The sequence below is a fragment of the Diadema antillarum genome, unplaced genomic scaffold (assembly GCF_040938485.1).
Source record: "Diadema antillarum isolate AM-2024a unplaced genomic scaffold, OU_Dant_1.0 seq00000130_RagTag, whole genome shotgun sequence".
Taxonomy (NCBI): Eukaryota; Metazoa; Echinodermata; class Echinoidea; order Diadematoida; family Diadematidae; genus Diadema; species Diadema antillarum.
The window spans coordinates 912718-984806 of NW_027271208.1; the positions used below are offsets into that span (position 1 = coordinate 912718).

General features: G+C 38.2%; 2 protein-coding genes across 2 annotated transcripts; one reads left to right on the plus strand and one right to left on the minus strand.

Moving 5' to 3' along the window:
* Positions 1 to 11761: 11761 nt before the first annotated feature.
* Positions 11762 to 18393, minus strand: LOC139727417 (leucine-rich repeat-containing protein 47-like). Its single transcript, XM_071638370.1, has 5 exons — positions 16969 to 18393; positions 15979 to 16098; positions 14983 to 15101; positions 14122 to 14224; positions 11762 to 12046 (listed from the first exon to the last, which is right to left on the minus strand). The coding sequence occupies exons 1-5, from the start codon at positions 17962 to 17964 to the stop codon at positions 11762 to 11764; spliced, it is 1623 nt and encodes a 540-aa protein (XP_071494471.1). The 5' UTR covers positions 17965 to 18393.
* A 7259-nt stretch (positions 18394 to 25652) lies between these two features.
* On the plus strand, positions 25653 to 50879 carry LOC139727418 (E3 ubiquitin-protein ligase MIB2-like). The gene is made up of 21 exons (XM_071638371.1): positions 25653 to 25750; positions 26721 to 26980; positions 27667 to 27838; positions 29566 to 29672; positions 31515 to 31709; positions 32887 to 33035; positions 33809 to 33919; positions 35041 to 35145; positions 35701 to 35872; positions 36431 to 36564; positions 37623 to 37771; positions 38243 to 38399; positions 38969 to 39123; positions 39881 to 40007; positions 40685 to 40894; positions 41732 to 41907; positions 43030 to 43168; positions 44105 to 44299; positions 45680 to 45788; positions 46650 to 46715; positions 50069 to 50879. Exons 2-21 carry the CDS (start codon positions 26749 to 26751, stop codon positions 50320 to 50322), a joined length of 3114 nt encoding a protein of 1037 aa, XP_071494472.1. The 5' UTR covers positions 25653 to 25750; positions 26721 to 26748; the 3' UTR covers positions 50323 to 50879.
* The last annotated feature ends 21210 nt before the right edge of the window (positions 50880 to 72089 follow it).

Genomic DNA, 72089 nt, shown 5'->3' on the forward strand with positions numbered 1-72089 from the left:
AGGTTTGTACACTGTAAATGCATGTAGTCAAATCGGCCTCATGGAAAACCATAGGTCTTTCTTTTGCGTTGAATAACGATACAAGTATCATGTGCCAAAAATGTGATGAAATCAATGAATAAATGAATGAGTATACAATAAATAGACGGATTGGATGAATCATTCCAAATGAATTAAAATAGATTTGTTAAAGTAGAAACCTACATTTAAATATGTATGTATTTCGGGGTATTTATGTGTGTGCGAGTAAGTGCGCAAGCTCGAGCGTGTGTGTTATCGTGTGTACCCAGTCCGTGGCCCACTTCGGTAACTCAGTGGCGCACACAGTTACCTTATTGCGTCATAAAGAATTTCACATCTTACGCGTACATTGCAACTCGCTGAGCGCCCTGTATGACGTCATAATGACAGATCTGCTCTGTTTCTCCGTTTTATTTGTTTACCCGTCCCTCCCGAAGTCGGACTTCGAGAGAGCACTCGCCTTGGTGAAGTGCTCTCTTCAAGCCATCATGCCTCTATCTTGCAAACGATGTCGTAAATTCTTCAAAACCAGACGGAAAAGCTTCACAAAGTTCCTGAGAAGGACATGCTGCGCATGTAGAGGTAAGATCTTCCGACGGCCACCCTTGATCGTGTGAAAAGATCCCGGTTAGGAATGCTCTGTCATTTACAAGACAGTTTAGGGTCTTGGCGCCGCGTGAGTTTGTAAGGTGTAGTCCGCTAGGCCTCCTCGTACCGAAAGTCGAGATGTGATGCAGGATAGACTGCACTTATCATTTATTCATCTTGCTTCTTTCAGTTTGAGAAAGCATAACGACTACCCTACAGCCGCGGTCACACTGGTAAAACTTCAAGATCTTTAAGATCGCTATCTTAAACTTATCGATCTTTTGCCAGTGTGACCGCGACTTAAGACAAAATTCCCTCTTCATTACGTGTTCAAGAAATGTCAATTGTTCCGAATTTATTCCTATTTGTTTTATAGCATATCCATTCCTATATTTGTCATTCTTCACTCATTTATTTCTCTGTCTCTTTTTTCTCTTTGCCTAAGGCATGGGTGTTGTTGTTCTTTTTTTCTTATGAAGCCATGATTCAGAAAAGTATAGGCAGTCAAGATGGGTGTAAATGGAAATTGTCAATGTATTGCTAAAGTTCAGCCACTTCTATACAGCATGCCTGCTACTAGTGTATAGTACTAGTACGTGTATATTGTATGCATTCTGAACAGAGCTAGTTTATGATATCTTTGTCTTGGAATTTCAAAAAGCAAGGAACTGAATGTTTTCCCCTGGTTGGCTGTCCAATATTGGTATAGTATTACAGCAATTTTAGGCAATTATTAGCGGCAAATGGTTGGCTTCTCAGAACAGTTGTACTAGCACACTGACCAACGAAGAATACGATTTCGCTCAACTGGTTAAAAGAAATAGACCCTGAATTATACGATATCTATATACCTCGTGACAATTAACCCCTCTTCTAGAGCCACCAAGTTAAGCTACATTCTTCTTGTTTCTGTCCCATTTTTGTTTCTGTGAAGCGCAAGGAAAATGTAATCATAAAACAGAAATAAACTGATTTTACCAATTTAAGGAACGATGTCACAATACAGGCTAATTCACAGTGATAATGATTTCCCATATACCCCACATCACTCCTCATGTTCTAGATTCTTGCAACCACAACGACGCCGATGAAGAAGTCCCACGACGTCGCGATGTGGCCACCACCGATCCCAGTGAATCTGTAAGTGTCTATGGCCACCACATCTTGTAAGCCACTAGATCTTGATTAGTCAGTCTCAGCTATCATCTCACAAAGATTTTCGTAGCTCTAATGGCCTAGGTTAATACCAACCTTTCTGGTTGATACCAAGTACTGTTCGAATTGATAGAGAGCGGCAGTGTCTTTTTTCACATGATTAATATGGTTTTCGTTTTTGTATGGTTACAGATTACATGGTTATTTCTCTTATGGTTATGATTATTGTTTCTGCATCTATATTACACTTAGATTTGCTTGATTTGTCTGTTGAACAGCAGGTACATGAAATCTTAAAGTTTGAATATGCATGAAATGACACCAACCAGTCTTCAGTTTTAGTTTTACATGACGAAACGATGTTGTACAGTTAGTTCTTTTGTTCCAAGTATTTCCACTGTTAGAATCAAATTTTACTCACTAACTTTGTTCACTTGACTATGTGTTATATTCATGTACGAAAAAGGAATGCAGAAACAAAATCAGGTCAAATCGATTCAAAAATCAAATCAAACCAGTTTTCCTCACTATCAACTTAGGAGATACTACAGCTGACATTTGCCATTACAGTAGGACCCCTATTCTCAATTAATTGTGCTATAATCAAAATGTTACATTGAACATTGACGAATTGTCTGCGAGGCTCTATGTAAACCGCGCACATAAAACATCTGATTTGCCTTTATACGTAGTTTCACTAAAAGTCATATTTCTTATCCATCCATCTCAGCCTATCTGTCAAGAGTTGCTCTCACACACCTTTTCCACCAAGGCAAATCATTAAAAATTCAATTACTTAGTTGCGGGTACATGCACAACTTGTCTTTTCAAATGAGGGCAGTAAAACGGAAGAACAAATCTAGAGAACACTTAGTGAAAATCAGATGACAGCCGCCGTTGAATTAACTGTATGGTGTCACGTCATGTACTAAAAAAAAAAAGTCGTTTTCTCTTATACCGACTCTTGCGGTTTCTGAGCAGGTTTCCATCTGATTGCTGGAAGCATATTCAATTTGAATCACTTCTTGATGGCTTTACCTACCATTTTGGTTAGTTGTAAATGCCACAGAAAGTGAAGGAAAGAAGTTTTTTTTTTTGACCATTTGACAACAGTAAGGCCTTCCAAACATCTCAGTCAATATCATGTCTGAAACATAACACACATTCCAATTGCGACCACAGAATAAATTGTTCGGGTACTGGGAATTACGGTACATGAATTTCGAGCAAAATCAATCACAGGAGAAATGTGTCGTACGAGTCGCTGCCAGTAATTACGTTAGAATTGTAACCATGGTAACGCATTTGGTCCTCACAGGAAATTGCATCCACTTTGGAGTCTGTGATATGCCTTGACAAGTACAGTTAGGATTCCGTGAAAATATATCAGATGTAAACATGCACTCAAATATTGAAATACCGCAGACATGATAGACTATGGAAGACAAAATGTAAACATCGAGACATTTAAGGATTTTGTGACGATAATATATACTGCAATCAAATATCAGAGATGATATGGCAACCACTTATACTATATAGTTACCCGCGTCCCCTTCGTTCCAAGAAACTATACACAATATTACATACCAAGCATTCATAATACAAATAACATTCCAGGAGTCCTCATGTCAAGTTTCGGACATTTCTATCCTCAACTGCGTTGTTTCTTTGCATTCCCTTTCAATATTATTTACACGTGTAAGTACCTGTTTCGACAGCAAGGTGCATATTCAAAATACATGTATATTGCGAGCTTTCTAGTTTGTGGTCCCGGAAGAAACAGCCCCAATCTCCCAGAACAGTTTATCCACAGCATAGTACTAATACCAGTTTTGTTGATGTTGTTGCTACTGTACCATTCAGGACCTGTCATCTGGCAGCAATGGGAGTCATGACGGTTCTTTCAAGAGCGCAGCCGAGGATTTCGTGGACGATAGCCGGAATGGGTTTAACCTGGACGATTTTGCACCTTGGCATTCGTCCATGCGGTATAGTCCTCCCGGGTTACGAAGGGATCACAGAAACGAAGAACAAAACAGAAATCCTGATATCATAATCATTAACAATACTGGATCGACAGGAGACAGTTCTGATGATGATGATGATGACGAGGAGGATGAAACCGATACAGAAGATGATGATGACGATAGTGATAATTCTTCAGATTTCGATTTCTCCTTACTCGACAATGATGACGTTGAAACGGAGGATGAACTCCTGGACGAAGAGATCGAGGAGGAATTCGAAGAGGAGGAGGAGGAGGAAGAGGAGGAAGAATTTTGGGAGGATAACGAGGAATGGCCATGGATGCCACGAAGACGTGGTAGAAACAGACGAGCGCCATGGCGAAGGAGGCATCGATCAGGATGGAGAAGGAACAAAGGTGCAAAGAAGAAGTGGCGACGGTTGAGGAGGAGGATAAACAAAAATCGCAAGAGAAGACGGAGGCGCAGACGACGGCGACGGCGGAAGAAGAAGAAGAAAAAAAAAGCTCAGCAAACTAGTGCTGAACTTGAAAGTGAAAAGTAGGGCAGAACTTTCGATTTGCTCTGACATTCTCAATAATCAAGTTGATCAATTTTTTGGTAAACAGACTTTCTTTTTCTCGCACTAAAGAAATGCACTGAAGGTTAAGTTTTGCTAGGAATAGTTCTGATATTGAAGAATCCTGCCATAAACGGTTGCAATCTCGTCAGACGCTATAACATGACGAATGGAATCAGTCTTTATCAAATAGATCTCCAAGTGCCATGCAAACCTACTGGCAATGATTGAGGAGGACAGAGAAGGCATTAGGCTTACTCACCCTCATTATCATACTTAGCAGTTTACTTTGGATCTGACTGTTCATTCGCAGTCTCCGAAACAACTGGATCTTCTTAGCGTTTGTTTGTTTTAGGTTTAGGCACACATGTAGTAATTTACTATAAATCCATAATTCCCTTCTCATGCGTAGTTTTCTGCGCACAGTTCTTAATCGCACATACGACCGCATATGTTTGCTGGTAATGAGAGGTCCAGTTGAATAAAACAGTAAACATTTTTCATTGCTTTCGATTCAACGCAAATCGACTATGACTTGTCTTACAAGGAATATAAATGTAGATTTGAAATAGCACATTTTGTCGTGCTCGATCGTATATTGAAGAAATCAATCTCACAATGACATGCATCAATTTCGCAAGTGCAGAAGGATGTATGTAACCAGCAATAATTAAGCAGCTTCTAGCGGCAAGAAATAACATAATCTACAGGATGACTGGGGGCGGACTTTCTATGCTGAATTGCATCGCTATAAAGAGAGGAGCAAAAGTAATACAGTGATCCGTTTGGAACAGAGACGCTGGAGTTTGCTTCAATCTGTCAGAAGCAGTGGCCTCACGACCTACTACGTAGGCAACAAGAAATTTTACAATTAACACATTATCTTCGTATCTTCGATTGTGCCTGTTTACCTGCTTACTCTTAAAGAACTTTACATGATTCTACATTTTTTTTTAATGGCACATCGACTGTAAGCCGAATAAAACAAGACCAACTGCGAAAGCAAAGAGAAATTTGGCAACGCTCGAGTGTATATCTAGTACTTAATGACATGCATGTCACTCGTACTGTTTGGGTAGGTGGGCAATTGTTTAATTTTTTTTTTTGGGGGGGGGTCTCTTCTAGAGCATGCTTTGAAAGGAATTCATGAAAATAACAGCGCAATACTTCCACGGGTGTGGACACAGATATAACTGCAAAGGCGGAACTACAATCTGATTATGTTATGAAGAGTTGTATGACGGCGCTTTACTTTTAAACTTTGAAGCTAATACAGTATCACGAAAGATCTGGAGCTAAACCCTTCATTATTGCTAACCAGTTACAAGCCTTTCAGTGTCACGTACAATACTGATATTAGACTGATTAGATTAAATTTTCTGACATTCCAGTAGCCCACTTAAATGGGTTCGTCAGCAATTTTTTTTTTAACTGTAGATGAAGGTACAAACTGCAGCGATTCGTCTCGAAATTTGAACAGTCACCACGAGGACACACACACACACACACACACACACACACACACACATAGGACCAAAGATTACACCTGCATCGGATATCTCCATAGCTATAACAGTATACTAATAGTGGTCATGATCATCATTGTCATCTTTAATGATATTAGCATACATATACAAACACGCACAATTTTCATGTGTAATATATAGCCTACATCACTTCCTTCACTGTTGCAGAAACTCAACCTGCGTAGACCTCATAAATTTCACAAGTTTAACACTGCAAAGCTCTTTTGATGATTCACTATTTTATTTAAGTATTTTAATCAACGATACTTGTGAAGTGTAAGACATACATGCACATTCATGATATGATCTTTCGAAAATCCTCAAGCAGACCATGCACTCAAGTTTTTGACATCATTCTTTGAGCTTAATTCGGTCAGATACAATGTACATTGTACCTGTGTTCCATAACAGGAAATTTCTTGCAGTGATCTCTGCAATGTTGAATATCGATAGTAACATTCAACTCAAGTTCTGATTGTGCTATAGACCAGTAACCTACTTATACACTGTATTCAAGTCAAATGATCTCTCTCCCTATCTCTCTCTCTCTCTCTCTCTCTCTCTCTATATATATATATATATATATATATATATATATATATATATACATATAAGTAGTTATATACTGAAAGAAATTAGACTGAGGCGGACGTTGCCTCGTCCGCCTCAGTCTAATTTCTTTCAGTATATATGCAACCAACAACGAGGCACCGCGCACGTTTGGGAAGGGAACTATCTCTCGCACTATATATATAGTTATATATAATTGTATATATAGTTATATATAATTGTATATATATATATATATATATATATATATATATGAGTACATTGTCGAGAGAAAAAAAAAACGGATAAAGGTCCTGTTAACCTTTGGGAGCAGTGATTTTAAAAATGTTCAAGATATCACATTTGATGCATATGTGTATGTATGTTGTATCATAAAACATCCTACCATATAAAATATATAGGTAATAAAGCATGAAATATACGGAGATGTCAGTATTTTTCCCAATAACCACAACTGTATGCAGTTTAGCCTAGAAACATTTTCATTACAACTATTGTTCACATTTTGTGTATTTAACAATACTAAACATTGATTGTACAGACTCAAATTTTTACAGTGGTTGTGTCTATCCCTAACTCACATTTTAGAAGTATTTCAAAGCACTAATGTCGGGCTTTTAGTTCTCCTGCAAATGGTAAATAATGCCTTTAATGCATTTAGTCCAACAACTTATCTTTATTACCAAATTTTCGGGGCCTCCACCTTCTTCAAGGCTTTATTTGAAAATGGCTGAACAACTTGTATAAATTGTTTGCATACGATTCATTCAGCCAGACCCCAAAAATTCCGAAATGAAAATAACCTTTTCCTCTTGACAATAAATTTGTAAATGCCAATACATGTATGTGGATAAAACACACACACAAACACACGGATACACACATTTATATATATACACAGTGCAAGAAGAAGAGCATTAATGAAGGAGCTACACTGGTGCTGTACATGGACCCCTTCTTGCTCTCTCTCTCTCTCTCTCTCTCTCTATATATATATATATATACACACACATATATATATATATATATATATATATATATATATATATATATACACTGTATATTCACTATATATTCAAAAATTATATAACATATATGTTCCGGTAACTGAGGTAGAATGCACGCACAATGTGACCATGAATGTAAAACAACACCTGTCAGTGTTGATTTCATGACTTGATTCTTATCCTGTCCAAACGGACTATAATTTCTATCACTTCAATTTAATCTGACGTCTGCACAGTAGCTGAAGGCATCATACTGAAGGTAAGATAAATACTTCAACACCCTTGGGATTGACATATTTTTTATTTATTTATTTCTTTTTTATTTATTTATTTATTTATTTATTTAGTTATTTTATTTTTATTTTTATTTTTTTTTTTTTTTTTGGGGGGGGGAAGAACACAAACTCTCAACAACACAACATTTGATCCCATTCACCCTGGGAAATTAAACATGATTATGATGTATTCGACTCTACAGCAGTTGTAAAGACACATCCATACCATCATGTTGTTTTCAAAAATTCTTCCCTGGCTCGCTCTATCAAACAAAATGTGACACCTGAAGTTTTATATTCACAGATTTGAAAAAGAAGTGGAAAAAAAGATCCTCTTTTGCTCTATCAAATAAATGTTACATAAAAATATGAAATATATATACATATATATATATATATACAATCTATGAGATATGAGAAAGGAAGGAGAAATCGGTGCATACCTTTGAAATCATTATTCCTCTTACTGTTTCTTCTTTTTGGGGAAAGCATAGGAGTTGAAAAATCGTTCTCCATATATATATATATATATATATATATATATATATATATATATATACATACACACACACACACACACATATATATATATATATATATATATATATATATACATATATATATATATGTTACTTACATATATAACCTGTATATAATGCTGGGATGGCAACAGGTGAGAAGAAGAATTATAATTTGATTTTTTTAATGACTCTCTCATTGTTAGTCAATCAATGCTGTGTGCTTCTGGAACTGTTCTCAAGTACAATGTACAAGGGAGAGACACAAGCATTACAGTGTACTCCCATTATGACGAACATGGTTATAACGAAATTCCAGCTACAATGGAATAAAAATCCAGGCTGCAACATTATCATGGCAGAAAAATGTGAGGTCACTGTGTACACAAACAGAGTATACTCCTCAAGAAGTCTTCTGGGCTTCTCTAATGGAGACCACTCACACTAGATCAGATGCTGGGATTTCAACAAAAGGGAGGGTTATTATTAGTCAGTTTGCTGCTGGCTCAAAGGTAGCTTGAAAGGCAAAAGTTAACAAACATAAAGGCAAAAGTTAGGAAGCATAAAGGAAACTATACTCCAGCTACTGAAAGATACTTTATGCAAGAATGTCCTGAGTAAGTTTGAGAGTTTGTCATCACTGAATTTTTAGTCACTCGGATCATTACTACAAATGTATAAACACAGAATCTAGTCCTGAAAATGAGATTTATAAATCCATAGGAGAACTATAGATACATACTTGCTTTTTGAAAAAGTAAAATAAACAGAGGAATGCTATCCTACTACAAGTACATGTATATAGTAATACAAAGCAGGTCACAAGTACAGTGTAATACCACTGTATACATAGTGCAAAGTGAACGACCCAAATGGTACAGTGGACTTTGTATTGGGTATATATGGCAAGAGGGTGTATCTGAGCACCACAGTCATCGCCAGAATTAAAGTTAATTTTGTCTAGTAACATCTGGTCCTATAGCAAACAACAACAAAAAACCCTGACAAGTGCCACATTGATATTTTTTATGGCAAAAAGATATCTGCAGATAAACTATACCAATCCCTTCTCTTGCAAATCCTCTAGATGATAAATGGTGTATCTACAGATACACCCTTCTGCCATCAAATGTTCTCCAAAATGTGAATAATGGACTCAAACTAGCTCCAATAATCTAAAAAGAAAACGACAATACATCTGAGAGTCAGTTAAATAATACTTCTAACCACAAAGACCACATTCTCGGGATGGGGAATATCTATTTTCTCCCAGAAATGCCCTTTTGCCATGTGAAGGTTAACAAAGCCTGGTGAGAAATTATGAATAAAAAAGAGGTAATTATCAAACTGGCCTGAAATGTTTGTAAATTTCTTTTATATGCTTTCTTTGGTAGTTATTACATTGTAATCAGGCACATCTTCCTTCCTCTACCTCTACTCTTCACCAGGCTACCCCCCCCCCCCCCAAAAAAAAAAAAAAAAGAAGAAAAACTTTCAATAAGCCCTGTCTGTTGATAACATCCATATGAAGTATAATGCCCTCTGTAATTCAATAATTTCATTACACTGTTTGGTCCATAATTCAATGTGCTTCCCTGTACTACCTCTAGTGATTCTGGTGCATTTCTGTCATTTATTATGCAAATCATGTTGTACTCCGGAAACCAATGATAGCTCAGTCACAGTAATGGTTCACATTTTAGCTTTTTTTTTTTTTCTTCTTCTTCTTTTTATCTCATAGGCATACCCCCATTTTCTTATTTGGTACCATTACATCATCTGGTCTTATCTTCTATCCATTCTCCGTTTCTTTTTCACAAACACTGATTACTCGGGGCTTACAGCCAAACAAGCTAGCTTTCATGTAGGTCCCGTCATACTTCTCTTTGATCAATCCCATTTCGATTTCGATTTTGACCAGTTATCATTACATGTAATTACTGTGTTATCACCATGTATATTGTTTGTGTTCTGCACATTGTTTACAAGGTAAAAGAACTTGTTTGATTTCTGTTACAATGTTCAAAAATGAGAAGTATGGAAATAAATGAATTGAATTGAATTGAATTAAAAAAAAATAAATCTTGGTATCATCATCAAATTTCAACATGACAATGATACGAAACTACACTACACTGTATTTGATAGTTCATGATCTTTTATGCTTCTGTTTGAGTACACTCTTATTTACAGTACACTCTACAGAACACTGAAATCACTGTGTGATCTCCCACTACAATCTTGCATTGTTACCTCCATATGACAGTTGCTTAGCATGAGGACAACTTAGGACTCCTGCACTCTGCTGATCAGACCAATGATTCATCATTTCAATGCTCAATTCCTTTTTAAAAAGATCTACACAAACATCAAATCAGATTTCATCTTAGCTGCATATCCATACTAAACATCCTAACCTAAAGTCATAATAATACGAATGATAATTTTTCTAATATCTATAAAAATAAATATTTGGTCTTATTAAACCAAGGTAGCCTTTTCAGTCTGAACAGCTTCCTCCCGAAGGGTCTTTCATAACTGTTATCAATGCAGCACTGCTATATTTTCATTTCAACAGGAGGGTTAGGGGAACATCATCAGTTTAAACATGTTGGCAAAGGACAAAGGTACTTGGATTAAAACTCAGTCTCACAGCATTTTCCACTAGTCCATAGTGCTCTAATATTTACTTGTTCTGAACAGGCAAATGCTTGGATATTCCCAATAAGGTAAGGATTTCAATTTGCAAAAGAACTGGGGCGGAGTGGGATGGGTTAAATCATCATAGACAGAGAATAACTTGCAACAGCTAACATGCTACCATACCATTCAAACTTTGACCCCAATTATCATCATGAAATAATAAATCATTACTATCAAATGACAATTTCTCACATTGTTTGATTTTTTTTTTCAAAAGTATTACAGTAAAACAAATAGCTATATTTAATGAACAAATTTTTTTTGGGTCAAAAACTGGTGGAATTTCAATCTAATTTGGACGACCTCTGTTTTCTGAGCAAAAACAATCACTGATGGTACACTATTAAAGATGAAAGCCTTTGCAAGAGATGACTCTCTGCCAAAGATACTCAGGAGACTTCTTCCATACCTACAGGTACATTGTAATGCCACTCACATCTAACTACAGAGCACACTTGCCGAATGGCTGGGGACAGAGTTAAAGTGTACCAATACCCTGGAAATCAAATTTGTGAATAGGTAGAATTGAAAAAAGAAGCCATAAATTGCCAGTGATTGCCCCTCAATATAATCACATTCAGTCAATTTTAAGTCATATTTGTTCTTGTAAACTATTCAACATTTACTTTTAAACCCAAATAAATAAAATTTGGAGTGACAAAAAAGAAATTAACATTTTGCAGAGGGCATGTTTCGAGTATATTCTACCAATAGCAAACATAAGCTAATACTCAGGGTATTGGTACACTTTAAAGAGATGAAAAGTTCTTTCAAGAATGGGCCTTCTATGATGTATATAAATACTACAAAGACATTGCACAAGTTTCTGTTATAATATCAAATTTAGGATGTTAACGTATAACTGTTATTCCATTCATCATGAGGTCTGTCTTGGAGGGGAATAGAACCCGGAGTTCACCTTCCTCGTTAATCACCCTGACCTGCTCTACCACTAACTCCCTCGCACTGCTATCATCTGAGGTAGACTCTGCCCCAGCCGCTTCGCTGGAAGTGCCACTGCTTCCAAGATTCAGTTCCAGCATCTTGGACAACACAGCTTCTAAAACCTTCTTGCAAGATGCTAGGTCCTCAGAGCTTGTGACTTCTACCAAGATATCTGTGGTCGATTTTGAGATCTGTAAACAAAAACAAAAAGTAAATCATTAGAAAGAAATTACAAAAAAAAAATCAATTTAGCAATTACGAGGCTATCTAAATATTTGTAACTAAAACTTATACGATGTATATGACAAAAGGCTCAGTTGAAAGAATTTTGTTCTTTACTCTACCTAATGAAAATATAACTATGAGGAGTAAATATGATACCAGATATATCAGCATCATACCACAGAAATACGGTTTTCTTGGACTTGATGGCTTATAATACAAACTGTCTTCCCTTCTCTTACAGAAGTGTGAGAAGATCATGTCCATCATAATACATGGAGCACAGAAGAAAATTCTTTTGAATAATTATTATCAGTAGAAGCTTCGATAAACAATTATGGGCATACATACTGGGGATGGACTCGAACAAACGATATCTTGATTTCTAGACAGGCATTGCGCCCATTAGAATACAGAGCTTTCACCTGCTTTTTATCTTTCACTTTTTATCATGGATACTACTAAAACACTAAATAATCGGTGCTCATTTACGTCGATGAAGAGCAATTTGTCAGTTGCAATAAAAACAAGGAAAAGTAGAAATTACACGGTGCGTAATATATGTCCCCGCCGGAAGTAGCATTTTGTAACAAAATGTGCAATATAGGTAAAAAATCAAGGTCAAAGGTCAAAGAAGTCAAAGGTCAAAATTCTGTGTAGAAGTTTTGAAGCCCTCACCTAGTGCCATCACATAAAGCAAATGGAATCGAAATTGGGTTAGAAATGGCGAAGGAGTAGCATTTTGTAGCCAATGTACAATATAGGTCAAAAATCAAGGTCAAAGGTCAAAGAAGACAAAGGTCAAAATTCTGTGTAGAAGTTTTGAAGCCCTCACCTAGTGCTATCACATAAAGCAAACGGAATCGAAATCGGGTTAGAAATGGCGAAGGAGTAGCATTTTGTAGCAAAATGCACAATATAGGTCAAAAATCAAGGTCAAAGGTCAAAGAAGTCAAAGGTCAAAATTCTGTGTAGAAGTTTTGAAGCCCTCAACTAGTGCCATCATATAAAGCAAACAGAATCGAAATCGGGTTAGAAATGGCGAAGAAGTAGCATTTTGTAGCAAAATGTACTATAGGTCAAAAATCAAGGTCAAAGGTCAAAGAAGTCAAAGGTCAAAATTCTGTGTAGAAGTTTTGAAGCCCTCACCTAGTGCCATCAAATAAAGCAAACAGAATTGAAATCGGGTTAGAAATGGCGAAGGAGTAGCATTTTGTAGCAAAATGTACAATATAGGTCAAAGGTCAAGGTCAAAGGTCACAACTGAAATTCTGTGTAGAAGTTTTAAAGCTCCCATGTAGTGCTATCATATAAAGCAAACAGAATCAAAATTGGCTCATAAATGACAGAGAAGTAGCAAATTGAACATTTTGATCACACACGGACGCACACACGGACGGACGCACAGACACACACACGTACGGAACCCGTTTCATAGTCCCCTGCTCGAACTCGTTCGGCGGGGACAACAAATTGATGAAAGAATTCATTACCTTGAACAAACATATATTACTTGCTGCTACAAGGGATAAGAACACTGGCTATCAAGCGGAAGCACCACTGAAGTATACTGGATACATCGCCTGTCTAGTAATCAGGAGATCATTGGTTCCAGTCCATCCCGCGAGTATGTATTCCCATTATTTTACCCCCTTTTTTTTATCACGGCTACTACCAAAAATCTGAATAATCAGTGCTTATTTATGTCGATGGAGGGCAACTTATCAATAAATTACAATAACAATTCAATGCAAGAATTCATAAATTTGAACAAATGATGTGCCATATAAGGGACATGTACACAAATAAGAAAAAATTTCAACAAGCAAATTCAACATGCTGACCAGATACAAGTACCAACCAAGTTGCCTTGGAAAATTCTTTCAAGTTAGTACTTAACAATTCTGACATAAACTTGTCATACTTTGCTCAAAACTTCCCTGATCAGCAGCCTCTGTTTCACTGCTAGTCTTCAAAATCATTCTCTCAATAATTGTCCAAATTTTCCTTCAAGTGGTAGTGGGTCCAGTGTCCAGGCACTTACCTTTGATACATCAGCATTTGTGATAGGTGGGAAGGATATCACATGACCACCAGCATCAGAGACACATGGATAGACCTTCTGACCATGCAGCAGCTTCAGGTATCTAAACATTACAGAAACCAAAGAAGTGACTTTTTATTTTTTAACCCGTTTTCTTTATCATGTCTAACTGCCGGTATGCCTATCAGCAGAGCTGAGAGACAACAACCCAACCTACACGTATTCAAGCTAAAATCTGAACACATACAATGTACATTACAATTTTCATGCTGGAAATTATAAATACTCATGGAGTTTACTGCATATTAGATTTAGCTTCATAGACCTGCTATATCAAACTACCAATCTAAATGAACAAGATGCATGCAAAACAAACACACCAATACAACACAACTCATATTTTTTTTCAATCTCTCTCTTACATAGTGCATGTTAATCTTTACCCTGTAGTAGTTATGTTATATGCCCATCCATTCATTCTAATGCTACAAATTAAACTGAATATAGCAGTTGCTGCCAGAAATATAGCATTAAACTGTCCTATTTTGCCAGTGAGAATTGACGCCACATTCATTGAATTTCATATCACTTCTTCTTTTTTTTCCTTTTTTTTTTAGGCATCTCAGGATTGTTCTTTAAAGTTGAAAGAGTCCTTGGTCATCTTTCTATGCATTTACTACAAGAGATTCAAGCTGTGAAGAATTTTCGGTTGCAACTGATCGACATTAATTGACATCATTAATATGACTGAGTCTTTTCGTTGTTTTGAAATTTGAAATGTCCCAACCACAAAACAAAAGGCTAAAAACACCAAAACAGATACTCCAACCTGTGTAATGCAGAAATTCAATGCAGACTTACTGGTGTATTCCAGACAAGGTATTCCTTTTATTCTCCTTTCTAAAATTTTCTGCTTCCTGGTTTAGTTGGGCCATCAACACTTCAGCTGTTGTGCTTTTCCTTTTTCCCAGAGGAACGAGCTGTGAGAAGGAAAATATGTTTGGGTAAAGTCACAAATGGAGACAGATGTACGCTTTCAAAAGGTCTATAACCCTCTCCATTTCTTCCAGATTTTGCCTGTCAATCTACAATGTAAGTGGCATATCTGTAAATATTTAGCTTAAATTACCTCATTATACTATAATAAATTATGTGATATTAAGCTCTTGAATAATCTACAATATACAGAACCTTAATCCCCATCCCCCCAGAAAAAAAAAATCCCACTCACATGAGGGCTCCATTACATAAAAAGTTAATGAGGTAGTATCTCTTGCTGGAATTGCAATTTTTATTGTTAACAACAAAAATCCAGCTTTCTGATTGGCTTTTACTAACATCTGAACATCTTTTATAAAATGGGGCCCAGCACTTCAAACAGAGTTACTATTTATGTACATTTGTTTAACCATGAATGAATTGATATTCTGAACTTAATAATTTGCACAAGAACATCATAACAGTGAGACTTTGTACCAATCACTCTAAAAAAATGCATGCCCTCTACAGAAATCTTGGGCAGATGAAGTATTCTTAAACACTGAAATCTACTAGCACTTCTCAGACAATATTCATGATTGTGCTTTCTTTTCATTTTAAGCATTCGAAGAGTTTCAGCACAAAATGGGCCAAGTGTTGTTCTTATGCATTGAAGTTCATCATCAGACAGGGCAAAATAAAACCCTTAAAGTGCTGAATATGATGGAACATTCTCGAAGTTATGATAAAAATATTCAATGTTTTCTTATCAATTTCTTTGTTCTTTTCTTTAGCTGATCTCTAATGTCTCAGTTTAACAAGACTGGAGTCAGTTTGTTTAGCTATAAACGCTAATTTTGTCATAGGCAGTAGAATTACCTCCATGCTGCTTGGAGCTTTGCCTTCATAAGTCAGTGGTCCCTTGATGAGCTTTAGGTCATGGGTTGCTATGGTAGCAGTGGTCCTTTTGCCACACAACGGTCCATCATGCAGTTTGGTCTGGAAGAAAATATCATGAAAGGCATCAGTGGTAAACTGTAGAGTACTGAAACAGGCTGAAAATAAATCATCAATGGTGCACAAGCTGAAAGTCATACATAAACAATACTGTGTATTACCGAACAAAGTTAAAGTAGAGCAGGACAATGTTGTAATAATTTAAGAGTATGGCACTCAACTCAAGAGTTGCACTTTCAAACAGAATGTTGGTTAGATGCCACTCACTATAACCTTGATGTATGACATTGTAGGATCCCCTTTCAAATCACTGTAAATACAGTTCGAAGGTTCATGGCATCACTGACCATTGGGACAGACTACAGCAAAACACAACCTGAGCAGCCTCTTTCCTGTGCAATACGTCCAAGGCCTGTGAATTCAGTGTGAGGGTTTGTAAGTTTCAATGCAAAACAAGGTTATGAACCCTAATTTACGGTCATTTGTGGACAGAACATATTTCAAAATCCTGGTTCTGCAAAGATTTTTCTTTTTTTTAAAGGGAAAAACCCATCCTTCACAAAAATGACTGTGAGGAGTGTTAGTTGAAAGGTAGTGACATAAGTATGCAAAAGTAAAATAAGTGACAATTATTGCAATACAAGATGATTTAAATGAGATAATTATGCCTTTAAATCTTTGCTGTCCTATGAAATTATCTTCCAGGTTTTAGGGGGTATCAAACTATCATAGTGAGATTTCTAATATAGGCCTACAGTATAGCAATAATGTTAATAGTTTGACAGCCTGAGTTTTTAAATTTTGATCTATCCTCAAACTTTCAGGTGGAACAAATATCTTCATACATATGCCGACTGGCCGAGCCCAAAAGATTCCCCTCTTTCAATAAATACTCCATCAATCGCAACGTACCTGAGCTGTGATGAACTGTTTGAAGCGATTATCTGTCTCTAGATCCAGATTTCTGATGATGCAGCATGCAATGTATGGTCTCACACTAATGACGGATTTACATGTTCGGACTTCAAATGGTTCGGCAGCATCTTTGATGCTCAAAACACTGATTTGCTTCACAAGCTCATTTTCATCCTCTTGTGACTGTGACGCTTTCTTTTTACGTTTATCTCTCTTGTCCTTGGAAGGTTTTGCATCTCTGCCGCTGGACATTTCTGGTTTCACTCCATGAGCTGCGATGTACTGCAGGATGGGTTTTGTTCCCCTCTCCTGCTGGATGAGTTTCCAGAGACGCCGATCTTTCACCGGATTTTCCATCAACATAAGCTCTTTCAGCTTTGAGCACTGGGCAAGGCTCGCTGGGAAGGCTTGGAGCTTATTACTGCTGAGGTCAAGTGTGCGAAGCACTTCAAAATGCGTCATGTCTGAGCTTATGGATGCAATGTCATTGTGCGAGGCAAGAATCTCACTGAGGTGGGGCAAATCTGCAGTCAGCACGACATCCACACTGGTCAGCTTATTGCGAGATAAGTTGAGATATGTCAAACTCTTCAGGTTGCCCAAACTTTCTGGGACCTCGCAGAGGCCATTTTGACTAAGGTCAAGTGTATGTAATGATCCAAGCTTGTCCCCTAAACTTTGGGGGATTTCAATGAGATTGTTTCTTGATGCATCCAGGAACTGCAGACGCGTCAAACTGCCAATCGAATCTGGCAATTTTGAAAGACAGTTGCCGCGCAGAATCAAATTCAACAGTTTTTCCAAACTCCCGATATCGCAAGGAAGCTCACTCAAACCTGCATCCGATATCTCAAGGAAATTAAGTGAGGTCAACGTAAAAATGCGGTTGTCGAGTCCTTCTGCGGCTATCCTGCTTGCTATCTCACTCCCCTTCAATACAAGCTCTCTTCGATTATTTGCTTCAGCGTGGGATACTTCTGTCCAGTTTGCCATTTTGAAGTCTTATCCTGCAGCGTTGAAGAAAATCTGGCATAAAAACAAAACCCTAGCGTCTGTTCCACGAAAGTTTAATGCGAATCGTCAAGATCAAACTGCCTTGGCCTCGGCACGTTACCAGTGTTCTCAGCTCTCACGCGACACACGCCGGCAGCGGAATTATGTGCCTGTCCTACGAAAATTCCACCTCCTTTATGTGCAGTGTGAATTAAGGAAGTTCAAATATACGAGCTGCTTTTTACATTTAGCCTAGCTAGCGATTTCACATTTGGTTGCAATACGTGTTGTAATAATTCTCCAAGGGTCTAGGACCGCAAAACTTACATCAGTGCTTGTGTCGCAACAAATTCGAATATTTCAGGAAAGCTTCACAAATACGAAAGATATTTCGTAGTCGAGTTAGCGCTGAGTCCATCTGGGACTGAGAGGTGCTCGGCCGTCGACGAGTGACTTTCCATGTTATGCGTACGCCTTACATATTTACACGTGACGAATTAGCCCCGGAGACCCGCCGCTCCAACACTGTACGTTGTACGTTGGGGCTGCTGGTCGCAGTTAGTGACGAATATGAATGATGAGCGTATGGCGCAATCGAGGCCCGGGTACGGACCGGACCTGCACTGCCTGACGGAAATGAAACATCCAACTGTAGGTGTTTCGGATGGTATCAGTGGCGGATCCAGGAATTCCGCAAAAAAAAAAAAAAAAAAAGGGGGGGGGGCGCAAAAATATTTCTGGTGCCCCTTCCCGCAAAAGAGGAAAGAAAAGGCTCCCGTACTTTTTCTTTTTCCATTTTAAATCTTTTCATTATTTTCCAAAATTTAAAGGGGCGCGCGCCCAGCCGGTGATTGCCCCCTCCCCACGTACCGGCCGCCACTGAGATTTATAATAGGAATGAAAATTATGGTAATTGAAGATAGGGCCTACTGTTCTTTGATAGAGCTGAGGGTTCTCTAGCCCTCTCACGCTCCGCACACGCCTGACAAGCTTTCTCTCACGCCTCACCAACTTATCACCCCCCCCCCCCGCGCGGCCCCATCAGCCCCCGCCCCTCCCCCCCCAAAAAAAAAAAAGAAAAGAAAAAGAAAATGGACTTCCAACCACCAATGTCACATTTCAAAGGACTTTAAAAAAAAAGAAATTATTTAGTCCGGACATTTAATAGGGCCTATGCACCATGACCAGACTGCACGATTACCCTCCCCTAAAACGACATCCCGCGGGCCTCCTCGCCCCCATCCCCCGATCCCCAGCTCCTCGATCCTCTGAGCTGCCACAGTGATATTTCACCAAGCTGCAACTCTCTGGAAGAATTTGCCATCTCTGTGATACATGGGACTGTCTGCCCTTACCCCTCGATCCCCAAACTCATCTCTTTCTCCCCCCTCTCTCCTCCAGCCCTTCACTTTCTCCCTCTCAACATATCCCACCCCTCCCTCCCCCCCCCCCCCCACCCTCTCTGGTACCCCTCTCCCTGCCAAGGGCTGGAAATAAACCGCATTGAAATCTTTCTGTAATCTGTAAGGCATAACAATTTACTACAGGTTGTATAAAGAAAATCTAGAAGATCTGTTCGTATGGGAAGGTCTATTGTGTATATCAGGGGCGTCACCAGCTTTTTTTCAAGAGGGGTGCGTTTTGACACTAAATGTTTACGAGATTTTTGGACAGACATTTGGAACATAGGAAGCTCTCAATCCCTAGACTTTTACTGTTTTTTTTTGAGGGAAACCAAGCGGGGAAAGGGCACCGGCGTAGCTAGGATTTAATCTTGGGGGCGGGGGGGGGGGGGTAGTATGCGAGGGAGCGAGCAAGGGTGGGGAAAAGGTGTGGAAGTGCCGGAGGGGGTTGTACCCCCTATAAATGGATTATGGAATGACGGTGTGAAACGACAAATTACTGGCAGCGATATCAGGAGAATGTCATAACGACTACATGCGAGCGAGCGGAGCGAGCGAGCTTGAAAAATTTGACATTATGCCGTTCGTAGCCATATTTTTTTTTTTTTTTTTTTTGCTTTGGAAATTAAGGGGGGCACATCGGGCGCAACTGCTGGCAATTACTGGCAGCAACATCAGGTGAATGGCATAATAATCAAATGCGAGCGAGCAAAGAGAGCGAGCTTGGAAATTTTGACATTTTACAGTCCCAAAACTGCCATTTGGAGCCATATTCTTTTCGCTTTGGAAATAAAGGAGGGGTGGGGGCGCAACGGGCACAACTACCGGTAATTACTGGCAGCAACATCATGAGAATTGCATATCAATTAAATGCGAGCAAGCGAGCGAGCTTGAAAATTTTGACATTTTACAGTACAAAAAACTGCCGTTTGTAGCCATATTTTTTTGCTTTGGAAATTAAGGGGGGCGCACCTGGCGCAACTGCTGGCAATTACTTGCAGCAACATCAGGTGAATTGCATAACAAATAAATAAATGCGAGCGAAGAGAGCGAGCTTTAAAATTTTGACAATTTACAGTCCCAAAACTGTCATTTGGAGCCATATTTTTTCGCTTTGGAAATAAAGGAGGGGTGGGGGCGCAACGGGTGCAACTGCCGGTAATTACTGGCAGCAACATCAGGAGAATCGCATAACAATTAATGCGAGCGAGCGAGCGAGCTTGAAAATTTTGACATTTTACAGTCCAAAAACTGCCGTTTGTAGCCACATTTTTTTTTTTTTTTTTTTTTTGCTTTGGAAATTAAGGGGGGCGCACTGGGCGCAACTGCTGGCAATTACTGGCAGCAACATCAGGTGAATGGCTAACAATTAAATGCGAGTGAGCGAAGAGAGCGAGCTTTAAAATTTTGACATTTTACAGTCCAAAAACTACCATTTGGAGCCTTATTTTTTCGCTTTGGAAATAATGGAGGGGGGGGGGCGCACCGGGCGCAACTGGCAGCAACATCAGGAGAATTGCGTAACAATTTAATGCGAGCGAGCGAGCGAGCGAGCTTGAAAATTTTGACATTTTACAGTAAAAGACAAACAAACTGCCGTTTGTAGCTATATTTCTTCGCTTTAGAATTTAAGGGGGCGCATCGGGCGCAACTGCTGGCAAATACTGGCAGCAATGTCAGGAGAGCATAATGATTACATTCGAGCGAGCTTGAAAATTTTACATTTTACAATATAAAAACTGCCGTTTGTAGCCATATTTTTTCGCTTTGGAAATTAAGGGGGAGGGGCACCGGGCGGAACTGCTGGCAATTACTGGCAGCAACATCAGGTGAATTGCATAACGATTAAATGCGAGTGAGCGAAGAGAGCGAGCTTGAAAATTTTACATTTTACAGTCCAAAAACTGCCGTTCTTAGCCATATTTTTTCGCTTTGGAAAAAAACAAAAATCCAAATTAGGCTAATCAATGGTCATAAGCATCAAATTGCAAAATCCAATCTTTCGCTTACCATTAACTTCGGAAGGCATGATTGACTTTGATTGTGAATAAGACGTTATAGACATCCGAAAAGGTCAGTATACTTCCATTTGTTTTCTCTGTCGCACAAGTGTAATGAGTCAAGCTGACTCTAACTTGTTCGCAGTATTATTATATGTAGGAAAAAAGCTGCTGAAAACTGCTTATCCAATAGTGGCGAGCCAATGGAGTAATATGAAGTTAAGGGGCCTGAGCTTTTGATCCTAGAAGAATCTTCGTCAGTTTGTAGCCATATTTTTTCGCTTTGGAAATTAAGGGGGGGGGGGCACCGGGCGCAACTGCAGGCAATTATACTGGCAGCAACATCAGAAGAATGGCATAAAGATTAAATGCGAGCGAACGGAGCGAGCGAGCTTGAAAATTTTGACATTTTACAGTCCCCAAACTGCCGTTTGTAGCTATATTTTTTCGCTTTGGAAATTAAGGGGGGGGCGCACCAGGCGCAACTGCCGGCAATTACTGGCAGCAACTTCAGGAGAATGGCATTACGACTAAATGCGAGCGAGAGGAGCGAGCGAGCTTGAAAATTTTGACATTTTACTGTCCAAAAACTGCCGTTTGAAGCTATATTATTTTTTTTTTCGCTTTGGAAATTAAAGGGGGGGGGGGGGAGGACGCCCGGTGCGCCCCTCCCCCTGGATCCGCCACTGGTAGTCAAGGGTGTGGGTTTATGTTCATGACTGGGGGAGGTATGACCAGCGAGGTGGCGTCGAAGTGACCAAGCGGGGAAAGGATGTCCAAAATCTGCACTTTTATCCCCTAAACTATTGTGCGTGTTTGTTTGTGTGTGTGTATGGAAAAGTTAGGAATTAGCCCAGGTCAAGTCTTTTTATTGGCAATGCGAGACATTTTTATATAGACTAGTATGTAAAGCAACACTGCAAAATCAATGATCTAGCTTTGATATAACGAAGCGTAAAGTACAAAGGTGTACATTCTACATCAAATTGCGCAACATTGTAGTGACTCTTCGTTCGGATGTACTGAGTACACTGCGCACATCCTGCTTATATGCAGAATGCCAACCAGGAATCACGGTGAATCACAATGTTTTGTCGGGTCCGGGCTTTTTTAACAATGTTTCACACTATAATATGGTTAAAAGAAATCATTGAAAAAAAATCCTATTTCTTGATCACCCTTTCAGTCAAAAGCAGTTTACTAACACTTGAACTACTATTTCGGTAAGTCTTTTTTTTTTTTTTTACCAGCGATTGGGAGGAGGCGCACCCCCCCCCCCTCCGTAGTTACGCCACTGCTTTTGGGTGAAATAATTGGACAGATTTCTTGAATTCTAACAAAAAAACAAGAAAATCTTTTCATCGCGGGAATTATGATTATGTGGGGTGGGGCAAATGGTGCGCTTGCCTTCCAATATTTTTATGGGGGCAACATTTTTGTTTTCTTTCAAAAGCAAGAAAATCTTCTCATTTCGGGAATTATTAATCAAGGGGGGGGGGGCAAAATTAAAATATGCTTGCCCCTCCAATATTTTTATGGGGGTAACTTTTTGTTTTTCTGTCCAAAAAAAAAGATAAGAAAATCTTCTCGTCTCTGGAATTATGGAGGGGGGGGGGGTGGGCAAAATGATATGCTTGCCCCTCCATTTTTTTTTTCATTTTTTTTTTAAATGAGGCTAAGGCTCGCTCTCTAAGGGCTGGCAATATGGATTGGTCAGAAGTAACGTACATAGAGCCTACATACCTTTAAGTAGCACACGTACATGCAAACGTGTATAAGTGCTCCGTATCGTACGGATGCACAGTACGGTCGATAAATAGTAAACACTGTAGAATACTAATAGATATGTATAAAATCAGTGCTGCAGAACCAGGGGTGCGAATTGTTTTTGCCGAGGATTTTTTTTGTATGTGTGTGTGTGTGTGTGTGTGTGTGTGTGTGTGTCCCTGGTGGAAAATATGAGAAAAAAATAGAAAAGAATAATTATTTAGCGTCCGGCGTTGAGGTCGCTCGCAGACTGATTTTTTTATTTTTTTTTTAAAGGATCTGAAGGGGGGTGCGTTCGCACCCAACGCACCCCCCCTGGTGACGCCCATGTATATACAAGTCAAAATGTCAAAATACTCACTGTAATAAAGATACTGAAGTAGGGCCCATCAGTTACTACACAGCTATTACCATTCCATATATAATGCATGATAACACTGTGACATTTTTGTACATCGGTAAAGAATTATTTTAATCTTTTTGATGGTGGTTTAGAATTCTTAATGCCGATATACCCCATCATCACGGAGTGATATGTGTTTTTAGCATCTTTTTCTATATCTAGGTGTACACTGGTACCCCTTCCAGTACAGTATAGGATCGGCCATAAAGTTTGTGCCACTCAGTGTTCAGTTCGATCGATGCCAGAATAATTTCAATTTCAATTTCAATTTCCATTTCCATTTCCATTTCAATTTATTTTCACAAACCATTCACATGTAACACAAACCCCCTTGTGGGGACAAGTACATTGTTTTATATAAATACACAAAAAAATGAAGTAAAGGTTGATGTTTTCCTGGAATGTCGCGTGGTTTTATGGGACCTTGAGAAAGCACAGCTTGTTAAACAAGGTTCCCCCCCCCAAAAAAAAAAACAAAAAACAAAAAACAAAACAAAAACAAAAACGAAACAAAACAAAACATATTACATGCAGATGAGCGGAAGTGATATACAGTGTATTGCAAAATAAATAAGGGGCTGAGGTGAGAAACAGAAACAAGAGGGAGGTGGGGAAGGAAGAGAAGAAAAGAAATAAAAACGGAGAGAGTATAGTGACATACAGTTCAAGTAGGCGTAAATACACACATTGGTCATTAATTAGGTCATATTATCATCAATCAACATAAGATGCAAGGAGGTGCTTCTTAAATCTTTGCTTGAATATAGATAAACTGGGGCAGACTTAATAGCAATTGGCAAACTATTATAGTTCCAAAGTTTTGGACCAGAATAAATAACAGCGTTTTGTGCAAAGGTGCGGGTGCATGCACGAGGTGTATATAATGGAATAAGTTTTGGTGACGAGTAGAGTAATTATGAACATGAAACAGAAAGGGCAGTAGGACATTCATTCACATAGGTTTGATACATCAAACATCCAAGATGGAAAAGATACAAATCATATATTTTCAGTATTTTTTCTCAAACATAAATTTGAATTGCAGTGTGAGCGGAAGTCCAAATTAAAAAAAAAAAATTCAAAGGGCCCTTATTTGTATTCTTAAAGGGATCGTATAATTTTGGTTGAGACTTAATTTCAGGTTTCTAACATTTTTTTGGTGAGATAACGAGAAACCTCTTATGAAATATGGAAGAGCATGTAATTCCATGAGGAATTCAACGTTTATTTGACGAAAATCACTTTTGAAATGGCTGAGATATCCAAAACAGAGCAATTCTACTAAGTGTGGGAGCCACACTTTTTTACGATCTCTTTGTTTTACTTTGTTTTTTGATGTTTTAGTCATTTCAAACCCGATTTTCATCAAACAAACTTTGAATTCCTTTTAAAATGGTATGCTCTGTACTATTTCATAAGTGTTTTCTTGGTATCTCGCAAAAAGTTAAAAGCCCAATTCTCATCTCCACCAATACTGTACCATCCCTTTAAGATCCTATCAATACACAATTTTTAGCTGACCCCCAAGCAAGCAGCCCATTCAAATGTGACACTATCAATATATTATAAAGCATAAACAAGATATTGGATGGGATGAAATACTAGTACTTCAGTTTATGGATACTGTAATACCAGCAAGAGCTTTCGAGATGTTGTTTTTCCTGGATTTATTCGTACAGGAATACAATGTATTTCATTCTTCGATCAATAATAACATCAAATAAAGGACTTATCATTAAATGGATTATCAAAAATTGATATTATTTTGGTCTGAAATTACAAGAACTTCAATTCGATGATAATTTTAATTAAGTCGATCTCTTTTTGAACAAAAGTGAAAATAACCCAATAGGCATTTTCACATCAGCCCGATGTTTCGAAATAGCGCGCTATTTTTCTGACTTGGGACATTAAAAAATATCTCGAGCTTTGATTTTTATCTGGCTGATGTGAAAACGCCTAATGAATACTATGGCCCGAGTCCGTTGTGTACTTTCCCCTTGTGCATTGTAAACACGCCCACATAACAGCGGCATCACTCACTCACTTGTCAGCATCGATTACAGTTTCTTGCATACAATTGAATCGATTATTTCGCGAAGTGCATGTAGTATGGATGCAACTGTTATAATTTACAACTGTAAAATTGCATACGCGGAAGGAAAAGCAAAACATGTCTTGCCGTGATTCCTCCTGACTAATTATGGATATTGGTAAGTTAATGCTGCGGTGAACGACGCAAAATTGTCATCCGCTGTTATATTTGAACTTTTCAACCGATAAGCTATCAGTCAGTTTCGATTGTATTGTGGACGGTCTGTGTGTTACCAGACCGTGAATTTCGAAGACAGCAGTAGGCCTACACAGACAATGTTGTTACCATTGCGCATTCACAGGACGTGGCGAATGAATCAACTCAGTCCCATATGTTAGCAACGGTGCGGTGTCGTGAAAGGGGTAAGGAACATGAACGCGAAAGTGGCATATTTTACCCGTTGCTAAGTAGCAAGTCGCTTGTCGCGAATTATTTCATCTTGCGCTGGTAGCATTAGATCAATTTTCATTTGTAAAAACCGTAAGCATATGTTACAGTAAGTCATGTGCGTACAGATTAGGGGATCTCCAAATGTATTTACCGGTATATTTCAGACCTCTCCTATCCAAAATCCAATGCCAATGTTCTGTACCTACTGTCTTACTCTTACTTAGTACTTGCGTCCTAGCTTCATGTAGCTTAGCTAGGCCTGACAATCATAATTTACATGCATTAGGACTGTATTGCAATGCAATGTGCAATTATAATGGATGGCTGTTCATAACAATACACATAACTTAACATGCCAGTCTGTTCGACAAAAATGGCATGGCATTTCTTAGTAATATAATAGCAATGCATCCAGTTGTTGGGAGTTTTATAAATAATGTCAATATTTGGTGTAAAGGCGATGTTGTGTATATGCCAAGGTAATATGGCCATGTTAAACTAACTATGGGAGACTGTAGATCTACAGAATGTGTAGATCTATTTCATGCAACTTCTGACTTGATAATGTATGTGATATCGAAAAAAGACAAATTTAGAAAACTCCTGTCTTCCAGGCTCAAAATACCAGAGCCTCCAGAAAGGGCTAATTGTATTTTGTTTTGTTTTGTTTTGTTTTTCCTGTAACATTTCATTCACAGCTGTTTCTAAACTTCAGCAAGCGCATAAATGATGGCAGTAAGTGTTGGACTCCGAGTTGTCCGGGGCCCAGATTGGAAGTGGGGTAACCAGGACGACGGTGATGGACATCTCGGGACGGTGGTCGAGATTGGGCGCCAGGGAAGCAGCACTTCTCCAGACAAGACAGTGGTGATACAATGGGATTGTGGGACAAGAACTAACTACCGTGTTGGCTACCAAGGCGCCCATGATCTCTTGCTCTACGATAATGCTCCAGCAGGTAAGTAACACCATCCAGCACAAGATGTTGATCAAAGTCATATTTCCAGAATTGAACTGATATTGTGTACTACCATCAGCTTATGCACCACTTCTGATATCATGATATTTGTTGCGAAAATGAAATCCCAAAGATATGACTGTCATGATAATTCTCTCTTGTTTGAGTTTTTGCAGTGAAGATGCTTCCTACTTCTTGTTTTCATTGTATTGGTTTTTTATTTATTGTGTGTAAGATGAACACCTTCAAACTACATTGCAGTTGTTCATGTTTTTAATCAAGTTGCTCCAAAGTGGTGGTTTCATCAAAGAAAGGGAAAAATAAAACTTTGTGCAAAAACTTATTCATCAATAGCAGACATTGTTCAAGATGCAATATAAGTACCAAGTATTTTCTTATCTGGTTTAGGCAGATATCTTGTTGAAGGTAGTTTCTGTTGATTTTCACAAAACAGATTAATATACAATCGTTTGTATGTTCTTTCCTGTCGATCAACATCTTGAATCCTAGCATACAAATTGTAATCATACATACCGGTATGCAGAGCAAGCAGATTTTGTTTATGGTCATAGGGATATAGATAGGTTTGAAGTTCACATTCAGATCACAGTCCAAATGAAATCTTTTCCAAGTTATAAGATGTTATCCAAGTTAATGTATCTTGTAATATACACATTTGTTTCCAGGAGTAAAGCATCAGAACATTATATGCAATGGATGCAAGCAAGAAGGCATCATGGGAATCCGCTGGAAGTGTATAGACTGTGAGAACTTTGACCTCTGCTCCATATGCTACTTTGATGGGGCACATGATCATAATCATGAATTCCTTCGACTTGTCACGCCATACTCTGCTGGGTGAGTTGTTGCTGCAATACTTCTGTTCATTAATGCGCATTGATTATTAAAGATCCTATAAGTTTCATCAAAGTTTGTCATCTTTTGATAATTGTGAAAGTGATTATTTGCTGGAGAACTTCCAAATTACCTGGTACTGTGGTAGATATCACAACTGAGTACCAGGTATTGAGAGATCATGAATCATACATACAGCTGTATAGGTTTATGATGTGGTCTGTAGTTCCCTGGGGTACCCACCATTTTGTTGTATAATTATTTTGTTTTTGCTTTTTTCTTTCTATTTTTTTTCTCTTTTTTTAGCGCTGCACCCGTGGTTATCCCAAAATGGATGAAGGGTATTTCTTAGTGCTTCATGCAAGAAGATTTTGCACTATTTATATATTTTTTTAAAAAGATATGGACAAAGTATGAATGAACTGAAATTATATAATGAACCAAATAGAATAACCACCAATATATACACCAACAAACATTTGAATCCTGAAAATAGAACATAACTTTTCTCTCTCCTCTATCAAAGCCATGTAACAATAGTGGTGCCACAGCAGCAGCAGTGCTAAACAGCCACACCAGTAACACTGTACCATAGAGTATAATTTTGATACACATCTGTGCAGCGTACCACTGCATTATGATTATCAGTCGACAGTTGAAAATAAGTGACCATTGGCTGAGTTTGTGGATCAAAATTATCTCTGTGCGAATTACTGTCCAAAATTATTATGAAAAATTTGTTGGAGAAAAATTACAAATGTATTATTATTACTGTTAGTAATTAGCATTGGGATTGTTTGATTTAGCCACCTTGCTGGCAATGTGTTTACCGTATATCTGGGGATATGCAATACCCTGGGTTACAGTATGCTGAATCACATGAGGCACGCCTTTCGCTATTTTCTAGGCCCATGTCTTAGTTTATGTACCTTACAAGTGTGGTTTACATGTAATACTAGGATAGGTACATGTATGTCAACTGCTCACAACCCAGAATAATGCCACCTAATTTGAGATAAAACATAGATTTTTTTTTTTCAAAAAAGAGAAGATTTCAGAATGTGATACTTTTCTCTTTTTCAGCTTATAGAATAGATATTTGTAACAGATCAGGAAGAAAAACAGTGGAATTATGATTAAATCTACCAGTAGTACCAGTACAATTAAAGAAAGATACCCAATAATGGAATCACCTCTGGGTATATTATAACTCGTTGTTAACTTGACCAGGTGATAGCATTTATTTGTTGCAAATATGGAACTCCTCTTTGAAATTCCTTCTTTCTTAACGTAAAGAACTAGGTATATTAATATTCTGACTAAGTTGTGGAAGTAAACAGTAAAAATACATGTATACCCCTTGTAGGACAAACAGGTCATGCACACATATTTGCTATCCAAGGTGTATTAATGAAATTTATTCACTGTCCATTTTGACTAATATACATGTCAGTGATATATTGTTTTGCTTTTTTTTTTTTTTGCCAGCTGTAGACAACAAGTGTATGTGTAATATATTAGAGATTTGTATTTGTTGTAAAAGAATTGCAATTTTGTTTGACAATTGTGTGAATCTCATTTGTCATGATTAACAACTCCATTTTGGTTCATTGCAAAGTACAGGCAGATCAAAACAAACAAACGATAAAGAAAAAGAAAAGAAAAAAAGGAGGATGAAGAAAAAGAAAGACTGAACTTCAAGTTTCTCTTTGATTTTCATGTCCTACCAGGGTTCGTGTGTCCAAGAGAGCCAATGCTACACGGACTCCGCTGCGAGGTCTTCTACCAGGTGCCAAAGTGGTGAGAGGACAAGACTGGGACTGGGGTGACCAGGATGGTAAGTCTAGATGATGCCTAAAGCTTTGCGTTACATGTAGCTGTCTTAGTGTCATCCATCTACTGTACGAGCTGAAATTTTTGCGATGGTTTTATTTTCGCAAATTTCGCGAATCACCTTTGAACCGCGAAAATAACAGTATGCAAAAATAACAGCGCACAAATATTCAGTAAGTTAATTCAGTTAGACCCTCGCAACCGTGAAATTAACAACATGCGAAATGTCCTCCAAGTAGCAATTCGCGAAAATATCTGTACGCGCAAATTTCAGCTCGTACTGTATGTGACATGAGAGAGCATGTCGCGTTGTACAAGTATGACAAACAAAGGTCAGATGTATTGCCTTGAATTCTCCCATTCAGATTGTCCTAATTTGCTTCAATTCTGATCTGCTGCTTTTCTAGTAGTCACAAATAAAACGAAAACTGGGAGAATTAGGTCTATTTGTACGGACAACCAAAGAAACCTAAGACATTACCCTTGAAGACTTCAAAAATTCCTTCCTACTGTGACTCTGTCTAATATAACCTCTGACATCTTTCACCTTGCTGTAAACAAGGAAAAATGTAAGTGTGTTGATGATATGTGTGTAGCATATGTGCCATCTGATGTTCTTTTCTTTGTTGAATTTCTTAGTAGTTTCTTCCATCCAAAACGTAGAAAGCACTGTAGTTATAGCATTACATATTGACCAACTTATTGTGATTTGTGATCAACTAGGGAAAAGTTGGAGTTGCCTTGTGAATTTAATACAGCATGAACTCAATAAATTGCATCACATGATGCTGTAAATGTGGAATAATTTTGCAATGCAGGAATTTTAAAGTGAAAACATAGTTTTGGTAAGGGTCTGAGAACCTGTCTTGCACCATTTCATATTTGCTTGCAATATATTGAAAGAGTCTACCAAGAAACTTACCTGGCTGACGTGATTTGCCGTGATGATGAGTTGTTTTGGAGTATTTTGAGATCAAAGATAGGAGTCGGTAGCGACTTTTATTCCAGAAGGATCCAGGTTAACTCGCTCTCAATGACAAATTCAGCCCTATTTCAGACAATTTGTACGCAGTTCTTGATCTCCATATTCTATACATATGCGCACATTCATTTTGTAGGCGCGCCAAAGAGGTTCTTTGATGCGCGCGTTGTATCAACTCAGCCAATAACTGCGACCAGCCAGAAGGCGAAGCGCTCCCATATTACAACACTGTACAATCCAGAGGGACAACTCGGCCCCGCCATCAAAGTGAGGCCGAGTTGTCCCCTAGTCTGAGTTAACCTGGCCCCGCTCAGGTAAGTTCTGAGAGGCGAACTTTTTTGGTTGATATTTCGTATTTTCCTTGTTACCCAATGAGTATCCTCTTATTACAGTGTTATTCCACACATTTCTTTGGCATACATATACATTTTGAAGCAAAATTTGACAATTGTGCAGGCATACCAGAACTATGTTTTGCCTTTAAGGAATGTAATACCCTCCTTAACTGTGTTGGACATATAAGAAGACACAAAGTTTGGGAGAGATGTTGAAATATGTCGAGAAATATTCTTACCTGCAAACATTTTGAGCAAGTGAATGTCATTGATATAAGCCCAGTAGAGAAGAATAATCACACAATTGTTTCCACAGTTACAGAAATAAGCATACAATACTGTGACATTTGTTCTGCACATGTACAATGTGTATTTGTCACTGAACTGTAGGCAGGATGATTGTCTCACATTATTCCCTTGCTTTCCTGCATTATCTTCAAATGAGTTGTAATAGAGTATAGTCTTGTTCCCTACGTAAATAGTCATCTTCAAGTGCAATATGTATTTATGGATGAATTATTTTTTTTAGGAGGGGAAGGCAAGTCAGGAAATATAATCAACATCCGGGGCTGGGAGCATGAGTCTGGTCGTAGCGTTGCCAACGTAACATGGGGGAATGGCTTGACAAACGTATACCGTGTGGGCCACAAGGGCAAAGTGGACTTGAAGTACACCAAGGATGCGTCAGCAGGCTGCTACTACAAGGAACACCTCTCGCTCGTCGGTAGGATGAGAAAACATATTGGAATCTTAACCTTATTTGGCCCAACTTGCATATTGTCACAAGCCATGTACAGGCTTTCTCATATGCAATCCTTCAGTCAAATTGTCATTGTCATCTGTCCCATTTGTATTCTGTACCAGTGTGTGCAGTACTGATATGGTTTGTAACCATCTCTTCACTGTCATTAGTCAGTGCTAATTGTGTAAATGAAACAAAAAATGGACTTATTTAAAAAAAAAGGATATATGATGTAATATGGGTCAAGCCATGGCATGTTATTTTCTACATACACAGTTATTATATGCAGTGCTCTGCTGCATCATTTTGTTGTGCATATATTCTATGAAACTGGGCTTTAAAGGCAAAAATCCAGTAAGAATATAAATTAGTCTGATAAAAAAAAGAGTAAAATCTTACGAGTTCAACAGTAAAAATTTGACTGAAATCAGATGAAAAATAAGGAAGTTATGACATTTTGAAGATTTGCTAATTTCTGCAAAACAGTTCTTGTAGAGTGAATATGAATATGCAAATGAGTGAGCTACTACCCATGTCATAACCTCACAATTTTCCACTGACCGTGTACAAAAAAAAATGACGAAAATTCATTATTTCTGTCATTGAAGTCTGAAACATGATGTTGTTCTTGGTTGAGTAACTTCAGAATAGTAATCTGTAAAATATACGAGGATTTTAGCCTCAGGCATAATTGCATTTGAATGAAAAACTGAAATGTCATAATTTTATGTACAAACTATATGGTAAGTTGTAAGGGAATGACATGCTCACTTTTCCATTTGCATATATTCCTATTGACCATTCAAGGACTGTTTCCTGAAAAAATAGCGAAACTTCAAAATGTCATAACTTCCTTATTTTTTATCTGACTTCAATCAAAATTATACCGTTGAACTCGTAATATTTTACTCTTTCTTATCAGAAACTTATGTTTGGACTGGATTTCCCCTTTAAGTGGAAATTTACTTTCTGTATTTTTTTCCAGTTTTCTAAGGAGATTATGTACATGTAGCATAACATGCAAAAGGAAAATTTGTGCTGAATTAGGTTCCCCCTCTGCAGAACATGTGCAATATTTACTAGATTATTAATGTATGGAGCTGAAAATTATTGTTTCACACATCCTTTGTTTCAATGTTCTGATATTTTGTAATCCCAGGTGAACAAGGTGAGCAGAATGTGCGTAAGCCGGCAGAGGAGAGCAAGACAAAATTCTGTGTGGGCGATAAGGTTAAGGTCGTCCTCAAAGTTGATGTCCTGAAGGCTATGCAAGAAGGTCATGGGGGCTGGAACCCCAAGATGGCGGAGGTGAGGTAGTCTCCTTGTTATTGTGCATGCCTCTAAAGCTGCCTCTATTTCAGGTTAAAAGGCATTATTAGCCATATGTAGATGAAACAAAAACCCAGCTTTAGTGCATCAAAATAGTTCTAAATTGTGAGTTAGGAATAGAAACAACCAATGTAAAATTATCAGTATAATCACTGTTAAGTATTCTTAAATATACAAAATGTGATTTCTATGAAATGTGGTGGTTAAAGGTCAAACATCAAGGTCCATGGTCACTGAACTTTAAAAAGTTTTTTTTTTTTTTTCCAGTCATTGCTTTAGCAAGAAATGTCCAGAGATGATAGGTACACATTGGCAGACAGGGTAAAAATAAATAAAAATTTATTGCCTGAAATAATAGGGGTGAAAGGTCAGAGATCAAGGTGAAATATCACCATAATCTAGCTAAAATGCAATTGTCTGGCCATAAATTCCACTAGGTATAAGTTCAGTAATAGGTTTGTTTTGTGTAATGTACAGAAATTAGATGGATAGAAATAGTAATCGGATTTGAAAATATTTCCTTTGTGAAGAGGATTAATGTTGTAATCCACACTCTGCAGCCAAGTTCAATGAACTTCATCAAAATGTAGACATGTAGTCATGTTCCTTTCACAGACTATGTAGTGATGACTGCCTGAATATATGGAGACTCTCACAAGTATGCCTATGGATCTCTCTTTTGTACAAATCAAAAAAAAAAAATCAGTTTTATGGCAGGTTGTATTTCCTCCCTTTTCATGCAATCTCCTCAGTATATTGGAAAGGTTGGGTTTGTGCATCGGATGACCGAAAGGGGAGACATAAGAGTCAGCTATCGGGAATGTGGAACAAGGTGGACGTTTCATCCTGGTGCTCTCATCAAGGTACTGTAAATTTACAGATACACATGTCCATGTATTGTGGAAATTTTTATATCAAATTTGCTGCATGAATATGCAAGTCTACAGTACATTTGCAGAGACTGTGTTGCCTTGAGAGCGTGAATTGAAATGATAAAAATGGAGAGCATGACTATGTGATAGAATTGATTCCATTATAAATCACTTCAAAGTTCTCTTGTGTGAACAAGGTGGTTCTCTTGAAGATTTAAATACTGTCCAAGGGGAAATATCAACAAGTTTTGCCTTTGCTCGACAATCAGTACTAGCGTGGAGTGATCTATCAGGCTCTGTGAGGAATTCTAACGGAGTTGAAAAATTCCAAGATCGCCTCATAGGCCATTTCACATCAGTCTCTGAGTATGACCACGCTCCTCCCCATAGTATTCAGGTCAAGTTAATCTCCTTGATAGGCTTCATAGCCCTTTAAAGAGGGGGGGGGGGGCGGATTCCCCCCCCCCCCCAGCCTGATTAGGGTTAAGAAAGATGATGAAGAAGAAGAAGAATGAATCTCAACCAAATGCCTGTGAAGATGACTGTGTAGGGTGTGTGGTTGGTCACTTCATAGTCCTGTAGTTTGTTGCAGTGCAGCCCACTGTATACTGAGTTATATACCTTCTGTGCATTCTACCACCCTCATTTCCTGCAAGATTTCATTCAAATTTGCGATTGGAGGTCAGACGTACCATTAGAAAATCTAGATATCGTAAAATTTTTGTTGTCAGATCAGTAATGCCCTGAATGTTTCATCTCTCAAATAGAATACCATACAACGAGAATACAGGGTAATCTTAGGGATACATCCACATTTATCAGTGAATGTCTCATGTTTGCAATGCGTTATTACATCTTCCCACCTATTTTGTATGTGTGTATGTGTCCACATCTGAATTCTGTGTGTGCATCTGTGTGTATGGCATGTATGTGGGGAGTTTCCTGTCATTGTTTGGTTCTGTTGCATTCTGGTACACTTTGTTTATACTCAGTGTGTTTATCATTTTCTATGAGAGAACATTATTTCAGGGCAAGTGTGAATTAATATACATATGCAGACCTGATTAAGTGTAGATTGCACAATTTGTGATGAGATGGCCATCTTTCCACAGGTTAACACGTATGCAGTGGGAGATGAGGTGACTGTCTTGAATGACATGAGCCTGGTGAAGCGTCTCCAGGCAGGGCATGGAGAGTGGAGCACCGGCATGCAAGCGGTAAGGCAGCAGTTCCACTCAATGTCTTGATTTCTAGATTTCATAAGAATTGATTGGTTTGTTATTGTTGTTTAGTGTTTTGGGGAATTTTTAATTTTATTTATTTATTTTTTATTTTTTATTTTTTTTGGAAGGAGGGGAGGGGATTTGCTTCGGTGAATCATGCAGGGAGGTCTTTGATTCATCTTATTGACAAATTCTAAAGACAGGATTACACCCCATAGAGCTATGATTGCATGTCGCAGTTACATACTTAGATATGTGTTGCCCAATAACCTCCTTTTTTTCTCTCTCTCTTTCTTCATTGTATGAGTCCCATGATGCGCTATGGAGCATTTACCTCTGCTCTTATGGTTTCAAAATCCTGTTGTGTGTGTGGTTTTCCTGTGAAATATCTCCTGTGGAAATCAGACATGTGAACAGAAGTGATTACCACGCAATAGTTCTGGGAATATTGAAAGAACAAAAGAAATTTTGTAATAGAATTAAATTATAGCATTTCGTCAATTGATTGTTTGTTCTGTGCTTTGTTTCTTGTAATGCCTTCTTTGATAGACACTTGGCAAAACTGGAAAAGTTCTCAAACTGTATTCAGACGGGGACCTCAGGGTTTCTGTGGACAAGCAGGTGTGGACCTTTAATCCAGAATGCCTGACCCCAGTTCAGAGGTCAAACAAACCTGACCTCAACAACACCATGACAGCAGACAGGGCCGAAGAACTTCAAGGTGTGTTGCAGAAACTAGTTCGTTAATTGCCAGGAGGCCTTTTAGAATATATCCCATTCCCTCCTTGCTGCAAAATAGAGCTCCCAGATGTATTTCTTTCTTCTTCTTCTTTTTGGTTTAATTATACGATATAGTGTATCATGAGAAAGGATTACTGAACTTTAGTTTATTTACAAATGATATACCACACTTCAGAAACAAATCGCTCACACAGTGATGGTACGCAATATTCTTGTGATATAACTTTATATTCAAAGGTCTAACAAAGTTTGATATGTCGTACTGGTATACATGAGCACTGCCTTTCCTAATTATGGGAGGACTTGCAAAAGGAGTTAGATGTCGTGGTTAGGGCTTTGAAGCATATCTGCATTTAAGGTAGATAATGAAGGTAAAGATGAAATTAAGGTAAAAGTGGACTGTTAAAACTTACAAACAACAATTGACAGATGCAAACCAACACATTCAAACTGAACGTTATCTAAGTTATTGCAGAAGTGCAAATCAAGATGTTTTGTTCAAATATCACACATTTTATGTGGTCTAATGATATTGCAGGTAATCTCAACGACCAACTACAGCAGATTTTGAGCCTAGACTCTCCCAGTGAAAGCCCCGACAGGCTAGTGAGTGAGGCAGCTCAGGGCAACACCAGAGCTGTCACAGATCTCATCACAGAGCATCCTGAATGGGTGAGTTGATGTTGCATCATGGCAACGGAGTTTTCATCTCCTTCACATGCTGTCGACTGAAGATGCATGCATCATATTTCCTACCTTACAGGTAGTAGCTCGTTAATAAACTCTGGTTCAGGGTAACAGTACATTCCAACAAACCAAGCCTCAAATCTTAAAGATCTTGTTTACCTTTGGGAGCAGTGATTTAAAAAAAGGTTAAAGATATCACTTTTGATGCATATGTGTAGCTCAGTTGTATCACAAAATATCCTACCATATATATATATTTTTTTTTTGGCAATAAAGCCTAGATATAATAAGATATCACTATTTTTCTCATTAAACCATAACTGTAGATGGTTTAGTCTGGAAACAGTTTTATTATAACTATTGTTCACATTTTGTATATTTAATAATACTTAACATCAATTATACTAGTTCAAATTTTTACATTGGTTATTTCTATCCCTAACTCACATTTTATAACTATTTTGAAGCACTATTGCTGGGATTTTGTTTCATCTTCAAATGGTAAATTATGCCTTTAACCCGTCCCGGACGAGTCCCGGGTATACTCAAGGCAGGTGTCTATGGGAAATGCCTGTCGTAGCAAAATCAGCCCGTCCTCAACGAGTTAGATCAAACTTCAAATGCTCGAAGGAGTGATCTCTGACATTGTTATCAGTTGATTAAGACCATGTGAGCGTGTGATACCATTGTGTTTAGGCCTTGCACATATATACTCTCCTCAAAGTTCTCATCCAGTACATCTTTTTTATAGTACGTCCTGTCAAATACTGACTTGTTTTCAATTCCAGCGACAGTGCACTCCTGTTATAATGAACATGGATATAATGAAATTCCGGTTACAACAAAATAAAAATCTGTTTAAAAAAAACAAACAAAATTATTGGCTCTATGTGTTTATTGTTTATTTGTTTGGTTATAACGAATTTTCAATATAAAAAAAGAAAACTGCTGGTCCCAAGGACTTAGTTATAACGGGAGTCCACTGTATGTAGGTGTATAATGTCAATGTAGTGATTGATGTAATGCTCTTGTCTTGTATTCAGGTGGATGTCCAAGTGGCAGGCAAGACCGCTCTACAAGTGGCCAGCCACCAGGGTCATCTAGATGTCATCAAAGTTCTCCATCTAGGCAAGGCATCCATGGGGATCCAAGACCAGGAGGGGGACTCCGCCCTCCACTATGCCATCTTTGGGTGAGAACGAGAGAAGGGGGAGAGAATGATAAAGACGTATGGAATGGTGTATATAAACAGATAGATAGAAAGATCGAAAAATAGATAGGTATATAGCTAGATAGGTAGATATTTTCATGTGTAGATAAATAAATGAATAAATAGATAGATAAATAGATGGATAGATAGATAGATAGATAGGTAGATAGATAGAATCGAATCAAGACAAATAGATACAGATATAGATAGAGGGATTGGTGGAAATATAGGTAAATAGATAAAGACAAGGGACTTCAGCATCCGTGAACAGAGACTTAAAGATGTCATTTATAAAAGCCATGTGTTTTTCTTGGGTTCTTAGTCCATGAATGGTTTGAGGAGATCTGAATATAATTTTGAAAAATCCAAATACCCTGGATATCTTTCAAATGAGGATTTGGTGTGAGAACTGGTGGCTCAAATGCACTCATATCACATTGATTCTTCCAACAGGAGACAACCAGATATCGCCGAGTATCTTATCAGCAAAAACGCCAACATCAACCTGGTCAACAAGGCTAAGTGCAGCAGCCTCCATGTGGCTGTCAACAAGGGCTACGTGGACTGTGTCAGGGTACTTCTTAGGCACAAGTGTAACCCCAACCTGCAGGTAAGCTCCTGCCCACAGCTGATGTGACCCCTCCTCCTTACAGGTGGTGGGACCCCCACAGTCATTCCTCAAGGCTTGCTTGCTGGATTGAATCATAATGACTGTTATACACAAAAACTTTAGTGGTTTTCACGATTTCTGTTATCATGGCTACTACTAAAACACTGATCAGTTCAGTGCTTATTTACATCGATGTAGGACAATTTGTCAATCAGTTGCAACTTTAGTGGTGTCCAGTATAGGTGTTTCTAACTGCAAGTGATAACATACAAGGAAAATGTGATGAATTCTTATCAAAGTTTAATAATGCATATCATTTGCATAAAAAGATTACTTGGAAAAAATCTAGTAAACAAGAGGGAAGATACAAGACAGAAGTCATCAGAAAAGAAAATATGTTGGCCAAGAAAGAAAAGAAGAGAGCCATTTTGGGTAAGATAATGACATGGGGATATCCAGACCACATTCTTTTTCATAATGTCAAGAAAATATCAGGAAGCTTGTCTTCATCACCCCTCAAGTCAGCTGAGCTGACTAAAAGCATTTACATTGCTCTCAATACATGTCAGGACTGCTATGGGGACACCGCCTTGCACGACGCGATCGCCAAAGACAGCCGTGACATCATTGACCTCCTGACTGAAGCACACGAAGCTGACTTCAGTCTCAAGAACAAACGCGGATTCAATGTGCTGCATCATGCGTCCCTCAAGGGAAACAAATAGTATGTAGCTAGACAGCACACATTCTTGATCGCCATCTCATATTCAAGAAATGTCTACAATTGCCTGTGAGACATTGACTGTGTTTGCCAACAGGTGTTGCATATTATCGTACTGCAAAGATTTCGCTAAGATGTTTGAAGTTCTTTTATGTGAAGAATTAAGCATAGTGATATGTGATTATTTGCTGCAGTGTGGACATTTTCTAATGTGCCTTCTCACTGCTCTTCTCATGCAATGCTAGAGACTGTGTTTACCTTGCTTCACCTTATCACTGACTGGCTGACTTTTGTACCTATCATAGTGCAATATCTGAACATGGCGTCTCAGATTATATTGAATTTCATTTTACTCCTTTTATTTTCATTTCATTCCTGTGTAAGTTCCAAACTAATTTTTCAAAGCTCTTGTCAACTTTTGTGTGATTAGGCTTAGATGTTTATATAATCAAGATCCAGTTACTTGTAGTTCAAATCACATTCATTTGCTATCTTGGAATCCACTGGTTGTGTAACAGTAGTCAAATTCTTTGTGACAAATTGTCATACAATCAGTTTAGTTCAGAGGAAAGCCATCGTGAAATTTTGATTTGTTTTGAAGCATGTTTGCCTAAATGGGACACTCAAAATGTGGATTTTACTGTATTTTCCTTCCGTTGGTGGTAAATTGAGACATCCAGTTAGCTTTGTGTGGGGTATGTGTGAGGTACAAGAGGTATGGAATATGAAAATAACCACTGCTTTGTGGATTGTTTTGCAGTGCGGCCGAGAAGTTGGTGACCAAGGCCAGACAGCTGGTAAATCTGAAAAAAGATGACGGCTATGCAGCCATCCATCTAGCTGCCCTGAATGGCCACAAAGATGTAGTGGAAGTCCTCATAACACAGGTAGTTTCAAATAGCTCTTTGCTTGTTCTCCCAAGTAGCTCTCTCAAGAGTAACAAAATCTTTATCTGTACATGTTTGCAATCATCAGTCTAGTATGTACCATATTGTACCCAGAAGATCAAACCCTCATAGTTGTGCTACTAAAGAAATCCTGTGTTTGTTTCTACACCTTCAAATATTGGAAGTAAGCTTTATTTGCCCCGGCAAAGATACCTTTGAGTTTTCATGTGAATATTGTTGTGTGGTCATGACTAGCAAGTTTGGCTGTTGTGATGTCATAATTAGTTTATTCTATCATGCTAATGTGTATTTGTTTTGTTTTTGTCTTTTTGAAGCAGTCAAAGCCAACTGTGTTGATATTTGTCATCATGGAATTCATGGCAGTTGCTTATTTCATCAACTGGTAAAAATGTTGATCCTTTACATTGAAATATGACTCTTTTTCTTTGTTTTATTTTCCTTTATCTTCTTTGTTTTCTTCTTCCTTTTCCCCTCCTTCATTCCTTCTTCTCCCTTTGTTTTCTTCTACTTCTACCCCTTCCCTTTCTCTTCTTCTTTTTCTCCTTTTTCCCCTCCTCCTTCCTATTCCCCTTCATTCTGCCCTTCTTCTCTCCTTCTCCTTCCTATGCTTTGTATGCTTTCTCTGCCTCTACTCTTCACCATTTCTGTGCATCCAGGGGCATGCCAATACCAATGTGAGAAACAACCGGAGACAGACCCCCCTCCTGCTGGCAGCGGGCCAGGGCCACACCCATGTGATTGAGCTCCTGGTAGCCAAGGGGGCTGAGGTGTCGGCCGACGATGAGGATGGGGACACCAGCATGCACCTTGCTCTCCTCCGACAGGAAGTGTATGCCGAGAGGGACGACTCCCCCTCCATACAGCAGGTATGGTTTTTGTTTCTGGGTTGTTGTTTTTCAACTCCGTAAATTACTATTAAAGTGGACAGTTTTGGAGTGTGGAAATTTATGTGTATTTTGCGCAACATGAAACTAGCATGAAAATAAAAGGGCATTAATATTATTGCTTGTGATAGCAGAATATGTAATACTAATACAATTTAATCTTGTTGAACACACACAATTAAAAACATGTGAAATTCATTTTTTCCTAATGAGCGTGAAAAATTATTCACGCAAAAAATTCCACTTTTACAGTATTCTTACTCTTTTATTAATCCCAGGTAGTGCTAACTAGTATGGGTGATATGTTGTCATATTCAGTATTAACTGAATATGCAATATATATAACTGTTATATATTAATATATATTATATATGTAGATATTAAATTCTGGAAACTTGCAAGCCCAGTGGGCAAATCTAAAAAATTTTGCATGAATCTACTAGTTGTACTTATACCATATTACTGTTCAATGGAAGTAATTGCTTGTGATGTGACACTAAGAAATCTCTGGTGTCAATTATCATGCGATGTTAAGACTTCAGGGTCTCTCAAAGAGGCTGCCCTACAGTCTCATAACCTCTTTCTGTTGGAGAGCTTGGTGTAAGGTATTGGAAGCACAAGTTTACTACTTGGCAAATGTATCTACCAGCTGTAACTTGTCTGCTGCATTTTGTGGCAGCTAATGAAAATGGCTTGCAAGTGCTTGTAACATCCAAGTGGCTTTCTATGTCAAGTGAATGAACACAAAATAAACAATCCTCACTGACACAAGAATGCCTATACGTGTGTTTCTCACACCCATCTCATGCTTCTCACCAGTTCCGTACCAAGATAGTGAGTGGCATGGTGGTCAACATGGGCATAGCAACGGTTTGCTTCTTGGTCCAGGCCGGGGGTGATCTCGGCCACAAGAACCGGCATCATAAGTCTCCCCTGGACCTCGTCCAAGACCCCAAGATCAAGAGCTACCTACTAACGCTTCATGAACAGAGGCGGTGAGTCAACTTTCCTCTAATTCTACCTGACCCACCTAGGCTCAGCAGAGAAAGTGTGATTTGGAAATACTACTCAATCACTCAGACACAAGATTGTATTCAGTGTCCCACTTCAAGTGAGAAATTTGTGGTGTGAATTAGCCAGATAGCAAAATTACAGACTCTCTTTACGGTTATTCAAATGTTATCATAATCATCGAATCAGAAGTACCGTACAACTCTTAACCCCTTGAGGACGTGCTGATTTTGCTACAACACACATTTCCCACAGACACCTGCCTGAGCATACTCGGGACCAGTCTTCAAAGGGTTAATGCAGCTGGGATGTGCTGATATTACTGATTCTACAGTGTGAACTATTACTGTAACTACTACATTGTCTATCCTTATTATATTGTAACTACAATGTACCTCTACTTCAGCTGCGATGACTTTTCCCTTTTCCCTGTTCTCTTCAGTCTCTTCCTGTTATTTCTTTCACAATGATCCTTTTTCTCTTCTTTTTTTTTTTCAGAAGAAAGCTGCCTATTGTTTGTATATTTGTGTGTATTTCTTTTGGTCCTTCTCTTTTTTTAAAGGAATTTGTTGTTTGTTTTTTTTTAGTTCAGCAATTAGTTATTGTCTGCAAGGAGACTGCACACTACAAGCTCTGCTTTTCAGCTGTCCCTCCATTTCCAATCAATTTTGATTTGGTATTTGTAAAAATGATTTAATAGTTTACTTTGTTTTCCTTGTTTTCAACGGCGTATTTATTTTGTGTAATTATCTGTGCTAAATATGTCTATATCGTCACTGGGGTGACAAGACCTCGTATCTACAAAATGTCAAATGTTCAGGAGAGGGAAAAAAAAACATGGCAGCCAAAGCACTGTATCACATGGGATAGCCTTTCTGTGACATGATGTGGTGGATTCATATTTGGGGTAAGACAGCCGGTATTTGGACAAAACATCACTTAACTACTTATATGACCATTAATCCAAAAAAAAAGTCATTTTCACCAAAATTTGAGATACAAGGTCTTGTGACCTCAGCAACAATATGTACTTTGCAGATGCATTTTTGTTCGAAATGAAATGAAATAAAACGAAATGAATGACATGACATCATACCCATGTATAGGAGACGTGCCCGAGCCGAGAGGGAAGCCCAACATAGTAGACGTCAGAGGAGTGCCAGTCAGGAGAGACAGCTGACGGGAGGGGACGCTCCCATTGTGAAGAAAAGTGAGTTACAGAGTAGTGCAGTGGCAGCAAATACTGTAAGAGCTGATATTTTCGCAAACAGATATTTTCATGAATGAGGAGGTTACAGACATGTTTATTCACATGGCATTTTTGCGATTTGACTCACAGGCTATCGTTAGTGCACTAATGCCTGTCCCTTCAGGAAAGCCAAGCCTTTGCTAAACTAGCAGCTTTTACAGTATTTGAATTGCTGCCGCTTTGTATTTGTAGGCAAAGGATTACAACAGATGCCATGGGGGCAGTTACTGTTTTTTCAATGAAGTATGTGGGACCAGCGGTTTTCCATCGTCATATTAATATTTGATATATTAAAATTCCACAGAGAATTTTGCACAATAGACTTTTAGCAATGATAATTTGGGGCCTGAATTGTTTACTTTGTTGTAACAAGATTTTGTTATAACCATGTTCATGGTCATATGAGCACCCTGTAGAAAAAAAGTCGCTAGATCATATTGTTGACACTTCTATCATGCCCATCAAAATACAAACAAACAGATGAGCATTGACAAAGGTTGCAAAAGAGTCCCTTTTCTTTTAAGTAGATTTGAAGAACAACATGATGTATTCCAGAACTGTTTGATTAGTTATGAACTCCATGTCAGCATTCTCGCAATCTATTATAGAAAGCCACATAATCTCAACAAGTGCAATAACTATTAAATGTGGCATTGTAGAGGTATGTTTGGTGTTGACCAAAATGTTTTGTGTGATTCTTCTTTCATGATTCTTAGCTCCTTGCAAAATTTGTGAAAGTTTCATGCACAAAAAGATGTCTGGTTTTACAGTACATCAGCACCATGTCTGTTATCACTATTAGCTTCAAGGAATCTGCAGCTTTTTAAGTGAAGGCTAATACCCTTTTTCAAGGGGATGAAATAATGAAACAAAATATAGAACAAAAAATCTCCATTTCCACCGATAAAGGTCCTTCCCATCACAATGTGAAGCCCTCTACCTCCTCTGCCCCGCCCAAGGCCGAGGGGACGACGTCGTCTGGGGAGCCGTCTTCGGGAAATCTGGAAGCCATGATGTCAGACTGCCGCATGTGTCAGAAGCCGGCCAACTGTCAGTTCAAGCCTTGTGGACACCAGATTGCCTGTATGGACTGTGCCTCACTCTTCCAGAAGTGTTTCGTCTGCAAGGTACACATAAATAGGACTGAGTGTTCTTATAGGGTGATGACGTGCAGATTGTAGCTCACATCGTCACTGGGGCAATGAAACCTCGTATCTACAAAATGTTAAATGTTCAGGAGCAGAAAAAAAAATAAACATGGCAGCTAAAGCACTATGTTAGATCTGATTGCCTTTCCTTTGACATGCCACGGTGGCTTCATTTTGGGGTAATACAGCTGGGATTTGGACAGGACATCACTTAACTGATTATTTGACCATTAATCCAAAAAAAAGTCATTTTCACCACAATTTGAGATACAAGGTCTTTTCACCCCAGCGACGATATGCCTCTCCCTCAATGGCTCAGGCTTGATTCCCATTGAGTCTCGCTGAGCAAGGTCTTCTGTGATTATGCCATCCCCTGTGTGAGGGAATCACAGCTCACGCCCACCGCAAAGAGAAATATGCTATACCAGTGAAGTGGTCCACCACACACCCGCGCCAGAAAACATGCAAGTGACACCGACCCCTCATGGTTTGGCTTTGGTGATAAACAATGGTCATCAAACAGTATCAACCAGGCACACTGGGCCATACGAAGTAGAAGAAATGTTCTCAGAATGACCAGTAGCTTGTGGGTGGTCTTATTTGGCCTTTAGTGCAGTGTTATGGCAACATTAAAAAAAAAGTGGCATGAATTTTTCAATGCAGTGATTAAATATTGTATGCCTATACTCGTCATGTACAGAGGAAGGTTGTGGCCCAGTAAAGGAGATCATGTATAAAAACGTTTGCAACACTTTAAAAAAAATCTATGGTTGTATACTCGAAAATGTTCTACACTTAGCTACATTGTGCTTAGTAAGACATTATATGATCAGTAACCTCAAAGCATGCTTCATTCATAAATCACACCATAAATCTAGGGGGAAAAAAGGACAAGGCTCATGAACCAAACACATCAGTCTCACCCTGGCAAGGGTTGCCCAAATAATAGCCTCTTATAGGACAAAGATACCACAACAAACAAAAGTTTCTCGGTCATTTATTTTCTCCACATTTCACATAAAACCTAACGCATGAGCCCCTGCAACATTTAACAAGTAAATACTTCTACTATTATAATGTATGGCAGATGACATATGAGAAATATAAGAAATAAACTAATGATAGAAAGAAGTACAAAATGAGAAGCAACATATGCTCCTGCAATACCAGTTGAAGTGATTTGATTGAGATCAGGCAGAAGTTTGCTGAGAATCCAGGCAAGAACCTTAGCAAGAATTGGGGAGGCACAGAAAAGAAGACTCGCTGTGACCAGTGAGCAGCGCTCTGGGCAACAAAAAAAAAAGTAGATGTGAGTGCAGGTGTCACTAATGCTATCGTCTTGCCATTGACTGCCTACAGATGGAGGTGAAAGGCTCCGTGAAAGTGGAGGAGACGGTCTGTGCAATCTGTTCCAGCAAAAGGGCAGAGGTCACTCTCATGCCATGTGGACACAAGACTGTTTGTAAAGGTCAGTTTAAAGGAGACCTTCAGATTATTTTTAGACTTTTGAATTTGAGCATCTATAAATTGGTTGGACTAGGTACACAGTTTTTGAATTTATAGTGATTAAGATGAGGAATGAGAATATTTTCAAAATTCAATTGTAACGATGAACAAGGATGATGACATGGCAGTTTCTCATCAGAATGCATGATTGGATGCTCTTGAGGTTAACAATAAACTCATTTCAAATGAGTGAATAATTGAGTTAATTGGTTTTTGTATTTCAACTGGCTGACAAATTGCCCTTATTGGACATACATTGTATTAAAAAACATATTATTCTGTGTCTTAGTAATAGCCATGATAAAAATGAATGAATGAATGAATGAATGAATGAATGAATGAATGAATGAATGAATGAATGAATGAATGAATGAATGAATGAATGAATGAATGAATGAATGAATGAATGAATGAATGAATGAATGAATGAATGAATGAATGAATGAATGAATGAATGAATGAATGAATGAATGAATGAATGAATGAAGAAATAAAGGAAGGAAGGAAAGAAGGAAAGAAGGAAGGAAGGCAGACAGTACCTGCTGCAAGGCATAAGAATTAGAACCAGCACTGGCTTTTAGCAGAGGCTGAGTAGTCTAATGGATACAACACCTTTGTTCAAGTTAGTTCAAGTCCAACCCAAGTATGAATGCCCCCCCTTTTTTTCCCCCCCAATCAGTTGCAATAACCTGATTTGCTCACCAGTTTAAAAAGTGCATCTGTGGTAAATATCCACTAGGCAATAACCAACCAAAACCATCAAAACACAATTGTTCCATGCTTGTCTGTATTGATGGGTATATTGTTTGCCTCCCCTGCCCAGGCTGCTGTGTGCAGGTGAAATTGTGCACCACTTGTCGACAACCAGTCAGAGAAATGAGGGACCGAGGTAAGCAGCCGTCACTCTGCCCAAGTTTGATCCTTCTAAAGTGTGGAAAATCTTGTCGATTTAATCACTTGTTGCTCTACTTGTTTCTTGATGCTCCATATATAGAGGGTTAATGACAATTCTATTCGAAGGTCATTATTCCCACTCATGGGAGCAATGCGAGGGAGACACCAAAAATTTAAGTAACGTGAATTGACCCTAATGTTTATGATGTGTGAGTTATACTTCCCATGCATGCATAATTATCATGTCTTTGCATGTCATTATATAATCTCTTTTTTTTTTGTGGTGTTGCTATAATCATGTCAGCATCACTTACATTTATATGACTGTGCGACCTGGCCTTGAAGATTTGTGTGTGTTAAGCTTTCATTCAACATTGGATTTACATTTGTAGTGAGTTTGGGGGAAGAATCTTGGTTCTGCTTTGAGAACACATCTAGCATCTTTTGGTTCTCTTCTTTGTTACTTATAGTGATGTGTTAGTTTTAGAAGACTGTAGTTTGATATGGTAGTTTAAATGAATGCAGTTCCGTCCCATATTCCTTACATCGAACGTGAAGCCGTTATGTCCATCTTTTGTGATTGTACATCGTATGAATTTATTAATAGACATATTTATACAGATTCATTTATTTTTGCATGTACAGTGTAAATGTATATGGACGTTCAGTTATGTTCAATTTCCCACCCACTGTCATCGTTCCTATGACAGCTGGTCATCACATCTCCCCTCCATCTCAAGCATCGACATCAAACAGCTCGTCATCATCCTCCTCCTCCTCCACACCAGCTGGCCATCATCAGGGTCCATCAAGCTCAAAACAAGGTTGATTGTTATTGTTTTTTTCTCCCCTACCAACCATTTTGTATAAGGGAGTTTTAGATTTGCAGCGCGGATGCTTGAGACGACGCTTGCGCTGGACGTTCTCCTCTTCTCTGCGTTGTGCTGAAAAGCAGATTTAGATTATCCTGGGACGCAACATATATAAAAAAAAAATGGCGCCCCCATATGATCGGTGCATGAAGAAGCTCTCTACGTCACAAATTGTGGAGATGTAAAAAAAGCCCAGAACGCGTAGTGAAAAACTCAGATGACGCAAGCTAAAAATAGATCGACTTGACGCGCGCTTCTGCGCATGCTCTCAACATGTTTTTTTCCTCTGAACATCCCCATCGAGAAAATCTCATGCTCCCTATTATCCCATTGAGGATGAATCGCGAGAGTACTAGGGCAGGTGTCTATAGGAAATGCGTGTTGTAGTAAAATCAGCCCTTCCTCAATGGGTTAAAGGACAAGTTCACCCAAATATATGTGTGGATTGAGCTATAGTAGCAATATTAGTGAAACACATCGGTGGAAGTTTGAGGAAAATCAGACAATCCTTTTAAAAGTTCAGAATTTTTAACGTTTCAGAGCTGCCATCTCTGGATTAGAAGATTACTACAGTTTGTGACATTACTAAAGGACAAGGGTACAAAGAAAATGCAAATAGAAACTCCACAATTTTTTTTTTTAAGTACGCAATCCCTTGACCTGTTACTGCCGTATATTAAAGGCCATATCATTCCCAATGCTTCCCAAAAGGTATGTCAAGTGCTCTTTCATTTTGCAAGAAATATGAAAATACATTGAATTCATTCATATTTTCTTTACATCATTGTCTTGCAGTGATGTCACAAGCTGTTGTAGTCCTGTCATCCCGTGATGGTGGCCCAGAAACTTTAAAAGTTCATAACTTTTAAAAGGATTGTCTGATTTTCCTCAAACTTCCACCGATGTGTTTCACTAATATTGCTGCAGTCATTCAATCCACACATACATTTGGGTGACTGGGGGTAGGGGGAATTTAGCTGGAGAGGTTTGATAAAACTAATCACTTAACTCCAGTCACCACAGGATTTTAATTTATGTTACGTGTACTTCTTGATTTCGTACGTAATTGGTTCACAAAGGAAAAATTTCTTGAACCTGTAGGCAAATGCTTGCCAACTCTTCATGATAAATTCACTGATGGAAATCAAAGCATTCCCAAAGCATTGTGGAGTAGGAAAATTGGTGTTCTTTTAGTTCTTGTGTGGCATTTCTTTTTATTTGTGAAAAGTAGAACATGCTGTTATGACATACTCAACTTAACAGTGGTGTGAGCGTGCACATAACTCTAGTCCTAAAGTAGTGCATGAACATTCAATTCATAGCATGATAATGATATATTTGCATTGCCTGTAGAGTCTAGTTGTAGCAATGTTCAGATGAACATGATCCAGAACTTGAACTGAGTATGATCAGCATATTTTATCAGTACAGTAGTTTGCTAGTACATTTTGTTTGTTGTATGAAAGCATGCAAATATATGCTTTCAGTCGTAGTTCCCAAGTTATTTAACATTCCTGGTACTTTGTGTCACCAGGTAGCTCTGCTGTCATATTCTTTGTCCTTTTTCTCATTGATATGCAATGTCTCTGAAAATTCTCATAAAACTTGTTTGTCTATTGTACCACTCTTTATGGTTGATATCTAGCCAGAATCAAGAGATACATCTTAGATATTGCCATTGATATTCTTGACCTATATAGAATTTCCATTCAAAATTAGGTAACAAACTCTGTATAATTTCTTTGTTTTTTAAATGTCTTTTATATAATTCCTGGAAATATGACCACATCTTAATGAAAGAGCTAGTAAAAGTTTTCAAATTACTAACAGATGTCATGGTTATCCTTTTTCTTCTTCTTCCTCTTCTTCTTATCATTATTGTGATGATTGTCATCATCACACAATCCTCATCATTTTCAGCATCATCACCTATATTGTCATTTTGACCATTTGCTGTAAACCAATCATTTCTATCTATTTCATTATGATATATGGACAAATTATTTACCTCAAGTCAAATGTAGGCATAGCATTGAAAACATTTGATGGGATGATGGGGCTATTCCAAAGGGGATTGTCGTGTAGTGGCATATCCCTTAATCAGGAAGTTGGTTGTTGAATAAGATTTTGAATGGTACAAGAATGTACCTCAAAAACAAAGCTTGTGTTCAGATTCAGATTAGGATATAATAAGGGACATATGGAAACCATGAATAAGTATATGTATTTGTGTATCTCTTTCTCTCCCTCCATCTATTTCACCAAATATTTGTGTTCAGTCTTTTTCTTGTCTTATTTCTTTACACACTTTACACACAATTCCGAGCATATAGACATGTATGCAGACGTATGTACAAGTATTCCATCTTTCTCTACATCTATCTGCCCATGTGTTGATACACCTCTTTTTAATGATAACCTTCATCTATTAACGTTTGTACCTCGTAATTGTCTTTTTTTTCTTGATGGGCACAAGGAACCCCTGGCAGCCAAGCACATCGAGGGATATCTGCAAAATCCGGAAGTCGCTCCAAGGACGAGGAGTTGAGACGGCTGCGTGAGCGATTCCAAGACTTGGAGGAGGAGATGTTGTGCCCCATCTGCATGGAGAACAAGCGTGACATGGCCCTCCTGTGTGGACACACCCTCTGCAAGAAGTGCTGCAGGGCCCTCAAGCAGTGCCCCATCTGCCGTAAGCCCATCACCAAGAAGATCCCCCTCTTCACCTAACAGCCTGCCTGGTTATCTGTGGCACCAGGAGGGCATCTATATGGCCCGTCACCATGGATACCGATTAGCATCTCTAATGAATACGTGGTAAGAGATTTGCCCAGCCTCTGGGTGTGTATGTCATCATCACTCCTCCCTCCCTTCTGCAGCTGATGTGCTGGGTGAAGCCTGGGTGTGGTCATTATGAGAACTTGGATGTTGTCGCCCAAGGTGCATCTCACTTTCTGGCTCTGAAAGCTCTCTGTGGACCTTGATCTGGAAGCTGTGTTGGTTGATGGTGATGCAGAAAGATGCACCAGCAGCACAATTCATGGAGCTGTGCTCTTCACCATCTGATCAGTAGCTAGATGTTAGGTGGCTGGTAATGTAAAAGTGACACCTTTTCTATAGTTAACTGGAATGCTTCAAATGTCTAACTCTCCCTGCATGTCACACATAATGTATCATATCTCAAGTCCTCATCCCATGGTGTATAACCACATCTTTTAGAACCAGATACATTGTGATTTTTAGGGGCAAAGCGGATCATAGCACAAGAGAATGGAGTGGTCTAATTTCACTTGGGAAGAATGAATACCCTTATATCAAGTTTTTAAAGCATTCACACTCTACATAATTTCCTTGCAATTATACACATTTGGATCTGGTAAACAAAAACAAGGAAAAGGAATAATAGATATATCCCCAAAAGGGAAACTAAGGCATACCAGGACTGTATAGCTCCTTTCAAATGTTGAGTTTTGGGGTCATTTGAAGAGTGTTGTAATCCTTCAAAGAAGAAAATTATTCTCTTTTTTTTTCTAACTAATCTTTTTTAACCCCATCCAGTTAACATCCCAGATAATTATTTTGTACCTTTACTGGTATAATGCAGAGATGTGAGTCCTAGACCACTAGGGATTTATATAAGTGGGTGATGTTATGTTGGTCTATCTTAAAGTGAATTGTTTCAGAAATGTAACATGCAGATGTATCATTCATGTACTTTTAAAAGTTAAACTTCAACAGCAAGGCCAGTCCCAGTATTCTTATATTTTACAGAGGAATCAATTGATGAGAAGAAATGTTGCATAGTTTTCATTCATAACAACATCTTTACCAAAGGTATCATAATGTAACCCATTTTAAACAAAGGGGTGTTAACATCATTTACTTTCTTCACAGAAGATGCCTGGCATAGTCACACTGACTGATATGCTGTGCTTCAAGGTACAACTCTTCAAAGATTTTTTTAAACACGTCATGAAACAAAACAAAAACTTTTAAAGAAAGAAAAAGATGTTGAGATGTCTCAAGCATGCTATGTCTCAATGAGAGCTATATACCATGTGAAGTATAGCGATCTTGCTTTTTGGAGTGTTAGCCAACACGTGTTATATTGAGAGTGGATGAAATGTCTTGACATTGTTGATGTCACCTCTTGGGCACGTCTGTGAATTGGAGGCAAGAGACCAGCGGATTTTGTGAATATCGTATTCTATTAAGGAGACAAAATGTAATGTATATTTGAGCTATTTTGTTTGCCCGATGCGGCTTTCTGGTCACCCAGCACTTCTGGGTCAAGCAAATCATCATTCATATCATATTAGTCATGTGAATTGGCTGCTATGAAAATCATGCCTTTACATCTAGACAAGCAGGTACACTAGATCATAACATTTCATAGATTCCAGGCATTAAATTCAATAAGTATTTCAAACAAAATCAAATTCATTTCTATGCATTCACAGTACTAATGTACAAAAAAAAAAAATCACAACAGAAAGTATTAATTTGTGTTCCAGATTTCATGTAGCAAGTGATGTAATGGAAGACAATGCAGTGTGTATCACAATTCGTCTTCACAGTAGATTCTTGAGTTTATTACTGATGCATTACACAGTTATGATGGTGTTGGTGGATGAATTTTGTCCAGAAATTTCATTCACTGGTGCTGAGTTATCAAGAGCAGCTCAAAATGTACATAAAGTCAATTCTATGGTGGATGTTGTCTTCACGTGTGTAAAATAGTCACTATTTAAAGAGTGTCGTAAGTATTGTAATAAATGCAAACCTAAGGTAGTGATAACGATGAGATAGGTACATCTGTCTGTATGTCAAAAATCATCCCGTCAGGCAAAGATACTTGGTCGAGTGTAGTGCAGTTTGTCCCGACACTTTAACCTGTTGAGGATGAGTCACGAGTATACTCGGGCAGGTGTCTATGGGATATGGGTGTTGTAGCAAAATCAGTCCGTCCTCAATGGGTTAAGCCTCTCATGTGTCAAATTCAGAAATGTATATCATTACGCCATGATATTGGAAGGTTAAAAAACGCTGCATGGCTGCAGCAAATCTACACAGTGTTATTAGACTTAGTTGATGAATATATTGTGTTTCATATTTGTGCGTGATATCATTATTCATGATGTCATCTTTTCCCATCTTTTTTTTTTTTTTTTTGCATTTTTTTAAACAACTCTAAGTGAGCGAAATAATGCTTTATTGTATTCTTTCAAGACTGTTGTATTTGTATGAAATATAATGTGAAGATTATACTTCTGTATTCAAGCTGTCACAGAAACTAAGAACAAGCTCCCAAACTGAACCTTTAAAGGGATGGTATAGTTTTGGGTGACATGGGGATATGAATATTAACTTGTTTGTGAGATAATTAGAAACCTCTTATATGAAATATTGCCGTTCTAAGAGAAATGAAAAGTTTATTTGATGAAGATCGGTTTAAAATGACTAAGATATCCCCCAAAAACAGAGGTTGTAATAAAAGATGGGATCCAACTATCATAAAGACCAGTTTGTTTTACTTTGTTTTGCAATATCTCGGCCATTCAAAAACCAATTTCCATCATATTAACTTTTGATTTTTGTTAGAATTGTACACTCTTTAATATTACATGAAAGTGGTTTCTAATTATCTAACAAAAAGTTAAAACCTGAAACCCCATGTCATCAAAACTATACCATTCCTTTAAGTCCAGACATCAGACTTTCCAGTGTCATGCACTTCACTCGAGTAAATGCTGGCTTGAGTGTGTGAATTCAGTACGTTGAAATAAAATCTGCACCTTTATTAATATCAAATTGGTCATTTTGCCTCTGATGTAGATTATGCTAGCATCAAAAGTTCAGGCCCCATTTGACTCAAAATATCAGATTACATACTATCTGTATGGATGCAGAATGATAAAAATATTGCCCTATCTTTACAGTTTGTGGGAGAATATGATTTTTTTTTAGGTTGTTGACCACGATGCAAAAGTCCACTGGAACCACTCTTAGGGCGAGTGACAAAAATACCAACCTGTTCGTACGTTCTGAAATGGCCATGATTCACCGTGTTGTGCATACAAATACATAGTGTAGTATGAATGCTAGTGATGATTAAACAGTGACAAATTTGTTATGGTTTGACTAATTGCACTCATTACACACCAATGCTCAAGACATCTTTCCTTTTTGAGTAAATTCTTTCTATCAGAGTGAAGAGCTCTTTCAAATGTTTGTTAAACATTATTATGTATATTTAGTATGTGTTTTCATTATTTCTTATGCAAACTTTCTTTAGACTTTCATCTTAATTTAAGACTGTAAAAACAAATTGAAAAATGTTCTTTATCTAAAAGATCTACATGTTTCTATTTGTAAACCAATCATCTGTCATGCTCGTGCACAGCAGTTACTCGCAAATTGGCAACTTTGCATTTAGAGTGTCAAATTAGCAGTTAAGATCTTTGCATTTCAAACGAAAGGCTGAACTGTGCACAATCTGGGATATACAAGACTGTCAGTAGGCCTATGCTTTACATGCTGGCTCTCTCTACATGTAGATGGGGAGAGATCATGTGAGCCTATCTCATTCAATTTCATGACCTTACTTTGGGTTTCACTGAAATAAAAACATTTTGTTGGCGACATATTGCGGATGAATGTGTGAGCAGACACTTGCTTTACACTGTGTTAGGAACATTTTTGATGGACTACCCTCCATTGATATGACTGTATTTTATGTTTTTGTTGATGAGTTGTCTCTTTATGATAATATTTTTAAGACTATTCACAGTGTCAGCTCGTGTGTAAAGTCATTTCTGACTGTTCCTATATTTCAACGTTACAAACTGTCAAATTCATCAAAAGAGCTCAGTGATTACTGCTTATGAATTTGATTGCACATTTTTGTCAGAATACATGTGCATTTCTGGATGGGATCAGCGTAAGGTCGAACATTTTCACAGGCATCATCAGTTTCAAAAAATAAGCTTGTATTTGAAATAAAAAGAAATTTGGAATTCCCAGTGTTTTAAACTTGTGGTTTGCAACACAGACAAGCTTTTTACTGATGATTCTGTGTCTAGTGTTGTTTGATGAAATTTGGTGTTTTGTGTTAGTGTAATTGAATGTACACGTTTGCAGGTGACGTGCCATCAGCAGAGATGAAAATGCGAGTGTGTAGATTCTTCGTATTTTTGTGACTACTGGAGCACCTTATTACTAGGATGTGCTTGAAACTAAAGCATGCATTTTAAAACATGACAGACCATTATCAATCTAAATGTAAAATCGAGATATCTTTTTTATTTCTTTATGTCTTTGTGGAATTAGAACCATAAAGTACTCTCCAAAATTGGAGCATATTTGTAAATTGCAATGAATTCAGTCTAATGTACATAAATTTTTGGAGTGTGATGTCACTCTACGTTAAATACGCACAGGGTACTAAATAGCTGCAGAGAGATGCTAGTAATGAATATTCATATAAAACATAGTTTGTTGTGTATCCACATGGCATAGAATTGGCTTCCTGTTAATGAAAAAAAAAAACTTTATCAGAAAAGCTCAGAAAGATTGCATGGATATGCATGATACCATGAATAGAAGTAACGAGAAGTCTTATTGTTTATAGTGGAATGTTTGCAGTATTGTCCAGTTCTTTATACTTCTTTAGAGAGAAATATACATGGTTGCCATAGTAACATCACGCCAAGATGTAAATGTGCAACCGCCAATGTTACTTGCAATTCTATCGTGTATGCTTTATGTTGATACTGATAATGACATTTGACACAATCGTTGAGATGTTGAAACGTTTTGAATTATGTTCTGTATGTTTCTTTCTTTGAGAAATGAAGATATTTTGAAGATTTGAGAGTACTGCTTTATTTCTGAGGAGTTATTATCACGTTTATAATTATTGTGAACCCATGCAGGGTTTCAGTGAAAAAATGGTGATTGTGATGAACATTTCAGCTAGATACATGTAGTAAAATGATAAGAAAATTAATTTCGTCACTTTTCACGCCTTGTGTTTCAACGTTGCAATACTGTATTCTGCTTGTATATTTGTAGCAATTATTTTTCTCATGTTTGTAAGGTTTGAAATATTTGTATGAATTATGGATTAACAGAAATGAAAAGCTTTTTATTTGTCAGTCATCTGGCTTCAGCTTAGGTCAGAGTCCAGCAATGAAAAAAGCTTTTTGTGTATGCCAGTGTCGCTAAAGTCAAGAGCTATCTTAATCGATTTTGAAATCTGTGTCGCGTAAATACTCCGCAGACCGTAAATACTCATTGGACTGACGTGTCCGTGGATTGCTATAACAAGAAACTGACAGAAACAACAACTAGAATGTTATATGTGTATTAAATGTAATACCGGTATTTGAAACATGCAGTGTGTAGATATAAACTATGATACAAAGCTCCCCTGTGATTTACCAAACACTGAGAATTTAGCCAGACACAACAAAGATTTTGTTGTTTGTTTGTGTCTTCATTTTATTTTTTATTTTTTTTACAATACTTGGTCAGATGAAGGAAGTGAATTGATGACATCATATCACATTCTCAGTTTCATTGCATTGATCCAAATTACTCTGTAGCCATTAGGGGGGGGGGGGCGGTGTCACAAGTAGTGAACTTGTTCTCAGTCATGATGAAGCGTGTCGTTTGAGATAGAAAGTGTAGAGGGGATATTGTAACTTCGTGAAAACGTGGAAAAACTCATGCCTGGATAAATGTACACATTGTTCTGAATAGCAGCCGTTGGTAGTTCCTGGTGGATAAACAAAGCCACTTCCGTAGCTTTCAGTCCGAGTGATAAAAGTTACATAGAGACATGATACACTGAAAAATTAGGCGATACATACATACATAATATCTTTTATTTGCACTATCTCATAGTTTAAGCGCAGTTTGTACATCCACCATGTACCTTGTATCAGTACTTTTTAGCACTCGAGAGCAGAGAGTCATTGATTTCATTTAGGTTTACGCAGTGGAGCGCCCTCTGTTGAAAAGCGTGGATAATGTACTGCAATGTTGTATATCTTTTGCCTCACATACACTGAATTATGATGTATAAAATTCATGCCTGCCTTGTGCATTATACAACGCTGTTAGTATTATCGCATGATGAGAACGATGTATTCTGCACGCAATATACATGGCACAGCATGCGTGTATGGAGTGTGGACATGTATGTTATCATTAAGAGTTGCCAAATGGCATAATGCACTATTTGCACTGTTTTACGTGTGTGCATTGTTGTAGATATTTTCGGCTATTGTAAATTAATTCCAAAATATATCATGTGATGCTATGTACATTACACCCTTAAAGATGATAAAACACTGTTAAAAATAACTACATTCAGTGGATAGCAGTAGCGTACAATTTCAGCGGTATAGGAATAAAGAGGTTGGAGCTCTTCTTTCTCTTTTCTATTTTGAGAACTGTTGTTGGTGTTGTTTCTTGATTTCTGCGTGTCACGTCATATTCATGTAACATGCGTGTGTATCGCCTAGTGTGAGAGTGGATTACTGCGCATATCTTTTTAAATACAAATTTTGTATATCTATTTCATTTGGGGGGGGGGGGACACTGCCTGAATATATATATTTTTTAATTCATCAATTATTTTTATCAGTTTTTCTTTTTCCTTTTTTTTTTGGGGGGGGGATGGGGGAGAGGGGGATAACAGTTGGAAAATCGCATTAACACGTTAGCACACTACACGCATGTGGGGAAAAACCCACAGAGATTCTATACCTCTTTGGGGAAAACCCCTGTCAGTCATGAAATACCTGAGCGTAATTTCCCTGAGAGGATGTACGCCCTCTTGAGTCCCACAGGTATCATGACAGAGAGTTAGACTGTAGACGCACATAACGGTCCATTATAGCAACGTTCAGCCACCTCCCTGCTCCAAGAGAAAGACAGAGAGTGACAGCGTGAGTGATATAATCACGTTCTTCTTGAAACAGAACAATATCACATGGGAGACGTCGGTTAAAGACTCGGGAGCTACATGTACAGCATTTACAGAATCGTCACGTGTTTGGAAGTTACTTTCTAGATATTAAGCAAAAAGAACAAATCGGGTAGTTTAACTTTTCGTTAGCTGTTACAGATGTAAATTGCAACTTGCCTGGACGACAACGTCCTCTAAAAGGAGGAAATGCGAGAAAAGTGTAATTACACAAACGCACGCACACACACACACACACACACACACGCACTTGTATTGTACGTATTGTACGCGGGACGAGGCGCGTGGCGATGCTGTATGGGTGAACCAGAGGGGAGAGTGGCGCCATGCACTCGCGTTCACCCTGCCCCGCCTTTCTCTTCATTGTACTCATAGTAGTTCAGATAGATTCCTTTCCTAAAGTTGGATACCAATAGTAGTTACGAGACCTTCGGTATATCTGTAAGAGATCTAAGAGTATAAGATTGTCCCGGATACTGGAAAAATTATCTTGAAGAAAGTCATAAATCTTGGCTCCATAAATATAAGTGTACTAACCCGTTGCGTTATGATGAATCTCTGTTGCTAACTTTCTAAATGTGCTAAATCGTGTTTGAATCTAGTGCGCCTCATTTATATGATTACTGACGACCGTTCTTTTCCTCCTTCCTCATACATTTTCGACGTCATTCCTGCATTTCTCTCATTTTCTCGCTCGCTTCCACCCCTCCCCCTCCACTTTCTCCATACAATCCCTCTCTTCGAAGAATTGATTTGTCGCTACAACAGTGCCAGTCCTAATATTTTCAGAGTGGTGACTTATCAATAAAACAAGAAATACCAATATTGACTGGCCGAGGTGACGCACATCCCTGGGTGTACTGCCTCAAACTGAAATGTCTTTTTCTCATAAAAACATGAGAGATAGCGCTTTGGTGAGACCTCTGTGAAAACATGTGGCACAACAGTGCGAAATAGTTATCCATTAATGGTGTTTGCTGAAAGGAGACAAATCTATTAACAACTTTAGCGAGGCGCTCGTCGCGAGTAAAGTTTGACTCGCGCCCACGTTTTCTCAGTCAACAGTGAAGATCTCGGGACCATTATACCCCTTCTTCTTTCCAGCTTGCTCCAAGTTAATGCTGCGCGCACGTGACTCAGGACGTCTTTGGGATGATCGGGGAGCAGTACTAATCGTCCTCAACCTCTTAACTCATACCAGTCACAGTTTCTACAATGTTTGATTACAGGAACAAATTGAATCGACAATTACTTTCCTCCTTTCTTTTCTTGTTTTATATCAAAGTAATCAAGAAGTCTCTCTCTACTTTATCTGTTTGCAACTGTCCTCGGTCCTCTGCTGCCTTTCGTTTACAAAGTTTGCCCTTATATACTTTTGATAATAGTGTCAATAAAAGTAGTGAAAACTATGATAAACAATTACACTGACGCTGCTAGATTACCAGCAAATATGGTTTTCGTGATATATTGATGTACAAACCAAAGAGAAAATATGAGAGGCACATTTGGGTTAATGGAATCTTTTTCCTTTTGGTTTTATTCGTTTCGTTTCGTTCATTGGTTTATTTTGTCTCTACAGAAAGTCATTTTTTGTTCTTTCAGACACCTCTTGATATTGTACATATGTAATGTGAAGCTTTACACGTCTTTGAAACTGCACCTGGAATTCACTATTAGAATGCGATGGATGGTTGGAAGACGTCCATTTCCTATTAAACAAAATCATGTGCTCTGAAAATTATAGTGAAAATGAAAATACAGCTCACTCCCAAATCGCGTCGTATATTTCGAAAAGGTCGTGTTTTCTGATCCTTATCTCTCCTTTTGACAGCCGGCTATTTGTTTCAAGTGAAAAGGATACGGTTGCCGGCACCAAATCTATTGCTATGCTAATCCGTTTGCTGATATTTTGCGGATTTTGATGCAAAATAAAAATGCCATAGGATATATACATGTATATTAATGATGAAGAGGACCACTGCACCAGAGATTATTGATGACTAGAGCTAAATAGGTCAAGGGTATACATATCACTCAAAAGTTATCGAAATAGCAGTTGTTAAGTGATCCAAAGTAAAATATTAATTGTCATGGGTTAGGTACATGACCAGGACCAAAAATTGTCGTTTCCTGCATGGCAGTTGTGGAGACGTATTTTGATATTGCTGTCACATTTCTATTTCTTTTCATTTCAACAATGAAAGTTTACAAAAATGTAGGAAAAGACTCCTTTCCCTTACGGTGTACCCTTGTCCTTTTTTTTTTTTTCTTCTTTTTTTTCTTTTTTTACTGAAGAAAAAGTCAGTCAATGTCTTCTAATCAGACGTGCAAATAATTACCGCAGCGGAGAAAAGCAAAAGTTTGCCCACTTAATTATAGGATTATTTATAGTTTACACTCTTACTTGCAACTAATTGTGTCGTTGAGGTTGCCTGAATCGTCTGTATGGACATTGGATTTGTGTTGTTAGCACAGTGTAAGGGACGTTGATGGGACATTGAAGCGAGTTGTACAAATCTTGGCCCCCAGGTGCGCTTGTATGATGGTTGCCAATTTAAAGTTCGCAGTGCCGAGTTGACGGTGGTAATTAGCAGAGTGGGTGATTGGGTATAATTCAATTGTTGAAGTTTCTTCAAGTGTTTAACCCAATGGGGTGGCACATAGAAAGCCGTAGTGTCGTACACAATTATCCAGAGTCCTCAGCACAGATAGGGTTAATGGGTGGAATATACGACGCGATGCTCCCCGTTTCCATCGCTTGCATAATATCGGGTGCGACGCTATACGTTTTTCAATGATTAGGCATTTTTATTTGCCTGTGTTATCCATACGCGCCCTTTGTAAAAAGAAGAAGAAGAAGAGGAGGAGGAAGAAAAAGAAAAAGATCTTTCACATTTTACGTGTAAAATCGATTATGGTACCACGGGGTTGCTCTCCATGTAACATGCTACGCACCCACGTCAAAAAAAAATGTCAATTTACAGATCAGCAGTTGCGATCTTAACAAATTTAATTTGTAGAGGGAGACAAATTGAAGAAACTCACACCTACAGCTAACCTACATAACACATTTTCATATAAATAAATCATAAGAGTATATTATGCGTGTATATATAGGTCCTACAGTATATTATATGTGTATATACATGTATATATTATAATAAATGAAGAGAAAAATGTAAAAACATACATTTTAAGGTGATAGTGATGATGAAGGAGTCATTATAAATTCAAGCTAAAAATCTTACAGTGAATCTGTCAGTAATCGTTACAATGTTTTACAATAATCAGCATTTCGTCCAAATTTGCTTTGTGAAAACCTAATCCCGTGTCTTCGGGGATGCTGGATAACACATCGTTGCTAATGTTCCATGGATAACAGCCTCGATTGCGACATAATAAAATGGATAACTCTTTTGCCTAAACAGTCCTCAGCTTTTTACGAGGGTGTTTTGTCAATGGTACATAGAGTGAGAGAAGACAGCGTCAGAGATGTCTATCACTTCAACATAACTATCTGTACTTTTTGAATGTTTTAGGCATTTGAAAACCTTTCGATTTCAGATGTAATGCGATACCAATACCTATACAATTAAGATGCTCCGTTGTAAGGGCGAAAAAGGAAACAAAAATAATAGAAACAGCGGAGAAGAAGTAAAACAGTTTTTACCACCAAACGTGCCTGCTCTCAACTGGAATGTAATGAATGGGTCAACAAATTAAATCACTAAAACCTCCAACAACAATTAGCTCAAATCAAACGACCGTCGGGTGTCGCCAGGTTGACAAATAGCTACAGACGTTCCTGATATTGCTAAGCAACGCGTTTAATTGTCCACTCCCCTCGAAAGAGATCCAAGTTGAAGTTGGCTTGTTTTGGGCGGGTCGCTGTCCGCTCGAGCAATTGACGTCATTCGTAGGTTAAAGGGATGGTATAGTATTGGTTGAGATGATGATTCAGATTTAATGGTTTGCGAGATACTTAGAAACCCTGTTATCAAATGTTAAAGAGCCTACATTTCTAAGAGGAATTCGAAGTTTATTTGATGAATATCGTTTTTGAAATGGCTTAGAAGTTCTATATCAAATTACTTTCCATTTTTTCTTGTAATTTCTATCATATACTCCAAAGCATTAGTGCTGAGGACAACACGATAAAAGGGACCTCCTCCCCCCGCACACCTGAAATGAGTGCTTAATGATTCTGATTCAGTCATTGACCATTATGGTCAAAGGTACGCATACTACACAGTGCACATATGACTCTTTAAGCTTGCATAATGATAATCTTAATACCCTAAAAAGAAACAACAGCAACAACTACAATTACAACTAAAATCATCATCTTTCTCATATTCCTATGATTACGAAGTGGGCATAACAGACGGAATAGATTATGCAAGAAGTGTGTGCTTTGGTTGGTTTGTTGTGACTTAATTGTCACACGGTATTATCAAGAACTTTTTTTATCCCGTCTTTCTAGCTTTGCTTGCAACGACCATCCTGAAATCAATATTGTCAGATGGCCATGGATACTGTACGAGCGAAATTACAGTTATTGATATACAATGTATCAAACTGAATATTTTAACTTACAAGGATTGATAAGTCAAGTACAAGAACAGCCTTCTAATTGTTACGTCATCTATAATGTTATTATGCCCAGTTGAAATCGATGTAAACTACGATATGAAATTCAATAGGAATTTCCAGCCACTCCCTATTATTTAACTCGGAAGTGTTGTGTCCGATTCCTCTATCATGGACATCTTCTTTCATAAGTATATACGCTTGAATTCTTTCTCAGAGAATCCGATAGGAACCCTCGTAGATAACCTAGTTCATGAGTATTTGAGAAATCTGCACGGTGAGTAATAAGACGCCGCCAGGCTGACGCCAAGCTGGCCGATACCGACTCGCTGTGTCCACAGTAGTACTAGCCACAGTCGTGGACCATAGAAGAGCCGCCCGTCGCTCGGGAACACGTTCCTCGTCTCTTTTCATTCTGTCACCCCTCCCTCCCTCACTCCCTCTCCCCACCCCACCCCTCTCTCCCTCTCCCCACCCCCACTCCCTCCCCTCCCCCTCTCTCCTCTCGTTTCGCCTGTTTCTCTTTGTTCTTCAACTTTGTCTCTTCATTTCGAACGCTTGCTGCTGGCTCGAGACAGTTCCTTCGCAAACTTTAGAGCCAAATACACCGACTGAAACACCACGTGCATGGAGTTCTTGTCATCATGATGTACGGCTGTTTAAAGTCAAGGTGATATTCTTGTTCAGTGAATGAAATACGTCACTTACTTTACACCATAGTTAGCCGAAATTTTTTCTTTACATGCGCAAGAAAGTAAGGGTTTAGAGAAAGATGAATATCCCGACTATTCAAAATCTTATTCAGACCTTCTTGAATTCAAAATAAAATAAATTTACTTGGCATAGTTATTGTATTATCCAGAAAAAAAAAATATAGAAGATAACGAGGTGGCAATTGGATACTGACAAATTACTATCGAGATAAAACTGAGTGCTGTTGTGAACAGGTTTCGTTTGTGTTTGTTAGCTTTTCACTTCTACACGTCACGTTGTGCACACCTCGCTTCCTCGGTGCAGCACAAAGAATAATAAAAAGTTATATCCCAAATTTTCATTTTGCAAAGGAGTGTTAACGAATGCCTTGCCTTCTGTAAAATTCCCAATATCATCTGATAGGTGTATTGCTTTAGGATATGGAATTACCACAAATGACTATTTATAAACTTTTTTGCTCGAAATTTTCAGACTGAGAGACTTTAGAAAAGCAACGGACACAGAGCGTCCGCCATGGCCTGGAATCATCTCCTATGATTACGTGACTCAGACCAGCTATATACTCCTTATGACTTTTACATCATGAGATGTCACAAAGTTTCCTAAAAAGAAAGTCTTCATAACCGTCTCCACAATAGAATCACTTTGTTCCTTACTCTCTCAGTTTATTGATAGGAAACAATTTTAAAGGAAACCAAAACCAGAAACATCACTATCACTAGAACACATCAATGAAAGTTTGAGGAAAATCGGACAATCGATGCAAAAGTTATGAATTTTGAAAGTTTTGGTGTTGGAACCGCTGGATGAGGAGACTACTAGCGGTTATGATGTGTGGACAACAATATAAAGAAAATAAAAAAGGAATTAAAAAAAAACTTTTGTAGCGTAATGAAAGAGCACTTGACTAACCACTTTCAGGAAGCAAGGGGAATAATTGCTACCCTATAACATATGTCAGTATCAAATTGATGGAATGTGTAATTTTCATGACAAATTAATATTTGTGGGATTCTTTTTATATTTTCTTGATATTGTTGTCCACACATAACTTCATAACCTCTAGTAGTCTTCTCATCCAGCGGTTCCAACACCAAAACTTTAAAAATTCATTATAACTTTTGCATCGATTGTCCAATTTTCCTCAAACTTTCACTGATGTGTTCTACATTTCTCACATTTCATGTTTCTATTTGGGTTTTGGTTTCCTTCAAGCAGTGGGGTAGAGTTTCTTGGAGTCACAGTCAGAAATGCTAAGCCTGCATTTACTCTGAACAAGGACAAGGTCTTCATTTGTACATATCAAAGATTCACATACAAAATTGATGCAAATCTCTTAAACGATTTAACGACGTCTTTCTTGATGTTCAAAAATAATGAATCTGTGATATTTCGTGATGTACAAAAATATGTTCATACTGTTTTGTCTTGTTGGATGATGGTACGTGGGATGTTTAAAATATCATCTGTATCATCTACAGTAGAAGCAGTTATTTGATATTAATTTGTTCATTGTCTTGACAAATTTACTAAATTGTTGTACTTTTTTGATTTTCTTTTCGAGCAGGTGTCGGGCGTTTCGATGGTACGTCTTTGACGTGAGTATTACATCAGGTAGCTATTGACCTTATCAGAATAACATGTAGGTCCTAATGTCACAACCAAACTCCTCTCGCAGATAAGGAAGAAACAAAAAGATGTTTACCTTGAAGAAATAAAAGGAGGGTATAGTGAAGAAGGCAGGCATTATTTAACTGGTAGATCTTAGCTCAAATCTAAACCTTTCCCCCCGATGATTGCCCGGTAATTACCAGGCACTTAGAGCTGAAGATTCAATATTTACCCAATTGTTTTGTTCTTTAGCTTATCGCTCCTGGAATTAACTGCAAATAGAGAAAGCTTTTAAGAGCTGGTTGAGGGATAAAGAAAGGGTACGCATCCAAAGTAATGAAAGGCTGTAGAATCGAGTTGGCTTCTCGAGAATCGACTTGAATTTTAGTTATAGGATATACTCTCATTAATAAAAAATTGGGAGAATACCAGAAATCCCATTCATTTCACGTACTGTGGTGACATATTGAAAAAACCCTTAAAACGTAAAGTACGTAGAGTAAGTTGGTAATCCTTGTATTTGTTGCCAGAAGTTCGCTTTACAATGCAAATTGACCTTCTTTTTTCATCTGTATTAGCCACTGCCATCAAGTAATATCACTTTAAATCATATTTGTTTATGCAATCGAAACAAAACTGGTAAAAAAAAAATCTTGATGCATCTGAATTAAATACTCCTTGTACGTAGCTGGCCAGTTTTTAGGAGCTTTAACTATATAGTTGGTTCGGTCTTAATACCCATCGATTGGGGTAGCAAGGGTAAAAGATGTGTGGTCAAGTGTCCGTCTATGGTACCTCAAGTGCCAGTTAAGAGCCTACAACGGAATCATAAAACCAAATATCCACATGCACGGTGATATGCGTCCAACAAAAAAGAAGCTATAGGTTACGCGTGCGTGCAATCGGGCGTATTCTACATTCTGAAATCCGCCGAAAGAACAAAGTGTTGGCAAACCAAGGGGCGCAATTCCTTAGCTCAAACTTTAACGAGTTGTGCATTGTGCTAGCTTTAAAAGTGCTTTAACGATTGATCTTGCAAAGCGCCACTGCGCGCTTTATGTCAAACCTCTTCCCTCCTCCCTAGTTAACCTTAAACATATACTTAATCTAGGTATATAGCTCACGCGCACGTCCATTTGCATTAGGGGCTCTCGCTAGGACATCATTGCGGGTGGTTTCCACAGAATAAAGAAAGGGGATGGATATTGCTCCAGAAGCATGAATCTTGTAATTCATCGTAAATCCTTGTAATGACAGCCTATTTGTACACAGGCAAGTCAAAAGGCGTATTCCTTGTCACGGTTTAAGTGTCAGTTCAATAAGCGATTTCTTATTTGATCCTTCCCCCGCTGATCAGAGACAAAAGAGGAAAAGTAAATAACAACCCAGTTGGTCACATGTAACCCTTGGAGTGTCTATTCCAGTGAAAGTTTAAAGTGGTTTATCAGCGTGGTTCCACGGTATATTGTGACTCATAATGAGCACTTGTCAGTCCGATTATGAATAGTACCATCAAGTAATGAAACGTTGCGTGAATTCTGCTTTTAACGCCTTCCCGGGCTTTACCAATTCTACAGCTCAGCGCTGTATAGGCTAAGCCTCTTCCCTTTCCTCCGATTAGTTTGTGCCGATCATCATGCACGCTACAAATAGCTGCTTCATTCGTGAAAACCTGGGCTTCAAACTCGATCCCAAAATGGTTTAATAATCTTCAACCGCCTTTGCGGTCACTGTCATGACTGTTAAAATTACCACACAAGGTTCCGTGGGAGACATCAGGGGCCTGTTGCAGCAAACTTGTTTATATGAGAAAAACTCTGGTTAAAACAGTAAACTCAGGTTACTATGAATCTGCCGTTGACTTTAACACAGAAAAAAAAAACTCCGTTAAAAATAGCCCAAGTTTTATCAGGTTAAAATTGTATGCAACAGGCTTCTTGGAGTGAAGGCCTGTCAACCTGTTGCGCGAAATATATCTTGTTCCTTTATGGGTTGGCACGGTTGACTAAGGATATATTTTAACTTTCAGAACATGCCCACAGTAATGGGAGGAGCATACCTATCAGGTTTTGATTTGCAGCATAGATGTCACATTACATGAACAGTAACATAAACAGCTAAATTTTGTAAGGCGTGAATCTCGTTCCTTTTAAACCTGTCACGGAGAGCCTATGTTTCGTGTAAACTATTCATCAAGTTCGTGTTTCCGTGGCTATATAGACAGCGTATGATAACAAGTGCACTTCTAGTAATTTAATGTATCTTTGATTGCTATCCTATGTGGATCAAACTGACTCCATACTATGTCATTAATGTTAACTTCGTTTGCGTCATTCTTTGTTCATTATCATGATGTTCGTGTTCCACCTGCACATTACAGTACAGCAACCACTCGTTAATAAGACCATGTAGCGCTTTCGAATTGCACAGGAATTCTGCAAAGAACAGCGACAAACAACAACAAAATCCTCCTTATACACGTAACAACAAGTAGAAAGGAGAAAGTGGTGTATGAGATAGTGAAAGAGAGAGAGAGAAAAAAAAGGAAGAAAGAATAGAGAAGGGGCGAGAGAGGAAAAGAAAGAAAGATAGAGAGAGGGGAGAGGAAGAAGGGGTGGGGATTAATGTCCCTTTCAATTTCTTTACAGGGAAAAAGACGCAGTGCATGCCTTAATTTCTAATGCAAGCCTGGTACTTGTGTGTAAGAAAATACCCAGACAGAAAAAAAAGTTTAAGGCTATATATACGGTCTATGACTTATACAGGTTGAAATTACAATTCTATATACTGCGATCCAAAAAGAAATTTCTAGACGCAACTGCATTAGATTCTTTGGATATCCTGATGATAAGGTACAAATTCCGGTTGACATTTTCTTATCAACTGAGAGGATGTCTGGAGTTTTCGCTCTACACGTCATGCACATGGCGTGCTATTGCTTTAAGATGCTTCACTATTAAATTATGCAATCATGCACTTATGCTGCAGAGACTAATGGCGACAGCAAGGAACAACTAATCAGCGGTATTTAGGTTGCTGTTTGCGGCATTTGCAGCTATATATATAATGTAAAATTCACGAATTGCAAACAACATGTGCCGAAGGTTTCATCAATTAAGGAGGCATACTTCCTTGGTTTCATCCTCTTTGATCCACAGAGTATAAGAAGAGCAGTACGCCACGAGACAAAGGCACACAACCCAAGCCGAGACCCAGCACGGGATGACGAGATGAACGTTATCCACGCCTTGATGTCAACAGTTCTCGAGTGGCAGTAGGGGGAAAAATCATCAACTTCAACATGAAAAGGCAGGCATCCCCTTTCATGATGACGTGACTGACTGCTTAAAGCCTATCCTAAAGTCAGAACTGTGCTGTGGGGTGCTTTCGGAAGTATAGGAAAGCCCGCCTGACAACAATATCAGTTCAGCGTGGACTGGCGGATTAACATACATTTACCAGCGATCACATGAAGTGATGCGAAAGTGACGAAACTAGATCACTATAATTATTAGAGCAGAGGCTTAGACAGACTGTGCTAAAATATTCTCTTTATAACTTTATTATAACGAATTTGTTCACTTTGTTGTTGGATAAGGGATTATTTCACGAGATACGTACATGAGTAGGCCTAATTATAGTAAAAAGATTGTAATTTACATGCAATAAAACCCTGTAAAACAGAACAGCTCTCATTTGATGCAGAGTACCTTTCTCCAGGTAATATATGTAACGCCACGTTATGTTCACGTCGACTCAAATTAATTCATTGAAATCAGACAAACAGACGTTAGAAGTGTCATCGAAACTGACTCAAGGGAGTCATGGAATTTCAATTGTTTTGTCCCATTTGTACCATTTTCGTGCAAGTTGAATGAGGTGATGGTGTCGTCCCTCACTTTTTTCAAATAAAGTAAAAAAGAAAATACAGGTTACATGCTATGTCAATGACATAAATCTCTACTGAGGGGGTAAAGCTTGTCGTATAAATAATCTACTAAAACAAGATTTTTATGGTACATTTCTCAAAAATCAGTAGTAGAGGTGTAAAGGGATGACATCATCAACTCAGATAATTTGCATTATTGTAGCTGCGAAAGGTAACACTATTCTTCAAGAATACGTTAAACTTAAGAAGTCCATAACTTTCTTATCCTAGGCCCAGTTTGGATAAACTCTCCGAAAGACATTCTGTTTGATAGTCCCATTTTAGTATTCTTATCAAAGTAAAACTTGAAATTTGTTTTGAGTTGTACACTGATGTCATTAATCATATACGTTTATTAATTATCAAGGCTACGTTAAAGATATAATGTTGAGAATAGATCTGTGAAATCACGTGTGACTTATGAAGTAATCGAGGGGTTCAAGAGGTGGAGTCTTAGCAGTCTTATTCCCTTTGAACCCATGTTTGATTCCGCCACTAAATTATGTCTTAAGTTTGTGCCAAATTGAATCTACCTCACAGATAGGAAGACAAATGGTTCGTATATCTCATTGCATGATGATCACCTAGGTAGATATCTCTTTATGATATTAATTTTCGCCATCCGTACTTGATGAGAGGTACGTGATGAAAACAAAGGATGTTCAGATTGCTAAGAAAGATGACGGCATCAAACCCCGATCATCAAAGCCGCAAATGCACCAGTGGGATTCTTTTTTGCATCTTTAGAAAACTGGCAGCTGTTTAAATGATTATAGCCAGTTGGAACTCCATGGAGTTATTCAAAAAATAATTTTATCGTACTCAGAAGTACGGTAGGTAAGAACTACAGAAATATGGATAAAAATACTAATATAACTATAATGTGCAATCACTTTAACATACGTCAGATTGGCCATTTGATTGAGAGCACGTATGACTTACATTCGGCTGAGCGAAAGTCAACTCTGCGCCAATGACAGAGCTTTAGAGAAAGTTGTGTTTTTGTTTTTGTTTTTTGCATCATTGGTTGAAATATTAAGTTAAATTCATAAATATCGCGCACATGGTACGAAGTTATACTGTCTCGTGTGTTCAATCAGCTGTGATGGTAAAACAAAACAAAATCCACACACACACAAAGATACGTGTATACCATCAGGACATTTGCTATGTGTTCAGGGGGGAGGGGCTGTTTACACGGTGAATACAAAAATGTTTATGCTGCTACGCACAGCTAAAAGCCGGAACTTTAATCGGGGTGGGCAAGGCGTCTCCCACAGAATGCTTCTTGTAAAGGGCGCCACCTTTCTTTTCCTATGCTGTTTTTAAGTACCCGGATCTTGCCGCGCCGTGACATCTTCATTCTATCGCACCTTCACAAGAATTTCGTTTGTTTGTTTCCAGTGCTAAAGAAACAGACACCTCTGTTTCAATTCTAATATCCAGGTACACTGTATCGATATTCATCTTGCTTGGTTTTGCTTGGTTTTCTATTTAGTTCATGATTGCAACACACCTCCAATTATCCAAGATCAATTACCTTCGAGAAGCACGCGGGTAATGTATATCTATACTCTATTGGAAATTACAGAGATACCACTTGAGTTTGGCAGCGTGTTAAGGTTTTAACTTTCCTCGTTGTGTGTGGGTGTCCTGTCTAACGACGTAACAACGGTTCTTGCAAAAAAAAAAAAATAATGTCGGGATGTCAGAGAAAAGGGGATGAAACATGGAAAAGCTATACTTCTGAGTTAAACAATTATGGTAAAAGATTGGAAGAGAGAGAGAGAGAGATTTTTCCTTCAGCTTATAAAGTCTGCTCATCCATCCTTTGACATGTATACATCCCTACAGCCTTGAGAATTCTTGTAGAATTAATGGTCTATACAGAGCACAGCGAGTATCGGAATTTATACTGAGTACGTCATAGACTGTAATTGTTAAGCGCAAAATCCACCCATGCAGTTCAAAAAATGGCGGCAAACATCAAGGTATTGATTATAGGCAGATATAGAAATTAGTTGATTATTGCGGCATAAGCATGCATGCATGGGCTCGGCATGAAGAGTTTTGAAAGAGAACGAATAAGATATATAGCATGGTAAACAAAAACGGCAGTGGAGGCGGGATTGTGAATAATTATGTTGTCTGACGTAGGGTGATGCTTTATGATAAACCGGATAATGACGGAAGGCATTATATTAGGAACAACAGACTGTGGAATCATTGCAGTGGGATGGCTAATAACCATTTATAACTGCTCCGTAATTTCATCGCCTATAATGCTAATCACGTCATTTGTTGGAATGGAGTCAATCCTAATTGACCCAAAAGAGATTTAGGGGAACGCTTTATAAATAATGCTAGTGGGTGAAATACACTAACTGAAAACAAGGGCAAGCAAATGCATTGCATATAAGATTCTAATGAAATGTCACTAATTGTGCAATTAAAAATCTCCTAAAATGTAGAGGAAGCAATGTTAAGAGTAACTGTATTCGATGCAATTTTTCTAGTTGAGATCAAGTACACACTTATCTTTGATTAATTGTGTAGTTTTTTGTTATTATTATCAAAGTTTTCTTTACTTTTTGACGTAACCATAATAAGATCGAATACATGCTAATAGGCCCTTACATAAAATTTGCAGCTGCAATTAATCTATAGTTCTGCTTGATGCACTTGCTATCCCACAGCCTTGGAGAACAAGTCAGGGCATAGCTTGATTCGTAGTCATGTTTTGATCTCGGTATCATTACCAAATTTGATCACTTCAGACCCAGTGATCACTGGTGATAGTCTTACTTTCATCCCATCGAAAACATATTACAGTGAACAAGAACGAAACAAATAAGAGATCATTTCCTCTTTTTTTTTTCTAAAACAAAAATTGTACAGGCAAAGAACTGAATGTGCATGAAATAACATATGAATTATTTGTGGAATGAACATGACTTGCTTATCACAGAAAATAATTCATCAGTTGAAGACGATAAACAAAACATCGGTTTTTTCACTGGCATGCAATAAAAGTTTGGCAGGAATGAAGCACTGTTATCTAACATAGTTAAAACACAGTGAAAAAAGGGACAAAAGTCCAGAAAGTGTGAACATAATGGAAGCATTTTTTCCTGTTTAAATCATTCTGCAACGTTACTTGGAGAAGCTCTTCTGCTTCCATTCATTCGAGACACAGGTGGTATTGTAGATCATGATTAATGTATTGGAAGCTCGGAAAAGGGAATCACTCGGAACGATAAATCTTCTGTTCAATAGTTAACAATCTGCAATCGCTACGACCCAATTTTCAAGGGCACACCATTTACTTGTTTGATCAACGAAAGAAGCATGGATGATCTCTATCTTTATAAAAATTGTAATCATCTTTATGCATACGAACACTAATGGCAATATACCATTCTCGATTCTTGCGGATATTCGCTCTTGTGTATTGCACATTCTCGTCCTTCCACAAATTCGTAGCAGATTTTGTGGTCTTCTACGCTCGATTGAACAGTTTTACGTGGCGTGTTGACTTCTTAAGTGACGTTTTGTCACGGTATAGATTTTTCTCTTTTTAATTTTTCGTCTGTATTGACTAAGCGAAAAAGCGGAAACGCTATATTGACAAAACGACTCTAGAAAGACAAATGGGTATTC

Excerpts from the sequence above, each read along its gene's own strand:
- LOC139727418 (XM_071638371.1), top strand. The coding sequence starts at position 26,749 with ATGATGGCAGTAAGTGTTGGACTCCGAGTTGTCCGGGGCCCAGATTGG. Across the intron at positions 35,146-35,700 it reads GGAGCACCGGCATGCAAGCG|ACACTTGGCAAAACTGGAAA; the intron begins GTAAGGCAGCAG and ends CTTCTTTGATAG. Across the intron at positions 40,895-41,731 it reads ACTCCCCCTCCATACAGCAG|TTCCGTACCAAGATAGTGAG; the intron begins GTATGGTTTTTG and ends GCTTCTCACCAG.
- LOC139727417 (XM_071638370.1), bottom strand. The coding sequence starts at position 17,964 with ATGGCAAACTGGACAGAAGTATCCCACGCTGAAGCAAATAATCGAAGA. Across the intron at positions 16,099-16,968 it reads AACAGTTCATCACAGCTCAG|ACCAAACTGCATGATGGACC; the intron begins GTACGTTGCGAT and ends ATTTTCTTCCAG. Across the intron at positions 12,047-14,121 it reads CAAATGCTGATGTATCAAAG|ATCTCAAAATCGACCACAGA; the intron begins GTAAGTGCCTGG and ends TTTTGTTTACAG.